General features: G+C 45.5%; 1 long non-coding RNA gene across 1 annotated transcript; it reads left to right on the top strand.

Annotated features, from left to right (window-relative positions):
• Positions 1-23294: 23294 nt before the first annotated feature.
• LOC141041959 (uncharacterized) lies at positions 23295-24892 on the top strand. Its single transcript, XR_012203733.1, has 3 exons — positions 23295-23761; positions 24514-24676; positions 24799-24892. It is a non-coding gene; the product is annotated as an uncharacterized lncRNA (long non-coding RNA).
• The last annotated feature ends 47197 nt before the right edge of the window (positions 24893-72089 follow it).

Raw genomic sequence — 72089 nt, forward strand, 5'->3', positions numbered from 1 at the left:
GCTAGGAAGAAAATTACAACATAAGATTTTCACGAGGAGACCGATCGATGCTCAAACATGAATTAGCAGCCAAGTGTTTGATTAGCGGTACGGGAAATGTACATGGCTAATGGCGTGAGTTTTGGCTGAGGATGATCAGTTACTAAGAAGACCGTCTTCACAAATTTTTAGCTCAAAAGGAGGATCCTAGGTGGTACTTGCTTTGCAAAGTACCACACTGGACATAAATACGAATGTTGAAGCTGGGCTCAAAATAATGAATGGATTGAGCTGGCATTTGGTGAAGGATGGTTATTTGGGCATAGGAAAGCACTGTAGAAAATGGATACTATTTGGACATGCCAAAGTGGTACTTCCTTCACAAAGTGCTGCTTTGAACAGAATAGGAAAATGAATATTGTTGAATTATTTTTGAACTAGGCAAGGAAGGTTTTTGACATATTTGATGAAGATATGATGCAAACAATTTATGAGAATTTTTTGGGAATTTTTGGAATAACAGAAATATAGGTTGCTTCACAACCTAGGGCAAAAATTGACACATGGACATGACACATAGGCAAAACTGATGAGATGGCGCCTAGTCATCGCAACCCACCACAATTTACAAGGCTATGACCATCTATATTGGTCGTTAACAACTAGAAATAAGGCAGCGGACTAGCGCTGTTTGCTTTATGACCATTTCATGTAAGGAAATTATGACCTTTTTGACCAAAATGGTCGCAATGGTTTAGGGTTTGGAGCCCCCCAAACAGCTTTTGACCAATTGGTCTCAAATGGTCATAGATCTATGACCAATTCTTCCAGGGTCACTGCCAGAAGGTCACTAGTTGACATATTTCTTGTAGTGGCTTCCAGCTAGCATGGTTAAGCGCCTCAGTGGAGAAAGCCGAAAACTGACTGTCACAATAAGCATAAATTGGTCAGCGATCCGATGACTGTGTTAAATGACGGGCCATTCATAATATTGGCCGAAGTGTTTACGGCTTGACCTCGACTGTCGCCGAACACTAACCGGAGGCTAGTAACTGGCCTTCCAACTTTAAGCTCCTATGACTAAGTGAAAGTTATAAAGCCCGCATATCTGACTGCCTCATTTCTGCTAACACAACCGCCTCCGGGCACCGAGACGTCGGCTAAGGGTTGTTTTGTTAGTGCGGAAACACCCTGCGTAGTATCTACCAAGGGGTAGAAGCCGACGATGGGCCACTTTCAACTGATAAACGGTCGCAATGGAGTCAAAATAATGATGTAAAGTACTTGGACACATAGAATCATTACACATAATCTGTGATTTTACTCTGGATATCGATCCTTAATTCGGCCACCCGTGCCCACATTAAGGCTCGGGGGCTACTAGGCTTCGTGCTCATTATTTATCAATATTAAAGGGGCACATCGATCCCCTGATTTGGTGTTGCCACCCGACCAGTGTCTTGGGGGCTACTGCATTGCTTATTCAATGCAGAGAATTCAAAGTGCTCAGTGTTCGGCTTGACCGAACTATGCGCATACGCGTCTTCGGACAATAATAGGTACCATATGGACCTATCCGGCATCAAGCTAGTATATTGCAGTGACTTCTCACGACCCTCTCTCAGGGGCCCGTTTGCCGATCACTATTATCTCTAATATATTACACTGCGTTTTTATTCCTATGTATGCTGCCGAGCTAGGAGTTGATCCTCAGGCCGATTTCACGACCTGAGTCTCAGAAGCTACTAGGATCAGCGGTTTCATATTTTCCTTCAGGTGCATCTCGGATTTTAGACCGACACACACCTTGAGGGCTACTGGATATACATATACTGGCTATATATCTCGGCAGAGAATAAATTGCACCAATCAAAATATTAACAAAAAATCAGCCTGCTGTCGGGTGGTGCACCACCTCGGAAGCAGTCTGGCATAAAGCTCGGGCGCCAGTGGCTGGCTCCATAGAGGGCATTTCCGGCATTGAGCTCGGCTAAACTCCTTCAACTTTTTAGAACCAAGGTGATCTATGACACCTCGGATACAGTCCAACGTTGGAGCTCGGACATAGTCCGGCGTTGGAGCTTGGATACAGTCGGGCATTGGAGCCTGGATATAGTCCGACGTTGGAGCTCGGATACAGCCTGGCGTTGGTACCCGGCTGCAAAAGATACCTCGAATACAGTCCGGCGTTGGGGCTTGGACGCAAGAGGACACTGCCGCCCGGGAACAACTTCAAACCCGAGGTGTGCCATAAAAATAACAAGGCATTGATAAAGGCCGGGAACTTAAAGGGGCTCCTTGGATACCCGACGTGTAAACTCGTCGGATGCACTTCGGTGATCCTCAAGACCGAAGATGAGAAGATTTGTTGAACCAGTTTTCAAGACCGACAACCGAAGATGAAGAACAGTTTGGAAGAATCGACGAGAGTCGCCAACTTGAAGACCGGTTCAGGGGGCTACTGACGGTGTCCTGGACTAGGGGGTACTCATCATGTCGTCTCCCGATCAGTTGGATTGGGCCGAGGACCCCCATGGCCGTATACTCATGAGCCAGTTCGGACAGCTGCCGCATACAAGGAAGATTCCACAAGACTTGGTGATCAAGACAAGGACTCCTCCCCACCGGCGTATTCGGCTAGGACTCTTGTTATCCTAGGCCTCTGGTGCATTATATAAACCGAGGCCAGGCTAGTCAATAGAGATATACACAATCATAATCATAGGCTAGCTTCTAGGGTTTAGCCTCTACGATCTCGTGGTAGATCAACTCTTGTAATACTCATATCATCAAGATCAATCAAGCAGGAAGTAGGGTATTACCTCCATCGAGAGGGCCCGAACCTAGGTAAACATTGTGTCCCCCGCCTCCTGTTACCATCCGCCTTAGACGCACAGTTTGGGACCCCCTACCTGAGATCCGCTGGTTTTGACACCCACAGGGGGTGCCATGGAGGAGGGGCTGAGGTTTCGCGGCTCGGGAGAAGGGAGCTTCCGGGGAGAAGGTGATTTGGCGCCCACGAGGTATGAATGGGGGGGATTGGGAGGGGAGTGGAACCATGTTTTACAGACGCATTTGTTTGAAATGTGAGGGGGAGTTACAGTTCTACCCCTACCTTTAGGCTTCTCGGCTTGGGTCTGTGTACTGAGGGTCGGGGATAGTAGAGTAACTTTGCTTCTCCCCAAATAGTGGGCGGGAGCGATTTCGGGCGAGGAGGGTGTGTTTTGAAATATAGTGGACACGAGCGATTTCGGGCGAGGAGACCGTGTTTTGAAATAGAGGGCGCAAGCTATTTCGGGTGAGGAGAGCATGTTTTGCGGACCATGGTTTATGAATTATTCGGCACATGTCATTTCGGCCGAGGAGAAGGCGCGCTTGGATGAAGTTACGAACCTGTCCTCGATGCACAACGGGACAATTAATGCGTCTCCCACATAGGACAGTAATTTCGCGTCTCCCATTTATTTGCTCGGGCGAATTCCACCGAGTAGAAGATGTTTAATGGTTCGTTCAAAATTTGGGAGAACGAGCATCCACGTCTACCTTACCAAGTCGATTCGAATCAAATTTAGAAATATTAGCTTGCCACTTCTTTTTTAGATGGAGAGATGATGCTCGGGAGTAATGTGTTTTTACATGCTCGTTGCTAGCGATTTACTATATGACAAATAGTTGACCCACTCAAAAACGGGAATCAAACCCAAAATGAAATATCTCGATTCAATGAAATAGCTTGTTCACCAGGTCAAAATAGTGAACTAAATCCAAAATTGAACACCTCAATCAAATAGCATGTTGTACAGTATTATTGTACTCCATGAACATGTTGAAAGTCAAATTAATGAACTTGTTTGATATACGCATATATCCGTTCATGTGTGGATTGCGGACAACATGTTCTCCAATTTAAATATTTGAATGCAAGTTTATATCGAAACATGGTTTATGTCAGTCTTTGATGCATAAAACACGACCTCCCCCTCTCCCGAACTCCTGCTCTCTCTCTCTCTCTCTCTGACAATCTTCAATTATGTCGCACGCATCCAACACACAAACCTTGTTGGTCCTCTCTCTTTCTCTCCATCTCTCTCTCTCTCTTTGTGTGTGTGCGTGGGGGGGGGTCTTTCTAGTTCGCATGCATATATACTCCATCTATAGGTCTCTCTCGCACACTATGTATGATTCTCTAGTCCAAGCTAGATATCTTGGGTGCACTCATCGTACGCACACAAATTCCTTGGCTCATTGCCCATAACTCTCTCACGCACAACTTTGTCGTCTCGGAGCTCTTCCCCCTCTCTCTCAAACTCTCCATCTACCTGGGTCACACATACACATGCATATCTCACTCGCACTCGATAGGCCCATCTAAAACTCTATCTCTCTCCCTCGTTCTCTCTCCATCTCACACGCACACACACAATCTCATGCCTAGCTAGCCAAGTATGATGGTCTCTCACTCAATTGTAGGCACACGCAGGCCCCCCTATATGTATATGACTAGCTAATCTTAGTCTCCATCACAAACATGTGCATGGTCTATCTCGATTTCTCTCGGGGCATCTTTCTATCGCGCACGCACCTCCCTCGATCTCCCACCCATATAGTCCCCTCACGATCTCGAGGGGGTCTCTCTATCACAAACACACCCTCTCGCCCTCCCCATGCGTCCATGTTCTCCATGTGTCCCTCTCGACCTTTGTTCCTTGTTGGAAAGACCTCTATTGGACATGTGCTATAGGGGTATCTCTCTCCGTTGCAAACAATCACACACTAGCTATCTTCGTGTATCTCCTCGCCTCGGTTTTCTATCTCGGAGAAGCATGCGTGATATGTTCGCCTAAGAAACGAAAAAACACACTCTCTCTCTAATTTATTGTTTGTTGTCACTTTCTCTTTCACACATACTCTTTTTGCACACTTACTCATTCTCCTTCACACGCACTTGATCCCTCTCGACTTAGGCACTCTCCTCGGTCCATAGCATATTGATTTATTGAAAAGTCAAACATCACAAAGTTTGACCATGTACGTGGAGAAAAACAATTACATCTGGAACGGCAAACATATACCATTAGATTCACCATGAGATGTAGTTTCATATGATGTATCTTTGGTATTGAAGATATAAATAACATTTGTGTAAACCTGATCAAAGTTTCCAAAGTTTGACTTCTAAAAATTACATGCACTGCATTATCGAGCGGATGGAATATCTCTTTCCCCTCTCAGCTATCTGACGCACCACTCAGCCTTATCGGGGCTCCTCAATCTCTCTCAAACTTTATATCTCCCTGGTTCACACATACACATGTCTCGCTCACGCTATACATATAGACCCATCCAACACTCTCCGCCCTTGTTCTCTCTCTATGTGACACACACCCCCCTAATAAGTACCATAATCCCTCACTCCATCATAGGCGCAAGCACTCCCCCCACTAAGTATGATTATCTCTCACTAGCCATCAGGAACACACGTATTGTCTCCTTCCATCCATACGTCTATCTCGATATCTCTCGGGGTATCTTCTATCGCGCACACAGCTTGTCACTCGATCTCCCACCCATGTAGTCCCATCACGATCTCCAGGGGATCTCTCTATGACAAACATACACTCTCTCCTCCCCATGTCTGCATTTTCTTCATACGACTCTCTCGACCTCTCTCCGTTGTTTGTCAGACCCCTCTTGGCCACGTGCTAGGGGTCTTGCTCTCTCGGTTGCAAACAATCACACACTATCTCCTCACCTTGCTTCCGTTGTCGAAGATGCATGTGTGATATGTTTGCATAAGACACACACGTTTTTTCTCGACTTTTATCGAGTGTTGTCCATGTCTCTTTCACACACGCACACACACTTTTTTCACTCACTCTTTCTATTTCACACTATATATATATCTCTAGTTAGGGACTCTCTCACGTCCATAAGCATATGGATGTTTTGAAAAGTCAAACATCAGAAAAGTTTGACCAGGTATATGTGGATAAAAACATTTACATCTGGAAAGATCATTAGATTCATCACAACATGTACTTACTTCATACTATCATTTATCTTTGGTATTGTAGATATAAGTAATTTCTTTATAAACTTGGTCAAAGTTTCAAAAGTTTGACTTTTAAAAAAATGTTGGAACTACATTATCGAACGGAGGGAGTAGCTCTTTCTCTCTCTCACTGCTATATCTCACGGGCCTCCCCTCTCACACGAACACTCTATACCGACGGATTATACGCTCACTGTGTCAGCGCATAGCTCCATATATTGTTTAGTTGACCGGTCAACCAATCCACATGCTGCCTTGTCAGCTCATGTTCAGTATCTTCGTGTGCTGGCCCATGTGGCAGTGGGTGAAAATAAGTAAACTAGAGGCCCATCTGACACGCAGGGAAGTAAACAAAGTTGAAACCACTCGGGGTAGCCCCCCGCACGCTAGTAAATTGAGGGCGCATTGAGGACACACTTCTTCCGCGTGGAGGACGCACTCGCGCACAATTCACCACTGCGCAGCGGCATGCACAGAAGGACGCACTCGCGCACACCCAGCACACAACACACACCAGCACACATGTACACCGGCGTCGCCACCGGTTGAGATGGACGGCAAGGCAACCAACAAGCGGAGGCAGCTCAAGCCAAAACCGCATCCGGCGAGCCTGGACTTCATCAGCAGCCTCCCCGATGACATGCTGCTCGTCATCATCAGCCTCCTCCCCACCAAATCTGCCGTGCGCACCGCCCTGCTCTCCCGGCGGTGGCGCCCCCTCTGGAGTCGCGTCCCCCTCAACCTTACCGTCGATAGCTGCCTCTGCGACGGGGATTGCAAACGCATGGCCGCAGTCTCCAAGATCCTTTCATCGCACCCTGGGCCAGCCAGATGCCTTGACATCCGCATGTTCAGTACCAACTGCAAGGTCCAACCCAAGTTCAACGAGTGGTCCTTATCCCCCGCCCTAGATCGGCTCGAGGAGCTCAGCTTTGAAGCTGGACGATGTCGCTCTCTGCCGCCGTCCGCGCTCCGTCTCGCGCCAACGCTGCACTGCGCCAGCTTCAGCTCCTACTATCTTTTCCAGATTAATGCCGCGCCCGCCCTTCTTCTCCCTCAACTCAAGCAGCTCAACCTCTTCGACGTTGTCATCTCGAAGAAGGCTATGGAGCACCTGCTCCGCAGCTGTACTGCACTCGAGTACCTTCGTCTTGAGCAGGTCCACGGGTTCATTAGCCTCCACATCGCCTCGACGAATCTCCAATGGATTTATGTGTCTTGCTGGCCGCGCAAAAAGACATCAATAGGGAAGAGATCACTCCAGCTATTCCACGTTATGGTCATTGAGAATGCGCCTTTCCTTGAGAGATTGCTTCTATCGGATCTAGAAGGTCCAACAAAAATCAGGGTCATTGACGCGCCGAAATTGACAGCGTTGGTGCACTCGTCTGCCAAATTCTATGAACTCTTTATTGGATCCTTAATCGTTCAGGTACAGTGATACGTCTCCAATGTATCTATAATTTTATATTGTTCCATTCTATATTATATTCTGTTTTGGACATTATTGGGCTTTATTTATACACTTTTATATTATTTTTGGGACTAACCTATTAACCGGAGGGCCAGCCCAGAATTGTTATTTTTTGCCTATTTCAGAGTTTCGCAGAAAAAGAATATCAAACGGAGTCCACACGGAATGAAACCTTCGGGAACGTGATTTTCGGAACGAACGTGATCCAGAGGACTTGGACCCTACGTCAAGACATCAACCAGGAGGGCACGAGGTAGGGGGCGCGCCTACCCCACCTGGGCGCGCCCTCCACCCTCGTGGGCCCCCTGTTGCTCCACGGACATACTCCTTCCTCCTATATATACCTACGTACCCCCAAACTACCAGATACGGAGCCAAAAACCTAATTCCACCACCGCAACCTTCTGTACCCGTGAGATCCCATCTTGGGGCCTGTTCCGGAGCTCCGCCGGAGGGGCATCGATCACGGAGGGCTTCTACATCAACAGCATAGCCTCTCCGATGATGTGTGAGTAGTTTACCTCAGACCTTCGGGTCCATAGTTATTAGCTAGATGGCTTCTTCTCTCTTTTTGAATCTCAATACAATGTTCTCCCCCTCTCTCGTGGAGATCTATTCGATGTAATCTTATTTTGCGGTGTGTTTGTTGAGACCGATGAATTGTGGGTTTATGATCAAGTTTATCTATGAACAATATTTGAATCTTCTCTGAATTCTTTTATGTATGATTGGTTATCTTTGCAAGTCTCTTCGAATTATCAGTTTGGTTTGGCCTACTAGATTGATCTTTCTTGCAATGGGAGAAGTGCTTAGCTTTGGGTTCAATCTTGTGGTGTCCTTTCCCAGTGACAGTAGGGGCAGCAAGGCACGTATTGTATTGTTGCCATCGAGGATAAAAAGATGGGGTTTATATCATATTGCATGAGTTTATCCCTCTACATCATGTCATCTTGCTTAAAGCGTTACTCTGTTCTTATGAACTTAATACTCTAGATGCATGCTGGATAGCGGTCGATGTGTGGAGTAATAGTAGTAGATGCAGGCAGGACTCGGTCTACTTGTCTCAGACGTGATGCCTATATACATGATCATACCTAGATATTCTCATAACTATGCTCAATTCTGTCAATTGCTCAATAGTAATTTGTTCACCCACCGTAATACTTATGCTCATGAGAGAAGCCACTAGTGAAAACTATGGCCCCGGGTCTATTTTCCATCATATTAATCTCCCATCAACAAGCTATTTCCGTTGCCTTTTATTTTGCTTCTATTTTACTTTGCATCTTTATCATAAAAATACCAAAAATATTATCTTATCATATCTATCAGATCTCACTCTCGTAAGTGACCGTGTAGGGGTTGGCAACCCCTTATCGCGTTGATTGCGAGGATTTATTTGTTTGTGTAGGTGCGAGGGACTCGTGCGTGGTCTCCTACTGGATTGATACCTTGCTTCTCAAAAACTGAGGGAAATACTTACGCTGCTTTACTGCATCACCCTTTCCTCTTCAAGGGAAAACCAACGCAGTGCTCAAGAGGTAGCAAGAAGGATTTCTGGCGCCGTTGCCGGGGAGGCTTACGCAAGGTCAAGTCAAGATTTGGACTCCCAACAACGAGCCATTTCTGGCGCCGTTGCCGGGGAGTCTACGCAAAAGTCAACATACCAAGTACCCATCACAAACCCTTATCTCCCGCATTACATTATTTGCCATTTGCCTCTCGTTTTCCTCTCCCCCACTTCACCCTTGCCGTTTTATTCGCCCTCTCTTTTCCGTTCATCCTTTTGTTTGCTTGTGTTGCCATGTGCCTTCTATATGCTTGCATCTTCACTTGCTGAAAATCTATTGATATGGATCCACTTAAAGTGTTCTACTTGGATCATCTTCGATCCTTATGCGCTCGTGCTGAAACCCCAACTAGCCTAGTTGATGGAAAATCTTTAGATGAGCATGCTCATTTTGTGCCTCATTGTTTGTCTGGAAAAGGGAAGCCCTTATGGTATCATATAAATAGTTTGCTATGCTATGCTTGGAATCTTTGTGAAATTTGTGATTTTACTTGTTGCTCTAAGAACCCTAAAAAACACCTTCCCTACCTATGTGAGTTCAATGATAATGAAATCTTATCTTCTTATGCAAAGGGTGTTTATAGTTACTATGATATCGAACAAATTGAAGAATTTGTCGTTTTTAAGGGTGCTCATGAAGTTGCTTCTTTGATTGAAAAGTATGATTTTACTCTCAACAAATCTGAAAATTCCGTCATACTTAAATATTGCAATGAAAACTTTGCTCATAATGTCTATGTCCAAGAGTTTATTGAAAGAATAACCATTGCTTTGGAAGAAAATAATGATATGCATGAATCTATAGATAATGATGATTCCGATGATTTGGTTGAAATATCCCCTGATGAACATGATGCTTGCTATTCTTGTGGCCATGATGCCAATATTTATGAAGACGAATTTGCTATAGTTCCTTATGTTAAAAATGAGATCGTTGCTATTGCACCCATGCTTGATAGTTCCTTCGATGAAAAGCATGATTGCAATGATTTTACTATAAATTCTCTTGATGTCAATTGTGCTAATAATATGCAAAACCCTAAGCTTGGGGATGCTAGTTTTGCTATGTCCACTATTTGTTGCAATGATCATGATTGGGGTGATTTTTCTTATGATCTTGAAAATTTATTTAATCCCCATGATGAATATAAGATTGATAATATTGTTTGCAATAATATTGAAAGTGGGTTTGGAAGAGTGTCAACTTTAGATCCCACATATTTGGAGAATATTCAATCTTATGAAATTTTTGATAAAAGTGGGTTTGGAGAGGTCATGACTTTAGTTAATGTTAATCCCACTATTTCGGAAGAGTGTCAACTTTGCATGCATGTGGATCGTGTTGAAAATATCTTATATGATAGCTATATTGTTGAATTTGCTTATGATCCTACATGTAATTATTACGAGAGAGGAAAATATGGTTGTAGAAATTTTCATGTTACTAAATTACCTCTCGTCATGTTGAGATTGCTATCGTCTCTTTCTTCTTCCTTCCATATGCTAGTTTTTGCTTGCCTTGATAATTTGTTTGCTTATAAAATGCCTATGCATAGGAAGTATGTTAGACTTAGATGTGTTTGTCACATGCTATTTGATGCTCTCTTTGTGCTTCAATTCTTGTCTCTCATGTGAGCATGATTAAAATTATTAATGCCTAGCTAGGGGCGTTAAACGATAGCGCTTGTTGGGAGGCAACCCAATTTTATTCTTAGTTTCTTTGCTTTTTGCTTCTGTTTAGGAATAAATATTTGATCCAGCCTCCGGTTAGATGTGTTTTTATGTTTTAATTAGTGTTTGTGCCAAGTTTAACCTATAGGATCTTCTTGGATGATAGTTATTTGATCTTGCTGTAAATTCCAGAAACTTCCTGTTCACGAAAATAATTGTTAAAAATCACCAGAACGTGATAAAATATTGATTCCAATTGCTGCTGATCACTAAACAAATTTTCTAGGTCATCCTAGTTTCGCTGAATTTTTGGAGTTCCAGAAGTTTGCTTTAGTTACAGATTACTACAGACTGTTCTGTTTTTGACAGATTCTGTTTTTCGTGTTTTGTTTGCTTATTTTGATGAATCTATGTCTAGTAAAATAGTTTATAAACCATAGATAAGTTGGAATACAGTACGTTTAACACCAATATAAATAAAGAATGAGTTCATTACAGTACCTTTAAGTGGTCTTTTGTTCTCTTTCGCTAACGGAGCTTACGAGATTTTCTGCTGAGTTTTGTGTTGTGAAGTTTCCAACTTTTGGGTGAAAGATTTGACGGATTATGGAACAAGGAGTGGCAAGAGCCTAAGCTTGGGGATGCCCAAGGCACCCCAATATAATCTAAGGACACCTAAAAGCCAAAGCTTGGGGATGCCCCGGAAGGCATCCCCTCTTTCGTCTACTTCCATCGGTAACTTTACTTGGAGCTATATTTTATTCACCACATGATATGTGTTTTGCTTGGAGCATCTTGTATTATTTGAGTATTTATTTGTTAGTTTAACACAATCATCCTTGCTGTACACACCTTTTGAGAGAGTCACACTTGATTTGGAATTTATTAGAATACTCTATGTGCTTCACTTATATTTTTTGAGCTATATAGTTTTTTCTCTAGTGCTTCACTTATATCTTTTAGAGCACGGTGGTGGATTTGTTTTATAGAAACTATTGATCTCTCATGCTTCATTTATATTATTTTGAGAGTTCTTAAAATAGCATGGAAATTTTCTTTAATTAATATCATGGGAAATTTGATGCTTGATAATTGTTTTGAGATATAAAGGTAGTAATATCATAGTTGTGCTAGTTGAGTAATTGTGGAATTGAAAAATACATGTGTTGGAGTTTGTGATTCCCGTAGCATGCACGTATGGTGAACCGTTATGTAACGAAGTCAGAGCATGAAGTATTTGTTGATTGTCTTCCTTTGTGTGGCGGTCGGGATCGCGCGATGATTAACTCCTACCAACCCTTCCCCTAGGAGCATGAGTATTAGTACTTTGCTTCGAGGGCTAATAAATTTTTGCAATAAGTATATGAGTTCTTTATGACTAATGTGAGTCCATGGATTATACGCACACTTACCTTTCCACAATTTTCTAGCCTTTTCGGTACCGTGCATTGCCCTTTCTCACCTTGAGAGTTGGTGCAAACTTCGCCGGTGCATCCAAACCCCGTGATATGATATGCTCTATCACACATAAACCTCCTTATATCTTCCTCAAAACAGCCACCATACCTACCTATTATGGCATTTCCATAGCCATTCCGAGATATATTGTCATATTGCTTTGCATGATCATGTAGTTGACATTGTATTTGTGGCAAAGCCACCGTTCATAATTCTTTCATACATGTCGCTCTTGATTCATTGCATATCCCGGTACACCGCCGGAGGCATTCATATAGAGTCATATTTTGTTCTAAGTATTGAGTTGTAATTCATGAGTTGTAAGTAAATAAAAGTGTGATGATCATCATTATTAGAGCATTGTCCCAAGTGAGGAAAGGATGATGGAGACTATGATTCCCCCACAAGTCGGGATGAGACTCCAGACTAAATAAAAAAAAGAGGCCATAAAAAAAGAGAAAAGGCCCAAATAAAAAAAATGATGAGAGAAAAAGAGAGAAGGGACAATGTTACTATCCTTTTACCACACTTGTGCTTCAAAGTAGCACCGTGATCTTCATGATAGAGAGTCTCTCATTTTGTCACTTTCATATACTAGTGGGAAATTTCATTATAGAACTTGGGTTGTATATTTCAATGATGGGCTTCCCAAATGCCCGAGGTCTTCGTGAGCAAGCAAGTTGGATGCACACCCACTTAGTTTCTTTTTGAGCTTTCATACACTTATAGCTCTAGTGCATCCGTTGCATGGCAATCCCTACTCCTTGCATTAACATCAATTGATGGGCATCTCCATAGCCCGTTGATTAGCCTCTTTGATGTGAGACTTTATTCCTTTTTGTCTTCCCACATAACCCCTACCATTATACCTTATTCCACCATAGTGATATATCCATGGCTTGCACTCATGTATTGCGTAAGAGTTGTAAAGGCTGAAGCGCGTTAAAAGTATGAACCAATTGCTTGGCCAAAACCGGGGTCGTACATGATATGAATATTTTGTGTGGGGAAGATGGAGCATAGCCAGACTATATGATTTTGTAGGGATAACTTGCTTTGGCTATGTTATTTTGATAAGACATAATTGCTTAGTTAGTATGCTTGAAGTATTATTGTTTTTATGTCAACATTAAACTTTTATCTTGAATCATATCAAATTTGAACATTCATGCCACAATAAGAAGAATTATATTGAAATTATGCCAAGTAGCATTCCACATCAAAAATTCTGTTTTTATCATTTACCTACTCGAGGACGAGCATAAATTAAGCTTGGGGATGCTTGATACGTCTCCAACGTATCTATAATTTTTTATTGTTCCATGCTATATTATATTCTGTTTTGGACATTATTGGGCTTTATTATACACTTTTATATTATTTTTTGGACTAACCTATTAACCGGAGGCTCAGCCCAGAATTGTTGTTTTTGCCTATTTCAGAGTTTCGCAGAAAAAGAATTAAACGGAGTCCAAACGGAATGAAACCTTCGGGAACGTGATTTTCGGAACGAACATGGTCCAGAGGACTTGGACCCTACGTCAAGACATCAACCAACAGGGCACGAGGTAGGGGGGCGCGCCTACCCCCTGGGCGCGCCCTCCACCCTCGTCGGCCCCTTGTTGCTCCACCGACGTACTCCTTCCTCCTATATATACCTACGTACCCCCAAACTACCAGATACGGAGCAAAAAACCTAATTCCACCACCGCAACCTTCTGTACCCGTGAGATCCCATCTTGGGGCCTGTTCCGGAGCTCCACCGGAGGGGGCATCGATCACGGAGGGCTTCTACATCAACACCATAGCCTCTCCGATGATGTGTGAGTAGTTTACCTCAGACCTTCAGGTCCATAGTTATTAGCTAGATGGCTTCTTCTCTCTTTTTGGATCTCAATACAATGTTCTCCCCCTCTCTCCTGGAGATCTATTCGATGTAATCTTCTTTTGCGGTGTGTTTGTTGAGACCGATGAATTGTGGGTTTATGATCAAGTTTATCTATGAACAATATTTGAATCTTCTTTGAATTCTTTTATGTATGATTGGTTATCTTTGCAAGTCTCTTCGAATTATCGGTTTGGTTTGGCCTACTAGATTGATCTTTCTTTCAATGGGAGAAGTGCTTAGCTTTGGGTTCAATCTTGCGGTGTCCTTTCCCAGTGACAGTAGGGGCAGCAAGGCACGTATTGTATTGTTGCCATCGAGGATAACAAGATGGGGTTTATATCATATTGCATGAGTTTATCCCTCTACATCATGTCATCTTGCTTAAAGCGTTACTCTCTTCTTATGAACTTAATACTCTAGATGCATGCTGAATAGCGGTCGATGTGTGGAGTAATAGTAGTAGATGCAGGCAGGAGTCGGTCTACTTGTCTCGGACGTGATGCCTATATACATGATCATACCTAGATATTCTCATAACTATGCTCAATTCTGTCAATTGCTCAACAGTAATTTGTTCACCCACCGTAATACTTATGCTCATGAGAGAAGCCACTAGTGAAATCTATGGCCCCGGGGTCTATTTTCCATCATATTAATCTCCCATCAACAAGCTATTTCCGTTGCCTTTTATTTTGCTTCTATTTTACTTTGCATCTTTATCATAAAAATACCAAAAATATTATCTTATCATATCTATCAGATCTCACTCTCGTAAGTGACCGTGTAGGGGTTGACAACCCCTTATCGCATTGGTTGCGAGGATTTATTTGTTTGTGTAGGTGCTAGGGACTCGTGCGTGGTCTCCTACTGGATTGATACCTTGGTTCTCAAAAACTGAGGGAAATACTTACGCTGCTTTACTGCATCACCCTTTCTTCTTCAAGGGAAAACCAACGCAGTGCTCAAGAGGTAGCATACAGCACTCGTCTTCTTCTTCGTCTTCTTGAAATTCACATTTTTAAATTTCTTATTGATGTATTTATGACCGTCTTCCAGAAAATGATTCCCACAAGCTTGACTCAGTCTATGCGCACAGTGAAGATCTTGGCAATAAAATCTATCGGCCCCAATTTGGATCAAGTTGTTGGATTCCTTACATGCTTTCCGTGCATGGAGAAGCTACTCATCGAGGTGAAACTTCTTTCCTATTAGTAAACGGTAATCACAACGTAGCTCAAATTTTTCGTAATTTTCCCAAATTACGATGACAAGTGTAGTGTTCAAAACTGCATCTACGCACTGCACTGAAAGAAACGTTTTTAGTATTTTTCTCACGTGATCACCTGCATCTTTTGTTGTTGTACTACTATAGTAGCCTAGGCTAGTCATAGTGGAAAGTAACTTAGACTACTCCAGTAACTCTATGGTTACTCTAAGAGCAAGTACTACCTCCATCCTGGTTTACTCTTCCTATTTTGTAGTATTAAAATTTGACCATAGATTTAACTGACAAAATGTTATTGTGTGTCACTAAGAACTATATCGTTGGATTCGTATTTGAACATAATTTCAAATGGTGTAATTTTTAGTGACATGATTGGCATTTTCTTACGTAAATCTATGGTCAAAATTTTATACTAAATAAGAGGTAGTACAAAAGTGGGCTATAACGGCCCTCCACTATGTAGGCCAAAACACGTGCCAAATTCACTTGTGATGCATTTGGCATCGATGCCCCTCCATTGCTCACCTGGTGCCCCAATCTGGATCACCTACTTTGCTCCGGTGCCAAATTAACTCACGCAATGAAAAAACACTTGCGTGGGAGAGAGAGAGGACTGAGGCAATAAAAAAAGTCTTGCTTGGGAGAGTGAGAGGCTGGTGTAGTTGGTTTGATTGATTTGTTTATACATGTGGGTCTGTGTGAACAGCGGTGCCAACTCTCTCACATCGCGAGAGCGGTGCCAAAATCTTTTGATTTGACATCGATGCGTATTATGTGGCATACTTTTGCGAAATATGGCATCGACCACATAGTGGAAGGCAACAAATGCCCAAGCTCTTCACGTACTCCTAGGTAAATGAGAGGAAAGAGAAAGAGAGAGAGAGTGAAAAAATATCACTAGCCAGCCAACCCTATCGTATGAGCGAATGATTTCGGAACCTCTTGATGACACGGCAATCTTATACAGCCAGCTGCTCTAATATGTTCTCTTCTTTTGCAGATCAAAAAGACCCGAAAGTGAAAAATGTGCTGCACTATAACAATCTCATCGAATGCCTTGATCGCCATCTTACAGAAATTGATTTGATCGACTACCGAGGCAGTACATCTGAGATTAAATTGGCCAGGTTCTTTGTTTTGGAGGCAAGTGTGCTCAAGGTAATGAGTTTTGGCGTTCTTTGGTGCAACAATGAATGGTGTGCTGATCACCGCAAGCGTCTAAGCCTAAATGACAAAGTCTTCGCAGAAGCTGAATTTGTTTTTGAAACATCAAGTGGCCAGAGACTCGAAAACTTATTTGCCCATTAGTGACTTGTCAGGGCGGTGGATTTTAGTTTGTACGATAATGCTGCATCCACCTAAAGTAACGAAAGTTCTTACGTAAACTTCCTAGTAATTCCCTCTTCGTAGGTGCAACATTACTCCTAACATTTGTAATATCAGTTTGAAACTTGTAATATTGCCGTGTCCTATTCCTGCGTTTTCAAAATCCTGCGAATCAAACAGGTCCTGAGTTGGTGATGATGTTGTGCCTTCCATCTTTCACCAATAGCCGTCGGATCTAGATCTGACGCATACAAACCAAACTTCTCCAGTTTTGCAAAAAGATGCCCGCACTTGTTCCCTATTTACAAACAACTCCTTGTCTCTCACAATCAGCCTTATCTCCTCCCCACCACATCTAGAAGGCCATTGAAAAATCTGGCGCGATGGGCGCTGCCGGCGCCGTCCACCCCCCAATCTTGGTGTTCCGTGCAATGCACGGGCATCTACGCACGGGAAATTATGTCGAACACGGCTAGTTGTAAGTAGGCTAGGTCTACAGCCATGATGATAGTGACTGCAGACGGTGAGGCTGACTATGGTATGCCAAACACGGCGCCTATACTCAGGTGTCATCTCCGGCGTAGGGTCTTGTCACTTCACTGTGAGGAGCAGCACGTAATAATTTGACCAACGGGTAGTACAGTGCTACTACATTGGTACTACTACTACTACTACTACTACTACTACTACTACTACTACTACTACTACTACTAGCACCACCGTCTGGATTTAATAGTACTACCACGTCCATCTGATTTAGTATTTGACTAGCAATATCTAGTAATGCATGTCACAAAAAATGTACTACTCCCTCTGTAAATAAATACATGGTGTATTGTTTTATTCCTATCGGCGAGATAACTTAATGTCTTTTTGCTACTTAATAGGATTACATGCAATGAACTAACCACTGCATGTGATGTTTGGTAGTCTCAAGTCATTGAAAGCATGCACGGGCACGGAGGGGGATGCAGCTTCATTGACTTACTGCACCTGCCTTTGGGTGTATGACACGTGGGCCCAATGGGTGGCTGGCCAACCTGTCATACAACCAAACACAGGTGCAGTAGAGGGGTGAGGAGTAGATGGCCAACACGCATGTGAATTCAACGCAGTCTGCACTTCTCATATAAAGGCTCCCGCCAGTCCAATCTACGAAATCCTACGCACCTACGCACCCAAGGGCAAGAGTGATCACTCCAATCGCAAGATCAGTTGACTAGAAGCTAGACCCATGGAGGCGATGAGCGCGAGCATCAGCTGGCTGTGCCAGATGGTCCACGACGCCGGCCTGCGGCCCGGCACCGAGGAACGTCTCTAGGTAGTGCTTGAGGCCGCCAGGGCGAGGGGCCGCTTGGACGACAGCTTCGCCTCCTTGTTCGACGAGGTCCTCGTCGGCTTCCTCGACAAGTTCACCGTCGTCAAGAAGATCGCGGACGACCTTGAAGTACGCCTCCAGCCCACGTGCCCAGGCTCTGCGATGCCTGCCACCCTCAACGGCCTCTATGGTGACCTCTTCGATGCACTGGTGGCCCTGCGACTGCCAGCCGTCGCGCCGGAGAATGTCCGCCTCGAGGTCGCGCTCGCCGCGCAGCGCCTATCGCAGCAAGACACCATTGACGTAATCACCCACGTCTACGTGCAAATCGTGCACAAGGACTACTACATGCAAGAGGAGGACGATAGGACGCTGGCCTTCTTGGACCGCAGGGCAACCTTGGACGACATTGTTCAGAAGCACGTTGAGCTTGCTGCCAACGCCGCTGCTCCTCACACCTCGGTTGGTGACCCGGTGCACTAGGGCGTGAGGATGTCGTTGATGGATCCGTATGTATCTTTATCTTTCCGTCAAATCCATGTAGTAGTATATGGTACTACTAGTATTTATCTTACCTTTCGCATCAACTTCATACTTTTCCTACGTACTCCACACATGAACCGCGCCAGAACCAAACTTCTCATTACTCTAGGGAAAATCGTTATTTCTATCAATCGGTCGCGCCATGGAGCAAAACCAAATTTTACAAGTTACAAGTTCAAAAGGAAAAGCATGCCGTGTTCGCGTCGCACCCCCACACGGTTGGTCCGGCACGCCGCTCAAGGGGGAATGCGTGTTGTGTTGCATTTTCACTTACAAGTGGGACCGCAGTTGAGCAAACCGACTATCGGCAAACCCCCACCCCGCCCACCTCACGATGGCTGAGAAAACAGGAGGGAGAAGAGATGGCTGTAGCACGGACTCCAAGAAAATTGGTGTCAGATGGGACTCGTGTGGGTGGCGTGTGCCGTACTGCTAGACACGAATGCTAGTTATGGCCCATGCCACCCCACTATATCGAGGTGCTGGTTACGTAGAACAAATTTCCTGGAGTCCGTGCTCAGCCCTCCTCTATCTCTCTTCTCAGCCAGCCAGCAGATGCACGGAGCCCATCGTCGGTTTGCTCATATGCGGTCCCACATGTCGGTGAAAACGCAAGAGGACCCACTGAACCTGCACATCTTTCACCTCGATGTGCTGGTGATGAAAAACAAATCCAATAAAGATCTTCGGTGGCCGCTTTTGGAGTTACTCAAGAGTAATAAGATTCTATTTATAGTTTAACCCAAGATGCACATCACGTGGCTTCAACTACCACTCTATTTCCTTGCATGACACGACCTGGATGCTGGATGTCCCACGTGTCAGCAAAAGGAGGAAGAACTCGACCAAATCTTCGGTTGTGCTCTCGGATTAGACTAGTTGTGCTAACTTAAAATTTTATTGTGTAGAATGGATGCAAGTTTTGGTATTGGGAAGAAGAGTACAACGATATATTGATAGAGCGCAATTTAGTAGATGTTCTAGCACTTTTAGCTAGCATAGAGGCTAGAGATGAGACTAGTGCACTTGTTGATAGAATAGAGGCTAGACACGTCTACTTCTTTACACTCGAAGAAGAAAGAAGCACGCAGGATCGAGCCTCCGCAAATCAACAATGAATGCATCGAGAAGGCACTAATCCAACTTACAGGAGCAGTTATGGAAGTTGGATATCTTCTAAAATGTATTCTTGCGGTTCTTGTTTTTCTAGTCAAAATTTTGGTGATGTATTTCCATGTACCAAAAAATCAATGATGAAAAAAAGATACGTGTTTGCAAAGAAAAATGTACGCGGCCGGGATGCGTCCGCGCGTTCGACGCACGGCCACCGCATCCGAGAAATGGCCCGGACACGACCCCATTGCCCTACCCAAACGGCCAGAATCCGGGCAAAATGGAGGTCCATTTGGGGTTGTGCGTTGGAGTTGGCCTTACAAGTGGGACCACAGTTGAGGAAACCGACTATCGGCAAACCCCCACCTCGCCTGCCGCGCGATGGCTGAGTTAGAGAAACGACGAGGTTGAAGAGATTGCTGTAGCACGGACTCCAACAAATATGGTGTCAGATGGAAGTCATGCTGGTGGCGTGTGCCGTACTCCTGGACGTGAATGCTTGTTCTGGCCCATGCCACCCTACTACTCCTACTACTTATAGTAGTAGTATCGAGGATTCGAGGTGCTGGTTACGTACAGCGAACACATTAACATATGGCCCACCTCACACTATGGCCAAATTTCCTGGAGTCTGTGCTAGGTTAAAAGGTGTTCTGTGTGAGGATGGGTGGCTGGTCTCAAGTTTAAAACTTGTTATATTACGTACGTAGACGTAGAGATAGTGCAGCATGTGAAGCTAGTACAAATAGTGTACTATTGTTGATTGGCCTCATCCGATAACCTTTTGCAATGCACGTACAATTATGTATTCGGAAAATACTTTTTGCCTCGTCGCAGCACCCACTCAGAGAAGCGACTCGAAAGTCATATATAAATTTAGTAAGTTTATCACAGGCATATCATTTTATTACATACAACAAGTCATCAACCCACAACGACAATGAGGATACATTATAAATACTAAAGTTTTCATCACACAACGAAAAACAAGCAATGAAATGAACTTCAACTCAACCAATCCTCGGCGTTGGAAACACTTGCTTTGAACCACAAGTGATTCTCTGGGAATGGCCAGCTACTGTCAATCTCGAGACGAACGCAGGACTGATCATCCAGGCTGAAGCGACCTACTATATCACGACCAGGGTAGGGAACCACCGCAATGTCCGACGTATAGATACAGTTGCTTCTCATAAATGGTAGTAACGTTGTGTCAACAGCAGCTGGATCGCCTTTAACCATCATTGGATAGTTTGGTCCAAGGAAGAGCGAGTTTTCTCCAAGACTATCAATACTGTACCAGGGAGAAGGTGTTGGCGCTAGCACACGAGTATCCATCCCGAATACCCTGCAACGGGTGTTGGAATAGGTCCGGAGAGGGCGACCATGGGAGACAACACGTGCTCCCTTAGTAGTAACAATCTCAGTGCACTGTATACAGACAAGAAGAGGTGATCCATCAGAATTAGTTGCCAGCCGCCACTGAGTATATAAGTCCTGCTCGTCCTCATGATCGTGATCATCACCATCGTCATCTCCCCCTTGGTTATAAAATTTTTCAAGTATAGGTGGTGGAATGTTCACAGGACCTTGGAAACACAAGAAGAAGGTTAATTAGTAAAGGGAAACTTGCTAACCTGCATGCATGTGGATGAAACAATTATAATTACGGTGGAAGACAAACGTACCGAAACAACGAGGATCCCATGCAAAAACAATGCCACGAGTGGTGGAAGCAAACACAAGATCCTCGTATTTAATTGCATCATAGTACTCATCATCCGTGTATAGAAACTGATTTTCGAGCAATGTCCATGGACGAACCGTGGAATCAGTAACAATGGCAACAAGCTTGTCGAATATAGCAACAACTTCGTAGTTCTCGTAATTCCAAGAGCGGTTGGGAACTCGACAAATTGCTATCTTCTGTAGACGACAGCCACCATGATCGTATTTGAACGTACGTAGATCATCTGTGTGCTCAACCTCAGGGCACTCTGAGATTTTTGGAAGTGGAATCCGCTGACAAGTGTACACATTCACAAGTTCCCACTCGCAATTGTACCCAATATAAACAACCCAATCTCCATTTGCGCCAGCCCAGACCTTACCCTTAAGCGATGGCATCTTGACATCACATGTATCATTATCAAGCAGCATCAACTTGCACAAGGCGAGGCCTCCGTCGTCCGCGCCCATGCGAACAGGCTTATAGAGAAGAAGATAAGGGAGATCAAACCGCTCCTGGACCCTTGGGTTCCTTGTAATGATGTTATTAATTGAGTCTAGAATGTTCTTGAACGAACCTGCCATGCTAGCCGAGGTGATGACGTCGCACCGATCAATGAGTTCCCCCACCACGTCATCTTTCAGATCGGGGCAAGAATAACAGGGTCGTTTCCGGCTTATTCGCTCCATGGAGAAGACGATCGAACAATGGCAGAAGGAAGGGTGGAGGCAAATGGAGGAGGGAGGAAGAGCGTGCTACAGCATTTCAAATCGAGAGGGAAAGGCGAAGAGTTGGTGGACGGTTGCCAGTTTGCCATGGTACACGAAGAGGTGCCCCGGCCTACACGTCCTTTCGGAAATTGTACGAAAGGACTCGCCGTCGTCTCACTGACATGTTGGAACGGGACCACATGTCAATGAAACATGGTGTTAATTTCTCGTGCAAAATGCGATCTGGCCGCGTTGGCCCGAGGTGCCGCATTATTTCTCGACTTTATTTTTTTAATGGCATGCCGTTCAGTTTTGAAAATATAAACTACTCTACCACTACTCCACCTCTAGTACTAGTAGTATAAAAAAGATATATATGCTGGAGCTTCAGAGCTTTCTTGCTAAGGGCTGCCCACTTGCTTCTCACACTATCACCCTCTCTCCAGATGTAAAAAAGATGACCTCTCTCTCCCTCCTCACCGGTGGTCACAGATCCGTCGGGGAAGAAAAGGACGTGCAGCGTTGACGCACTCATCGTCGGTGAGCGAGGTCACGCACTGACGACAAGGCCGTCCTCTCAGACCTAGCGCCCGCGCGGGATGGCCTCCGTCCCCAAGCCACTTCCCGCCGACCCTCAGGTATGCTACCTCTTTTCGAACCATACCCTTGTTCTATTGCCCCATCTGCCATGTCGCTGCATGTGGATCTTTTTCCACTCCACCATCTTCCCAATTTGCTGTCCTCTGCTCTGCTGGTCACGCAGACGAAAACCTTAATTTGCACTATTAAAGGAAACCCTACTTCATGCAGACTAATCCATGTCTGGGTTGAATAAGGAAAGGAAGGGAGACTGTACTGTCCAAGAGAGTAGGCATCGAACCCGCATCTATGTTGAAAAGGGGAAAATCAGTAGCTAAGGAATGAGTCTCATGTCTCTTGGTTGAAGAAGGGTAGAAAGGCATGACAATGCAATAGAGAGACCAGGTCGATCGGTTTGTTGTCCTCACATAGGAAAAAGGTGGCTAAACATAACAAAAATGGGACGTAATCCACATATGCTGCGTGGATATTTGTTGCTCTGAGCAACCATACCTCCCTCACCACTCTATGCGTCCGTGGAGGTACATCGTACTGGTGCGCCCACTGTTCGAATGGGCCTCCCATGCTCTTATTGTCACTTTTTCGCTATTAGTATAACGCCAGCAGTCAAGTCAAGCAATGCTACTGCTAAAGTGATGCCACATTTAACTAATGCCGCACTCAGTCTAATGCCACCGATAAATTTAAGCAATGCCATTTAATGTCACTGGATTATTTTAGGGTTAGCTGTTGATTGTGGATGTATTAAAGATTTTTCAGCTAAGGCATTCTAATGCTATTGCACAGCCAGTATACCAATGATGAAACTTGTTACTACCTTCAGATTTTTGCACTGTTAATGCTTATAGATTACATACCTCACTTTCATGAGATAAGTTAATTTTTTTGTACAGTGTCACCAAAATGCCAAGGCGCTGATGTCATTTTATTTTGGTTAAACTGCACAAAAAATTATGAAGACAAGAGGAAAGGTCAAGAATGGGCACCTCCTCCTCCGGCTGTTCTCTTGATTCGTTCGATCAAGTTTTTATGTTTGATCGATTATCAAGATTGGGATAGCAATTTTTAAGGTCCCCCCGAGTTCGAAATGATATTTACCTTGGAGGTACATGGTTTGCAATTTTTTTATACTGTCATTAGTTAATAATGCTAGTTACCTTCGGACTTTTGTATTTTGTTTAATGCTCTTGCACAACTAGTATACCAATGCTGAAACGTGTTACCTTTACATTTTGTATTGTTAATTCTTATAGAAATCTTCCAGTGCCAGAGTTTATTGAAATCTGTTCAGTAAAACCATTGTACTGTACCCTGTAATAAAATAACTACTCTACTATTGCACTAGCCACTGGATTAGTGTATATTTGTAGTATTCGAAATTTTGAATGGTGTTGCATTAGCGTATGGACATAAATAAAGTGTGGCAAGCTTTCCCAGATATGTGCTCAACAAAACTACTACCTGTTTTTCTAAATACTACTCCCTCCGTTCCTAAATATTTGTCTTTTTAGACATTTCAAATGGACTACCACATACGGATGTATTAGACATATTTTAGAGTGTAGATTCACTCATTTTGCTCTGTATGTAGTCACTTGTTGAAATCTCTAGAAAGACAAATATTTAGGAACGGAGGGAGTAGACGTTTGGGTACTTTAAACAGAACCGCGAAAACGTCTTATATTAAGGAACAGAGGGTGTAGAGTTCACTCAAATTATCCCGGTAAAGCTAGTCACACCTTTGTTAAAATTAATGTTCATTATGTTATCGGAGGAGGTCTGTAAGTTTGTCTCTAATGCCTGTCGACTACATACCTGACATCATGATGTAATGTTAAGTCATTTCCTTTTGTACAGTGTCACTGAATTGTCAAGGCGGTGATGGCATTTTATTTTAGTTGAACTGCACAAAATATGCTTAAAAGAAGAGGAAAGGTCAGGAATCGATCATTCTTTCAGAAAGAACTATATATGCCTTTCTGACATCAGCCGTTGTTGCCTTATTTATTCCTTCAAACAGGTGGTTAGAAACAGTCTTGCTACCTTTTCCCATTAATAAATTGGAATGCTTATATTTGTGAGTCTATGCTTCAACTAGTGCCACTTTTATAGTAATCACACTTTCAATATCTATTCAAACAGGGATGCTCGATTTTAGTGGAACTGCACAAAAAGTCCAACTGGTTCAACATTAGGAGCATGTTTTCTTCCAAACCTTTATATCCAATTGGTGGCACTATGAGTTGTTCATTAAGAAGGTACATGGTTTTCTACTATCTTGCTACTCTTTTTGTACTGTCATTAGATAGTAATACTGGTGGTTTGCATGTGAATTTATTGGCAGGGTGGATCTACATTGGAGGTGCAGGACAGGATTCAATGATTGGATGCTCAATTTCGGTTGTATCGATTTCACCTCTTCCATCACTCCGAACATGGATATCCTTGGTCTGATGAAGAATAGGCGCTATATTTCTGCTCTGAACAAGCAAATCAATTCAGTATGAAATTGTCCAGGGCAAAACATGACTCTATCAAATTGTCCAGTGCAAAACATGACAGATGCTAAGCGGAAGAGACATGTTTAAACCGAAAATACAAGGTGGGGTATGTGTTTACTAGCTGCTTGATATTTGTGCAGACAGAGATGTCTGCCCGCTGCTATTTGGCAAACACACAAAGTGACCGCAATTTTGGTTGAACCGCACAAGGGAATAGTATAGTCACTGCATGCAATGCCATTTGAAAATAGACACAGAAAGATTGGAAAGTCACTTCACGGACTGCATGGCATGGCATTGCATGCACTTCATTTGAAAAACTTAGAACGAAGAAATCTTCTGAAATGATGGCCTTTGGATGATCAAGAAATGAAAACAACTCTGAAATGCTCCGGATGGGTAAGAAAAGAATTGCGCGATTGGAAACAATTTGAGAGGATGGCAACAAGTAAGAACCATGAATCTTCAAGAAAATGGACCAAGATTCAAGAGAAATTCTTCTTCGGTCTTCAAATGTTGAGAATGACGACGAGAAACACCACCATGAATTGTTGAGATACACCGGGATGAAAATTAGAAAGGTTGAACCAACGATGAAAAGAATTTGAAAGATCTTGGAGAAAGAAATATGACTGATGATAAATCATTCTTACGTCAAACTTCGAAAAGAATTTAGGAATAGCTCCGAAAAGAATTAGATGAGTCAGGTAAGATCCTGGAAAAATAACCTGTGGGTTAGGGCCCACTCAAAAGAAACACCGTTGAAATGATTACTTGAAAATGAGATTGCACCGGTTGAATTAAATGGCTTGAATGAGGTAACAACCTCGAAATAGTTAGAATTGATGCGGAGTGGAAACACGAATCTTCAAAGATATCTTCATCACTCCGGAACAATTGAATAGCGAGAATTAGAAGATTAAGAGGTGCACCGGTACGAAAAAACATTTGAAATAAGGAAAGGAATGTGACCAACATTGAAGGCTTGAATTTAGTCCACCGGAGAAGAAAAAGAACGAAGAATAATAAACTTGAAGCTCCGTTAGTATGTTCCTGGGAAATCACCGGATAAGAACATTGACGGAAAAGGATGGAGAGGCTTCCATCAATAAAATGATACTTGATTAAGAAATCCGAATCCTTGAATAAAAGGGCGGGAGTTCGGGAGTATTGCCATAACTAGTATAACGGATGCTTTTCGAAGGTTGAGGTAAATGATTTCCGAAGGTTTCTTGGTTATGTGTTGAAGGATGGATACAGCTGGATCTAGGTATTGTTAGTTTGGGTGAGATATATTGTAACGCCCACGATGCGGCTATATCTCCCACGTGTCGAGGCACGACTTAGAGGCATAACCGCATTGTAGGTTTTGTCGCAAGAAGGGTCATCTTCACACAATCCCATGTAATGAACAAGAATGGGATAAAGAGAGTTGGCTTACAATCGCCACTTCACACAATACTTAAATGAAATCATACAACATTCAATATACACACATAGGTCCGACTACGGAACCAAAATAAAAGAAGACAACCCAACTGCTAGATCCCCGATCGTCCCAACTGGGCTCCACTACTGATCAACATGAAAAGAAACAACACAACGAACAAGATCTTCATCGAGCTCCCACTTGAGCTCGGTTGCGTCACCTGCACTGGCATCATCGGCACCTGCAACTGTTTTGGAAGTATCTGTGAGTCGCGAGGACTCAGCAATCTCACACCCGCGAGATCAAGACTATTTAAGCTTATAGGAAAGGATGGTGTAATAAGGTGGAGCTGCAGCAGGCACTAAGCATATATGGTGGCTAACATACGCAAATAAGAGCGAGAAGAGGAGCAATGGAACGGTCGCCAGCTAGTAATGATCAAGAAGTGATCCTGAACTCCTACTTACGTCAAACATAACCCAGAAACCGTGTTCACTTCCTGGACTCCGCCGAAAAGAGACCATCACGGCTACACACGCGGTCGGTGCATTTTAATTAAGTCGAGTGTCAAGTTCTCTACAACCGGACATTAACCAATTCCCATCTGCCACATAACCGCGGGCACGGCTCTCGAAAGTTTATACCCTGCAGGGGTGTCCCAACTTAGCCCATTATAAGCTCTCACGGTCAACGAAGGATAAACCTTCTCCCGAGAAGACCCGATCAGTCTCGGAATCCCGGTTTACAAGACATTTCGACAATGGTAAAACAAGACCAGCAAAGCCGCCCGAATGTGCCGACAAATCCCGATAGGCGAGCCCAGAGTTGCCCCTGGTGGCCACCGGCGACTGACAGGTTGGACCAACACTCAGAGGAGCACTGGCCTGGGGGTTTAAAATAAAGATGACCCTTGAGTCTGCAGAACCCAAGGGAAAAAGGCTTAGGTAGGCAAATGGTAAAACCAAGGTTGGGAATTGCTGGAGGAGTTTTATTCAAAGCGAACTGTCAAGGGGGTCCCATAAATCACCCAACCGCGTAAGGAACGCAAAATCAAGGAACATAACACTGGTATGACGGAAACTAGGGGCGGCAAGAGTGGAACAAAACACCAGGCATAAGGCCGAGCCTTCCACACTTTACCAAGTATATAGATGCATTAGTTAAATAAGAGATATTGTGATATCCCAACAGAGTTCATAAAATCCATGTTCCAACAAGGAACAAACTCCATCTTCACCTGCAACTAACAACGCTATAAGAGGGGCTGAGCAAACGCGGTAACATAGCCAAACAACGGTTTGCTAGGAAGGGTGACAAATGTTAGAGGTTCATGGCAATTTGGGAGGCTTGATAAGCAAGTGGTAGGTAGTGTGGCATAGCAATAGAGCGAACAGCTAGCAAGCAAAGATAGAAGTGATTTCGAGGGTATGGTCATCTTGCCTGAGATCCCGCAAGGAAGAAGAACGAGTCCATGAAGAAGACAAACGGACGTAGTCGAACGAATCCTCACAACTCCGGAACGAAACCGAAGCTAACGAGAGAAGCAACCCGGAAAGAAACAAACAACATAGTAAACAACCATCACAGAAACATGGCATGATGCACAATCAAGTATGATGCATGTCCGGCTTAATGAGGCATGGCATGGCAAAGTGCAACAAACAACAGTACAAATTAAGTGGAGCTCAATATGCAACGAGTTGCATATTGACGAAACACCACATCAATTATTTAGTTCTCTCTCATTTATGTGCCCAACAATATTAAATGTTGTTAAACATGGCAAGAGGTGAAACATAAGTAAACTAACTATTTAGGCAAGTTTAAATGAGGCCGGAACAACGAACAACAATTCCGGAAAATCCTCATGTGCATATTTTGATTTGGTACTGTTCTGCCATAAACGCAATTTTAATGTAGTTAAACAGCAAAATGAAGTGCACCATGTTAAACTAGGCATTTTTCTACCCCATTTACATATAAAGTTTATTAAAATCCGAGTTACGGTTAATTAGTTATGAAATAAATCATTTAAACATATTATTCGAGCAAAATTAATCAAACAACATTTTAAACAATTTTTAACATGGGTGAAAGTGGCATATAATTAAACTAGATGAAATTCTAGACATTTTTCATATATAAATTATTTACAAAAGCTGCACGGTTCATTAATTATTAATGCATGAACATCAAGGGTTTTTCTGCAAAACTGTAAATCCTCGGATAATTACTAAAATCGCCGGAGGGAAAAAAACAAGAACTGGGCCGAATCTAACTGGCCCAACAGTGCAACAGGTTTGGGTGGCTGCTCACATCGGGCTCTCGGGCCGGAAGCGGAGAGGCGGCTGGGCCTTCCAGGAGCTAGGAGCGGCAGGGGAGGTCAACGCGCGCGGACATGCGGTCATCCTCCTGCTCGAAGCAGAGGATGCAGGGGGCGATGACCACGGCCGGACTTGAGGACGGGGACGGCGAGGCGAGGTGGAACGGATCCAGGTGGAGGCGACCAGGAACAGGACGCGGGCGCGGATCCGACGGAGACAAGTTTGAGGCGTCGGCCATGGGAGCTCCAAGGAGGGCGGTGGCTGTTGCTGTTTCTGGAAGAAGGAAAAGACAGAGAGAGGATTCAGAGAGGGAAAAGATGAAGGGAAGCAGAGAGAAGGCGAGCAGGAGAAGGACGGGAGGAGGAGGCACGACGACCTGGAGACGAACAGGGCTCGAGCGTTGCCTCCTTGGCACGAGATGCAGAGGAGGTCAGCCAGCAGATGGGAGCGAGGGGAAATCCCCGGATCCGACGAGGGAAAGGGCCAGGACTGGCCTGAATGGGTCGGGGAAGTGCCGAACTTGCCTGAGATGGTGGTGGAGCAAGGATGAGGCGGCACTGGAAGCTCGCACGGGCGTCCATGGCGCGGGACGCGGGGCGGCGAAGGAGCAGGAGGCTGACGAGGTCCCGAACGGGCGGCTTCGCGGATCCATCGGGGACGAACGGGTGACGGCGCGCACGGGGAGGCGGCTGCTGCTCGGAGGCTCGGCGAGGGGTGGATTGGCTGCTCGGGGTCCTTTTGGTGGGTGGAGGAACGACGAGAAGGGGATCCCGAGGTGGATCGAGAGGAGATGGATCCAAGGAAGAGGGTCGGTGGTGGCTGGTTGGCTCGATGGATCCCGAGGGGGATTTGGTAGAGAGTGGCGGCGGGTAGGAGGATGGATGGGACATCTCCCTAGAAGTTAGGGTTTGTCCATATTTAGATTAGGGGTCTTTATATAGGGAAAAAAGGGGTACATCTGATTAAAATCGGACGGCTGAGAAAATATAGTTTAGGAAGTCCAATGAAGAAAACGGTGATGTTTTGTAGATGTTTGGGGATGATCCGAATCCAACGGTAACAACAAACCTGTTCGGGTACGGGACAACTTTCGGACGCGCGCGAGGGGTTGGGTGGTTGTGCAGAGAGGGTCAAACGGTCAGACAAGAGAGAATCGAAAATCCGGTTAGACTCAGAATGGTCAACGAACGCAAGGGGCGACGCGGCAACTACGAGCGGATGCAAGTTTGAAAACAATGACGGCAACAGAGTGCCGATGCAATGCAAAAGATGCGATGATGAATGCAACACACAAATAAAACACACGCCGAACACGAAATATATGGAAGGCGTCTGGAGCGTCGGTCTCGGGGCGTTACAACACTCCACCACTACGAGAGGATCTCGTCCCGAGATCTAGGATGGCACCGGAGAAAAATGGGAGAGGAAGAGGTAAAACAAATTGCTTCTTTGATAAACGAGAGAAACCAAAGAACCTTGAGAGGTCGCAAAGCTTGAAAAAATGACACGACGGAGGTGAACAAAATTTACAACACTCCGTTCAGCAAGAGGAACAAGGACCATTACAAGAACCTTGTAGGTTGAAAAACAAACAAAAATGGTTAAGATGGACAAGAAGTACAAGCAAGCACTCCGGTTGAAACGAGATGTATAAGGAACGATAAAGATCAATTACGATAATGCTCCGGTTGGAAAATGGAAGGGGTAGAATATGGACTTGGCAAAATGAAAGCACTTGGGTGAGACTCCGGTTAGAAGAGGAATGATAGACACAACACTCCGGTTAAAACAAGATAAAGAAGGAATGAGAATGATGTAATTTGGGCAGCACTCCGACTGAAAATGGAAGGAATTGAACATGATCTCGACAAGATGAGAGGATACTCGATGAATATACCAACACACTACCTCCGTAACTAATGAAAGAATGGCACAAGGGGTAAGAAAGATTTCAGACAGCACTCCGGTTGAGAAGGGAGGCAAAACTTGATAAGAAGAGAGAACTCGAATGAAAACACGACACCCCGGCTAAACGGATAAGAAAGGAAAAATTACATGATCTTGACAAAACAAGATGATTGGTCGAAGAGAGCAACATCACAAAGCCTCCGGAAAACGAATAGAAGATAGATCGTCGGAATAAGATAGCGGAGAAGAAAATGACAACTTCTGCCACAAATGAGCTTGGAAAGCATCCTTCCAAGAAGGTTATAACGGAGTTGTTGGAAAAAACCAACAACAAAAGGATATGATCCTCGTGGGCTTATGGAGACATCTCAAAACATGAGGTAAAAAAATTTCCACTAACGAAAACAATTGCTTGCTTGAGATCAACGAAGAGATGAAATCTTCTCTCGCCGAGAGGATAGGAGAAAACTTGGATCATTGATAAGCACCATAATAGAAACATTCCTTAGGGAAGGCTTTAGGTGAAACATGACACAAGATAGATCCAACGAAGAGATTGGTGGATTTAAAATATCTCATTCTTGACAACATGTGAATCGTGAAACGCGAACTCAAATTGTCAAGAATGACATAACACCACCTCAAAAGATAAGAGAAAGAATTGCACTTCGGAATGCAAGATGAAGAATGCTTGAACTTCTCAAAACAAACATGTGTTGAGCACCATGTTTATTTTAGAGTATAGCTTGGCGGATCTTGACTCCAAGAGAAATCTTGAAGAACAATTGAAGAATGAAAAGAATCCTTGACGAACCACCATGTAGAGCCTCCATGAAGAACTCCGATAATAAAAGAATGATCAAACGAAAGGGAAAGTTGAAAAGAACTCCGGGAGAAGCCTTGCAATGATTAGATGAAGCTTTGAAATGGTATAATTGAAATAACTTGGAGCTCCGGAAAGAAAAGATGAACAACTTGGAACCTAGAATTTGATAACATGAACGAACTCCGGAAGAAGGAATTAATCACTTGGATGAAACAAGAACAAGAATTATGTTGTGCGTATCCTTCACCAATATAAATTGATGACAAGCAACGGATTTGGCATACTACTTATTCCCGTAGAAAGGATTAAGAGAGATATAGCGCAAACTTGAGAAGGTCTTGATGGGACCACCAGTAGGATTGAAACAACGAATACATTAATATGAGGACATATGAAAAGGAATCTTGAACGAACCACTGTAAGAATTGAAAATGAATGAAGAAAAGAGAACGAATCATCGTAAGAATTAAAGAGCGCGCGAAAATACTCGAGGGAATTTGATACATGAGAACGAATAGATCACGAGCTGACTACAGGATACTTGAACGATGCACTAGGAGAATATGGAGATGAACGAAGAGCCATCAATTTATAATAATTGGAGAACGAAGCTGAAAACTTAGAACGAAGAAATCTTCTGAAATGATGGCCTTTGGATGATCAAGAAATGAAAACAACTCTGAAATGCTCCGGATGGGTAAGAAAAGAATTGCGCGATTGGAAACAATTTGAGAGGATGGCAACAAGTAAGAACCATGAATCTTCAAGAGAACGGACAAAGATTCAAGAGAAATTCTTCTTCGGTCTTCTAATGTTGAGAATGACGACGAGAAACACCACCATGAATTGTTGAGATACTCCGGGATGAAAATTAGAAAGGTTGAACCAACGATGAAAAGAATTTGAAAGATCTTGGAGAAAGAAATATGACTGATGATAAATCATTCTTACGTCAAACTTCGAAAAGAATTTAGGAATAGCTCCGAAAAGAATTAGATGAGTCAGGTAAGATCCTGGAAAAATAACCTGTGGGTTAGGGCCCACTCAAAAGAAACACCGTTGAAATGATTACTTGAAAATGAGATTGCACCGGTTGAATTAAATGGCTTGAATGAGGTAACAACCTCGAAATAGTTAGAATTGATGCGGAGTGGAAACACGAATCTTCAGAGATATCTTCATCACTCCGGAACAATTGAATAGCGAGAAGTAGAAGATTAAGAGGTGCACCGGTACGAGAAAAACATTTGAAACAAGGAAAGGAATGTGACCAACATTGAAGGCTTGAATTTAGTCCACCGGAAAAGAAAAAGAACGAAGAATAATAAACTTGAAGCTCCGTTAGTATCTTCCTGGGAAATCACCGGATAAGAACATTGACGGAAAAGGATGGAGAGGCTTCCATCAATAAAATGATACTTGATTAAGAAATCCGAATCCTTGAATAAAAGGGCGGGAGTTTGGGAGTATTGCCATAACTAGTATAACGGATGCTTTTCGAAGGTTGAGGTAAATGATTTCCGAAGGTTTCTTGGTTATGTGTTGAAGGATGGATACAGCTGGATCTAGGTATTGTTAGTTTGGGTGAGATATATTGTAACGCCCATGATGCGGCTATATCTCCCACGTGTCGAGGCACGACTTAGAGGCATAACCGCATTGTAGGTTTTGTCGCAAGAAGGGTCATCTTCACACAATCCCATGCAATGAACAAGAATGGGATAAAGAGAGTTGGCTTACAATCGCCACTTCACACAATACTTAAATGAAATCATACAACATTCAAGATACACACATAGGTCCGACTACGGAACCAAAATAAAAGAAGACAACCCAACTGCTAGATCCCCGATCGTCCCAACTGGGCTCCACTACTGATCAACATGAAAAGAAACAACACAACGAACAAGATCTTTATCGAGCTCCCACTTGAGCTCGGTTGCGTCACCTGCACTGGCATCATCGGCACCTGCAACTGTTTTGGAAGTATCTGTGAGTCGCGAGGACTCAGCAATCTCACACCCGCGAGATCAAGACTATTTAAGCTTATAGGAAAGGATGGTGTAATAAGGTGGAGCTGCAGCAGGCACTAAGCATATATGGTGGCTAACATACGCAAATAAGAGCGAGAAGAGGAGCAATGGAACGGTCGCCAGCTAGTAATGATCAAGAAGTGATCCTGAACTCCTACTTACGTCAAACATAACCCAGAAACCGTGTTCACTTCCCGGACTCCGCCGAAAAGAGACCATCACAGCTACACACGCGGTCGGTGCGTTTTAATTAAGTCGAGTGTCAAGTTCTCTACAACCGGACATTAACAAATTCCCATCTGCCACATAACCGCGGGCACGGCTCTCGAAAGTTTATACCCTGCAGGGGTGTCCCAACTTAGCCCATTATAAGCTCTCACGGTCAACGAAGGATAAACCTTCTCCCGGGAAGACCCGATCAGTCTCAGAATCCCAGTTTACAAGACATTTCGACAATGGTAAAACAAGACCAGCAAAGCCGCCCGAATGTGCCAACAAATCCCGATAGGAGCTGCACATATCTCGTTCTCAGGGCACACCGGATTGTCCAAGCTTCTGATAGGCGAGCCCGGAGTTGCCCCTGGTGGCCACCGGAGACTAACAGGTTGGACCAACACTCAGAGGAGCACTGTCCCGGGGGTTTAAAATAAAGATGACCCTTGAGTCTGCAGAACCGAAGGGAAAAAGGCTTAGGTAGGCAAATGGTAAAACCAAGGTTGGGCCTTGCTGGAGGAGTTTTATTCAAAGCGAACTGTCAAGGGGGTCCCATAAACCACCCAACCGCGTAAGGAACGCAAAATCAAGGAACATAACACCGGTATGATGGAAACTAGGGGCGGCAAGAGTGGAACAAAACACCAGGCATAAGGCCGAGCCTTCCACCCTTTACCAAGTATATAGATACATTAATTAAATAAGAGATATTGTGATATCCCAATAGAGTTCATAAAATCCATGTTCCAACAAGGAACAAACTCCATCTTCACCTGCAACTAACAACGCTATAAGAGGGGCCGAGCAAACGCGGTAACATAGCCAAACAACGGTTTGCTAGGAAGGGTGAAAAATTTTGGAGGTTCATGGCAATTTGGGAGGCTTGATAAGCAAGTGGTAGGTAGTGTGGCATAGCAATAGAGCGAACAGCTAGCAAGCAAAGATAGAAGTGATTTCGAGGGTATGGTCATCTTGCCTGATATCCCGCAAGGAAGAAGAACGAGTCCATGAAGAAGACAAACGGACGTAGTCAAACGAATCCTCACAACTCCGGAACAAAACCGAAGCTAACGAGAGAAGCAACCCGGAAAGAAACAAACAACATAGTAAACAACCATCACAGAAACATGGCATGATGCACAATCAAGTATGATGCATGTCCGGTTTAATGAGACATGGCATGGCAAAGTGCAACAAACAACACTACAAATTAAGTGGAGCTCAATATGCAACGAGTTGCATATTGACGAAACACCACATCAATTATTTAGTTCTCTCTCATTTATGTGCCCAACAATATTAAATGTTGTTAAACATGGCAAGAGGTGAAACATAAGTAAACTAACTATTTAGGCAAGTTTAAATGAGGCCGGAACAACGAACAACAATTCCGGAAAATCCTCATGTGCATATTTTGATTTGGTACTGTTCTGCCATAAACGCAATTTTAATGTAGTTAAACAGCAAAATGAAGTGCACCATGTTAAACTAGGCATTTTTCTACCCCATTTACATATAAAGTTTATTAAAATCCGAGTTACGGTTAATTAGTTATGAAATAAATCATTTAAACATATTATTCGAGCAAAATTAATCAAACAACATTTTAAACAATTTTTAACATGGGTGAAAGTGGCATATAATTAAACTAGATGAAATTCTAGACATTTTTCATATATAAATTATTTACAAAAGCTGCACGGTTCATTAATTATTAATGCATGAACATCAAGGGTTTTTCTGCAAAACTGTAAATCCTCGGATAATTACTAAAATCGCCGGAGGGAAAAAAAACAAGAACTGGGCCGAATCTAACTGGCCCAACAGTGCAACAGGTTTGGGTGGCTGCTCACATCGGGCTCTCGGGCCGGAAGCGGAGAGGCGGCTGGGCCTTCCAGGAGCTAGGAGCGGCAGGGGAGGTCAACGCGCGCGGACATGCGGTCATCCTCCTGCTCGAAGCAGAGGATGCAGGGGGCGATGACCACGGCCGGACTTGAGGACGGGGACGGCGAGGCGAGGTGGAACGGATCCAGGTGGAGGCGACCAGGAACAGGACGCGGGCGCGGATCCGACGGAGACAAGTTTGAGGCGTCGGCCATGGGAGCTCCAAGGAGGGCGGTGGCTGTTGCTGTTTCCTGAAGAAGGAAAAGACAGAGAGAGGATTCAGAGAGGGAAAAGATGAAGGGAAGCAGAGAGAAGGCGAGCAGGAGAAGGACGGGAGGAGGAGGAACGACGACCTGGAGACGAATAGGGCTCGAGCGTTGCCTCCCTGGCACGAGATGCAGAGGAGGTCAGCCAGCAGATGGGAGCAAGGGGAAATCCCCGGATCCGACAAGGGAAAGGGCCAGGACTGGCCTGAACGGATTGGGGAAGTGCCGAACTTGCCCGAGATGGTGGTGGAGCAAGGACGAGGCGGCACTGGAAGCTCGCACGGGCGTCCATGGCGCGGGACGCGGGGCTGCGAAGGAGCAGGAGGCTGACGAGGTCCCGAACGGGCGGCTTCGCGGATCCATCGGGGACGAACGGGTGACGGCGCGCACGGGGAGGCGGCTGCTGCTCGGAGGCTCGGCGAGGGGTGGATTGGCTGCTCGGGGTCCTGTTGGTGGGTGGAGGAACGAGGAGAAGGGGATCCCGAGGTGGATCGAGAGGAGATGGATCCAAGGAAGAGGGTCGGTGGTGGCTGGTTGGCTCGATGGATCCCGAGGGGGATTTGGTAGAGAGTGGCGGCGGGTAGGAGGATGGATGGGACATCTCCCTAGAAGTTAGGGTTTGTCCATATTTAGATTAGGGGTCTTTATATAGGGAAAAAAGGGGTACATCTGATTAAAATCGGATGGCTGAGAAAATATAGTTTAGGAAGTCCAATGAAGAAAACGGTGATGTTTTGTAGATGTTTGGGGATGATCCGAATCCAACGGTAACAACAAACCTATTCAGGTACGGGACAACTTTCGGACGCGCGCGAGGGGGTGGGTGGTTGTGCAGAGAGGGTCAAACGGTCAGACAAGAGAGAATCGAAAATCCGGTTAGACTCAGAATGGTCAACGAACGCAAGGGGCGACACGGCAACTACGAGCGGATGCAAGTTTGAAAACAATGACGGCAACAGAGTGCCGATGCAATGCAAAAGATGCGATGATGAATGCAACACACAAATAAAACACACGCCGAACACAAAATATATGGAAGGCGTCTGGAGCTTCGGTCTCGGGGCGTTACATGGGAGTAGATAGTTAACTTGGCTATGATGGTTGTCAACGTGGAAGTTCAGTACTCTATATGTGGATCAGACCTGTTACTTTGCTCATAATGTTGAACTTTCCGTTTGAACGTATGGAATGGGCTGTTATTTTTTTTAAATGGGTTGTATTTGTCCTCCACGGGTTTAGAGGCTGACTTGTGGGCCTACCAAGTTGATGCGTACACAATCAGGAGATGATTGTACGTGAAGAGGATGACAGCAGGGACCCGCCAAGGTCATGGCAGTACGCGAGCAAGTGCCTCCTTATTTCAAGCCAATAAAAAATGGCTCCTCCTAATGGATTTCTGACATCTGGGTCACATGCCATTGTCAACGTAGTGAATAAACGAGATAATTGCACAACGAGCGGCTGACACCAGGGACCCAGCAGCTCACCTAGTTATTTTTGTTTTGGGTTAATTTGGTAAATGCCACTCCAAATCTGGTGTTTCTGAGAAATGCCACTGCAATTTCCAAACTTTGAAAAATGCCATTTCATGCCATTTCCAGTGGCATTTTTTGAAGTCTGGAGTGGCGTTTTTCAAAGTTTGCAAATTGCAGTGGCGTTTTCCAAAGTTTGCAAAAATTGCAGTGGCATTTTTCATAGTTTGGAAATTGCAGTGGCATTTTCATGAATCGCCATAATTGGAGTGGCAGTTATCTAATTTGTTATTGAGACGGAAGCAGGGAGTCAACTGGGTTGTGCGGGGCACTCTGGCCTGTGTAGACAACCTTCTCTTTTATGTTTACCACATACCAGCCCAGTAGTTTTTTTCTTTCTGAAAATGGTTAGCCCAGTTTTTTTGTGATTTGCCAAGTAAGTCGCTTTGTCAGGCCTGCTGGGCCACAAATCTTTCAAGACGAGGAGAGCTTCATTCGGCTGGACAAGAAATGGCCTATCAGTAATGAGAAATGGGTTGTACATTTTTAAAACACATCAAACCGGCAATTAGTTTCAAATTTCTTTTTTTTCATTTCGAGATTTTAAATTGCATTAATTTTTATGTGTGGACAATTCGTTGGATTTTATATTGATATACATTTATTTTTAAAATCAGTTTGAATGTGACTCGAAATTTCAGGATTAAAAACAGTTCGGACCGCACCGAAATATGCAACATTTCGTATAATTTTTAACCGTGGCCACAATATGGGTTGTAATGCTAACAAAAAGAATATGGGCTCCAAAAAAATCCTTAAGAATTAGCAAACAGGCTGTAAATTATTAGAAATAATGGCAGATGGGTTGTATGCTGTTTTCCACAGATTTGAGGCTTTCCTAAAAAAAGGTTGACGCACAAGCAATGACTGTTGAATGTCCATCCAATGGCCGTCGTGCTTCTTCAATCTCTGCTCTTCCTGCTCCAGCCGCTCAAACAAGCGCCAGCGGGACTGCCTGCTCCCTCCTCCCCGCGGCCAGCTATGCTGCCGCGCAGGCCTCACCGCCCCACCGTACTTCCATCGCTGGCCTAGCCATCCCTCTACTCACCCACACCTGCTGTTATTCTCCGGCGACGGCAGACGAACCAGTAAACCCTCATACAGTCGTACTCCCCTCCGCATGGGAAACAACTGCCGAGTCTTCCCTGGCTCCGTGTCGTTCCCTTCCTAGGCCTCGCCGTCGTCCACCGCCCTGGTGCTCTTGGCGCGGCCTGGTCAATGTGGTCAATGACCGACATGCATCTGAAGTGGACTGTACGTGGAGAGGCTGACAGATGGGTCCACAGCCGCGCGCAAGGAAATGCCTCCTTATTACGCGCAAAATAATGATTCCTCCACCTGACATCTGGGACCCACCGAAAGGGCCTCTGTATTTCGCAAAAAAAACTTACCGCCGCTAATAGCTCGGACGCACCAGCTATATCTTCGCACGAAAGGAAGTGCGTCCTTATTATACACAAAAAATGAATACCCCCTGCTAGCTGGGACCCAGTATAGTGGCAGGCTGACTTGTGGGCCTACTAAGTTGATGGGGACGGAGGGCTTTGTCAACTTAGTCAATATGCACGATTCTAGCTCCAGTGACCGTACGATGTCCATCCAACGGCCGTAGTGCTTCTTGAACCTCTGGTCTTCTTGCTCCAGCCGCCCAAACCAGCGTCGGTCGTGCCTCGTGCTCCTGCCTCCCGTGGCCGGCTGCGATGCGGCGGAGGCCTCACCGCCCCTACTACTACCACCGCTGGCCAGGCCATCCCTCTACTCACCCACACCCCCTGTTATTCTGCAGCTACGGCAGCCTCACACCGCAGCGAACCAGTGAACCCTCATACTCCTCTACGCGTGGGCATCCACTGCCGCGCCTTCCCTGGCTCCGCGTCGTCCCCTTCCTAGGCCTCGTCGTCGTCCACCGCCCTGGTGCTCTCGGCACGGCATGGTCAACATGGTCAAGGAACGACTTCCATCGGAAGAGTACTGTACATGGAGAGGCTGACAGCTGGGTCCACGGCAGCCGCAAGGAAGTGCCTCCTTATTACGCGGAAAATAATTATTCCTCCACCTGACAGCAGGGACCCACCAGACAGCCTCTCCATGTACGGTACTCTTCCGATGGAAGTCGTTCCTTGACCATGTTGACCATGCCGCGCCGAGAGCACCAGCACCTGACAGCAGGGACCCACCAGAGGGACCACCGTATTTGGCGAAAAAACGTTTCCCCCCTGACTGCTGGGACCCACTGGACGGGCCACCGTATTTTGCAAAAAAACGTTCCCCCCGCTGTCAGCTTGGACCCACCGGAAGTGCCGCCTTATTACGCACAAAAAATGAATACTCCCCCTGCTAGTTGGGACCCACCTAGGTGGGTGGCTGACTTGTGGGCCTACTAAGTTGACGGGGATGGAGTGCTTTGTCAACTTAGTCAATATGAACGATTCTAGCTCCATTGACCGTACAATGTCCATCCAACGGCCGTAGTGCTTCTTCAACCTCTGGTCTTCTTGCTCCAGCCACCCAAAGCAGCGCCAGTCGTGCCGCATGCTCCTGCCTCCCGTGGTCGGCTGTGCTGCCGCGGAGGCCTCGCCGCCCCTACTATTCCCATCGCTGGCCAGGCCCTACGGCGACGGCAGCCTCACACCACAGCCGAACCAGTGAACCCTCATACTCCTCTCCGCGCGGGCTTCCACTGCCGCGTCTTCCCTGGCTCCGCGTCGTCCCCTTCCTAGGCCTCGCCGTCATCCACCGCCCTAGTGCTCTCGGCGCGGCGTGGTCAACGTGGTCACGGAACGACTTCCATCGGAAGAGTACTGTACATGGAGAGGCTGACAGCTGGGTCCACAGCCGCAGCAAGGAAGTGCCTCCTTATTACACGCAAAATAAATATTCCTCTACCTGACAGCGGGGACCCATCGGACGGGCCACCGTATTTCGTGAAAAAACATTACCCCCTGACTGCTGGGACCCACTAGCTACATCTTCGCATGCAAGGAAGTGCGTCCGGGCAAAAAAAGATTCGCCCCCTGACTGCTGGGACCCACCAGCTACATCTTCGCACGCAAGGAAGTGCCTGACAGTCGGGACCCACCTGGTCGAAGCGTACGTAGCGTTGTCATTCTGGTCGCGAATGTGTACGTACATACTGGTCGATGTAGAGGCGCACACGTGTCATAGCAGAGGCGCGCACGTAGCATGTACACGTACGTACAACGGCCAGGGTGCAAGAAAGTAAATACGGCCACGTATGTACATACAGCGGGGTCTCGAACGCCTACTCGCGCGTACGTACGGCCAGGGCTCGTGTACATGGCTGGGTCGGAACGGAGAAACAACGTTGTCGTCGTGTTCATGGGGAGCCAACCGGTTGGGTCGGAACGAAATGCGTCGTCGTGTTCATCGGGAGGGCTTGGACGGAAGAGCCGATGGAAACGAGGCCTGGCGTACCGCAGAACAGAGGAAACGTCCTTGTGTTCGACCAGCCACGGTCGAAACGGGATCCTGTTCATCGGGAGGGGTCTGGCGTACCGCAAAACGGAGGAAACGGACCTCCTACGGTCGAAACGGGGGTCCTGTTGATCGGGAGGGGTGTGGCGTACCGCAAAACGGAGGAAACGGACTTGTGTTGGAGCGCTACGGTCGAAACGGGGGTCCTGTTCATCGGGAGGGGTGTGGCGTACCGCAAAACGGGACTCCACGGGATACTGTTCATCTCCACCGTCGACCCCTCCAGCCTCCACGGGCTACTGTTCATCCACCGTCGACCTCCTCCAGCCTCCACCTGCGACTGTTCATCCACGGGCTCCTGTTCATCCAGCCTCCACCGCGCGCTACTCCACCGGCTACTGTTCAACCAGCCCTCTCCACGGGCTCCTGTTCAACCACCCCTCCACAGGCTACTGTTCATCCAGCCCTCCACCGTCTACTGTTCATCCTGCCCTCCACGGGGTCCTGTTCATCCAGCCCCAACCGGCTCAATCGATCGGGGTCCTGTTCATCCAGAGGCAACAACACGGGGTCCTGTTCATCCACCCCCACCGGGAACTGTTCATCCAAACCCCCCCAGCAACGCTCACTGTTCATCCAGAGGCAGCATCGATCGGCTTCAGTTAGCAGCAGTAGCGAAGGAATCGCTCGATCGGGTTCAGTTAACAGCCATCGATCGATCGCTCGGGTTCAGTAACGCGTAGCCTGCAGTGCAATCGCTCGGGTTCAGTTAGAGCCCAATGCCTCGCTCGTGTTCAATTAGAGCCCAACGCCTCGCACCCACGTGCGTGCGTGTATGAGAGAAACGCGCATCGCTCGGCCCCGACCAACACCGTAACCGGGAACACCCCAATATTTTCCTCGCCCTCGCTTCTACCACGGTTTTTTCCGTCATGGATGGCCCAAAGAATGTCATGCAGCTGCGTCTCTGGCCCGCCCAGGACGAAAAGCCCATTTTCTGTCATGATTTTTTGTCATAGAAGTAGGACCCCACCACATCTATGATGATACCAGGTTTTGTCAGAATTATCATCATAGAAGTGTCATAAGTATGATAGAAAAAAATTCGTTCGGCCCAAAATGTCACGAATATGTCTTTTTTTGTAGTGTTAGAGTCATCCGGATCAGTGTCAAAGCTTGCATCGACATAATCATTTACGACGATCTTTGTCACCTCCATAAACGAGAAACATATCCTTAGTCCTTTTCAGCTATTTTAGGATGTTCTTGACCGCTGTCCGGTGATCCACTCCTGGATTACTTTGGCACCTCCCTGCAAAACTAATAGCAAGGCACACATCAGGTCTAGTACACAGCATTGCATACATGATAGAACATATGGCTGAGGCATAGGGAATGGCTTTCATTTTCTCTCTATCTTCTACAGTGGTCGGGCATTGAGTCTGACTCGGCTTCACACCTTGTAACACAGGCAAGAACCCTTTCTTTGACTGATCCATATTGAACTTATTCAAAACTTTATCAAGGTACGTGCTTTGTGAAAGTCCAATTAAGCGTCTTGATCTATCTCTATAGATCTTGATGCCCAATATATAAGCAGCTTCACCGAGGTCTTTCATTGAAAAATTCTTATTCAAGTATCCTTTTATGTTATTCAGAAATTCAATATCATTTCCGATCAATTATGTCTCATCCACATATAATATCAGAAATGCTACAAAGCTCCCACTCACTTTCTTGTGAATACAGGCTTCTCCAAAAGTCAGTATAAACCATATGCTTTGATCACACTATCAAAGCGTATATTCCAACTCCGAGAGGCTTGCACTAGTCCATAAATGGATCGCTGGAGCTTGCACACTTTGTTAGCACCTTTTGGATTGAAAAAACCTTCTGGTTGCATCATATACAACTCTTCTTTAAGATATCCATTAAGGAATGCAGTGTTGACATCCATTTGCCAAATTTCATAATCATAAAATGCGGCAATTGCTAACATGATTTGGACAGACTTAAGCATCGCTACGGGTGAGAAGGTCTCATCGTAGTCAACGCCTTGAACTTTTCGAAAACCTTTCACAACGAGTCGAGCTTTGTAGACAGTAATATTACCGTCAGCGTCAGTCTTCTTCTTGACGATCCATTTATGCTCTGTGGCTTGCCGATCATCGGGCAAGTCCACCAAAGTCCACAATTTGTTCTCATACATGGATTCCATCTCAGATTTCATGGCCTCGAGTCATTTCGCGGAATCTGGGCTCATCATCGCTTCCTCATAGTTCGTAGGTTCGTCATGATCAAGTAACATGACTTCCAGAACAGGATTACCGTACCACTCTGGTGCAGATCTTACTCTGGTTGACATACGAGGTTCAGTAGTAACTATATCTGAAGTTTCATGATCATCATCATTAGCTTCCTCACTAATTGGTGTAGGAATCACTGGAACTGATTTCTACGATGAACTACTTTCCAATAAGGGAGCAGGTACAATTACCTCATCAACTTCAACGTTCCTACCACTCACTTCTTTTGAGAGAAACTCCTTCTCTAGAAAGGATCCATTCTTAGCAACGAATATATTGCCTTCGGATCTGTGATAGAAGGTGTACCCAACAGTCTCTTTTGGGTATCCTATGAAGACTCATTTCTCTGATTTGGGTTCGAGCTTATCAAGTTGAAGCTTTTTCACATAAGCATCGCAGCCCCAAACTTTAAGAAACGACAGCTTAGGTTTCTTGCCAAACCACAGTTCATATGGTGTCGTCTCAACGGATTTAGATGGTGCCCTATTTAACATGAATGTAGCTGTCTCTAAAGCATAACCCCAAAACGATAGCGGTAAATCAGTAAGCGACATCATAGATCGCACCATATCTAATAAAGTGTGGTTACGACGTTCTGACACACCATTACGCTGTGGTGTTCCAGGGAGCGTGAGTTGCGAAACTATTCCACATTGTTTCAAATGAAGACCAAACTCGTAACTCAAATATTCACCTCCACGATCAAATCGTAGAAACTTATTTTCTTGTTACGATGATTTTCCACTTCACTCTGAAATTCTTTGAACTTTTCAAATGTTTCAGACTTATGTTTCATTAAGTAGATATACTCATATCTGCTTAAATCATCTGTGAAGGTTAGAAAATATACCCACCGTGAGCCTCAACACTCATCGGACCGCATACATCACTATGTATTATTTCCAATAAGTCAGTTGCTCGATCCATTGTTCCGGAGAACGGAGTCTTAGTCATCTTGCCCACGAGGCATGGTTCGCAAGCATCAAGTGATTCATAATCAAGTGATCCCAAAAGCCCATCAGCATGGAGTTTCTTCATGCACTTTATACCAATATGACCTAAACAGCAGTGCCACAAATAAGTTGCACTATCATTATTAAACTTATATCTGTTGGCTTCAATACTATGAATACGTGTATCACTACTATCGAGATTCAACAAAAATAGACCACTCATCAAGGGTGCATGACCATAAAAGATATTATTCATATAAATAGAACAACCATTATTCTCTGATTTAAATGAATAACCGTCTCGCATCAAACAAGATCCAGATATAATGTTCATGCTTAACGCTGGCACCAAATAACAATTATTCAGGTCTAAAACTAATCCCGAAGGTAGATGTAGAGGTAGCGTGCCGATGGCGATCACATCGACTTTGGAACCATTTCCCACACGCATCGTCACCTCGTCCTTAGCCAATCTTCGTTTAATTTGTAGCCCGTGTTTCGAGTTGGAAATATTGGCAACAGAACCAGTATCAAATACCCAGGCGCTACTACGAGCATTAGTAAGGTACACATCAATAACATGTATATCAAATATACCTTTCACTTTGCCATCCTTCTTATCCGCCAAATACTTGGGGCAGTTCCGCTTCCAATGACCAGTCCCTTTGCAGTAGAAGCACTCAGTCTCAGGCTTAGGTCCAGACTTGGGCTTCTTCACTTGAGCAGCAACTTGCTTGCCGTTCTTCTTAAGTTCCCCTTCTTCCCTTTGCCCTTCTTCTTGAAACTAGTGGTCTTGTTAACCATCAACACTTGATGCTCCTTCTTGATTTCTACCTCCGCAGCCTTTAGCATCGCGAAGAGCTCGGGAATTGTCTTATCCATCCCTTGCATATTATAGTTCATCACGAAGCTTTTGTAGCTTGGTGGCAGTGATTGAAGAACTCTGTCAATGACACTATCAATAGGAAGATTAACTCCCAGTTGAGTCAAGTGATTGTGGTACCCAGACATTCTGAGTATATGCATGTTCACTAACAAAACTATTCTCCTCCATCTTGCAGCTATAGAACTTATTGGAGACTTCATATCTCTCAATCCGGGCATTTGCTTGAAATATTAACTTCAACTCCTGGAACATCTCATATGCTCCATGACGTTCAAAACGACGTTGAAGTCTCGATTCTAAGCCGTAAAGCATGGCACACTGAACTATCAGGTAGTCATCAGCTTTGCTCTGCCAGACGTTCATAACGTCCGGAGTTGCTCCTGTAGTGGGTTTGGCACCTAGCGGTGCTTCCAAGATGTAATTCTTCTGTGTAGCAATGAGGATAATCCTCAAGTTATGGACCTAGTCCGTGTAATTGCTACCATCATCTTTCAACTTAGCTTTCTCTTGGAACGCATTAAAATTCAAGGGAACGGTAGCACGGGCCATTGATCTACAACAACATAGACATGCAAAATACTATCTGGTACTAAGTTCATGATAAATTAAAGTTCAATTAATCATATTACTTAAGAACTCCCACTTAGATAGACATCTCTCTAGTCATCTTACTGACCATGTGATCCATATCAACTGAACCATGTTCGATCATCACATGAGATGGAGTAGTTTTCAATGGTGAACATCAATATGTTGATCATATCTACTATATGATTCACGCTCGACCTTTCGGTCTCAGTGTCCCAAGGCCATATCTGCATATGCTAGGCTCGTCAAGTTTAACCCGAGTATTCTGTGTGTGCAAAAACTGGCTTGCACCTGTTGTATGTGAACGTAGAGCTTATTGTCGGTGTCAAAACCGGCGGATCTCGGGTAGGGGGTCCCGAACTGTGCGTCTAAGGCGGATGGTAACAGGAGGCGGGGGACACGATGTTTACCCAGGTTCGGGCCCTCTCGATGGAGGTAATACCCTACTTCCTGCTTGATTGATCTTGATGATATGAGTATTACAAGAGTTGATCTACCATGAGATCGTAGAGGCTAAACCCTAGAAGCTAGCCTATGATTATGATTGTTGTTGTCCTACGGACTAAACCCTCCGGTTTATATAGACACCGGAGGGGGCTAGGGTTACACAGAGTCGGTTACAAGGGAGGAGATCTACATATCCGAATTGCCAAGCTTGCCTTCCACGCAAAGGAGAGTCCCATCCGGACACGGGACGAAGTCTTGAGTCTTGTATCTTCATAGTCCAACAGTCCGGCTAAAGTATATAGTCCGGCTGTCTGAGGACCCCCTAATCCAGGACTCCCTCAGTAGCCCCTGAACCAGGCTTCAATGACGATGAATCCGGCGCGCAGATTGTCTTCGGCATTGCAAGGCGGTTTCCTCCTCCGAATACTCCATAGAAGATTTTGAACACTAGGATCGTGTCCGGCTCTGCAAAACAAATTCCGCATACCACCGTAGAGAGTATAATATTTCCACAAATCTAATCTGCTGACAACTTTTCATAGCGTGACGTTCTGCCATGGTCTGGTCATGACGAACCGTTTTTCCCAGCCTGCCACTGCACGTGTTGCGAGGCGGTTTTATTGGCACGTCTTGTCGAAGCAGAGATCGTGTTCCTCCTATCACGGGATTCTCATCAATACGGGTGTGGGTAACCCAATCGTGCCCGTTGGTATGACTCCTCGATTTAGGCAAGTTCCAAACGGCCACGCGGAGGACGCTCGATATTCACCCCCTTTATGAAGGGGCCAAGGCCTGTCCTTTTCTTCTCGCGTTCAATCCTTCCCTTCCCCCACCTCGAATTCCAACACCCGAGGCTCCGGCTAAGCGCTTCGGACCTCCAATCATGTCCGGATCCAACCTTCAAGGCTAGTGGATGGCCTCCTCTGTCACAAAGCAGGACATCAAGAAGCTAGGAGAAGCTAGGTATCTGACCGCTGAAATCTCGCATAGGCTGCCTGCTCCAGGGTAGGTCATCCCTACTCCCGAACCCAATGAGAGTGTCATATTTGTTTCCCACTTCCTCCGAGGGCTAGGCTTTAGTCTTGATCCCTTTGCTAGAGGGCTTTTGTTCTATTACGGGCTCGATTTCCATGATTTAGCTCCAGATTCCATCCTTCACATCTCGTCGTTTATCGTCGTGTGTGAGGCCTTCCTCCGCATCACTCCACACTTCGGCTTATGGCTCAAGACCTTCAATGTGAAGCCGAAGATGATCGATGGGCGACACGTAGAATGCCGAGGTGCCATAATAAGGAAAGGCGCCGATGCTCCATGGCCAAAGGGTTCCTTCCCGGAGATGTCCAACTTATGGCAACGGGAGTGGTTTTACATCACGGCTCCCTGAAGTACTAAGTGGGCAGCTGCCCCCGCCACAACTGGCGTCATGGGTCAACAAGGGGCTGGACTGGGGGCCAGTTAATGACGTGCCGACATTGCAGAGTCGCATCCGAGATCTCCTCAAGAGAGATGTCGGCCTTGTCAAGGTAATGCAAGTCATGCTAGTTCGCCGGGTCCTGCCATGCCAACGTCGACCTCTCCGTATGTGGGAGTTCAACCCGGAAGGACCGCGAACTATTCAGCAATTCTTCAGCGTGACACTCGAAGAGATGTATGGATTGTTCTTCGGATCACAAATAAAGTGTCCGGACACCACCGAGGATGCGGGTCTAAACTGCAATCGTCCAGATACCCACGTAAGTAATTCTGCAGCCGAACACGCTGTCTTTTAATTTGTCACAACATCATTATGAAAAGTCGCTCTTTGACCAGGACTGGATAAAAAAGGCGAAGATGATCAGGTGTTCGGCCCCCCTTCCCGAGGGCTCACCGGATCCTGTACTAGCCAGGATGCTTGAGCTTGCACCTTATCAAGCGCCATCAGGGGAAGATAAAGGGGGAATAAAGAAGCCGAAAGCGGGCCTCACTCATTACTCATCCAAACCGGGGGAATTAGTGTCTCCGCGAAGCCGGATAACTGGGGAGAAGAATCTGAAATTCCCTCTCCCCACGGAAGGAAAAGGACCGCCTCTGAAGATTTGGAAACAAGGGTTTCCAAACGAGGGAAGAAACCTTCGCCAGGGGGCCCTGCCCCGGAGGGCGTCCTTACCGCATTGTGCCCGCAAGGGGGTCAGCCCTCCACCGAGCTGTAAGTGAACAAGAGTACTTTTGGTAAATATATCCTGCTTCATCTCCGAGGACAATAACCGAGACGTATGTCTTGCAGTTCGGATCGTAGCCCTTCTCGACAGAGTTCGTCTTCGGGGGATATTCTTCCGGAGATGATGGAGAGCGAAACGCATCCCCCTGTCTCCCCGCCTCATGAGGCGGACGACCCTGAGGTGTCATCGCGGAGGATTTCTCCTGATCCGCCAAGGCCAGAAGGTAACCCTTCGGCCACCCGAAGTTCGGAGGATTCGGCTCCTAAGGAGAGCAACAGAAAGAGTCCGGGACTGTCCGGTGCACAACCGGACGTACTGTTGGGTCTTCTGGAGCAAGCGGCTATCTCAGAGGCGCATCGTACTTTAATGGGTACGGTGGTTGAGAGGATTTCATCCGCCAAAAGTGGTTTGCATGAAGCTTTTATGAGCCTGCTAAAAGGCTTTGAGGTATGCAAAGTAATATATATATTTTTTGACGGTACCGCACACGCTAGGAGTGCCCTATGCAGATAGTAGCCCCTGAGACTCTGGTTGCTGTCCAAAGGCGGCAAACAGAGGATCATAGTCCCAGGTAATGATCATGCTGCTTTTATGTGCAGGCCGCTGAGGGTCCGGTGGCTGGCCGGACTTGTGAGTTTGCCGAACTGAAGCGGCAACTTGATGCGGCAGATGCCGACATCGTGCTTGTAAACAAGCGGCTTGACGAGGCACAGGGTATGTATTCTCCGGTGGTTAACAGATATTAAGAGGAGCATGATGCTAGTATCTATAATATGTTGTGACTGCAGATGGAGTTGCCGCCGCGGAGACCGTTCGGGCGGAGCTTGCCCGAACCAAGGAACAAGCCAGGAGAAGTGATGCGGCTGCCCTAAAGGCGGTCGAAGAATTAAGAGCCGAATAGGCTGCTCATCGCCAGAGCGAAGATAAAATAGCCAAGATGGCTGTTGAGCTGAAGGATGCTGCCGACCGGTATGAGCTTCTCGAAAAGGAAAGTCAAGCGAAAGCGGCGGACCTGAAGAAAGCCATGGTAGCAGCCAAGGAGACCCGCTCGAAAATCAGAGCGGCGAAGGAGGAGCTTCGTCAAGCCGGAGATATCACGGCTGGGAAGCCCTTTTTGTTGCGGAAGAAGTTCGGAGATCTGAAGTATGCCCTTCTGGATCAATTATGGAGTGTTGCAGACGTGTACGTGGACTTGGCAACGAGTGCTGCTGATGCGACTGAGTTTTTCAAAGATAAAAAAGATCATGAAGTGGAAAAGTTGTTCTGGTCGCAGTTCAGTGCTCCAACGCGTCCGCTGCTGTTGAATGAGCAAATGGCCGAGTGGGCTCAGCTCCATAGGTTGTCCGGGCTTGCCCAGAGGTCTGTCGTGGATCATCTTTGGCCGGAAGGACCAAGGCCGAATAGTTATTTTGGTTTAGTGCAACGATTCCTTGGTGTTGTGCCGCATATCGACGCTGCAAAGAGGTCGGCGTGCATAGAGGGTGCGCGGATGGCTCTTGCCCGTGTTAAGACATACTGGGAAGAGATGGAGGCCACCGCTATTGCAACCCAGAGTTCGGCCGTAGGCCAGGTATCGGCCGAGCACTATTTTGAAGAAGTCCTAGAAGGCGCTCGTTTAATAGAGGCTCAGTGCTCGAAGAGTATCATGTCCTAGTGACATGCATCCCAATTGTAAAAACAATGTTATTATGATTATTTAGGCTGTGTTTATACTTTTGCCTGAAAGTATTATGATGCCTCATGTGCGGCCGTTTATGTATGTATATAACCTGAAAGTTTGAAGTCATCGGCATCAGCCCCCACGCATATAATGCGGGGGTGTTTGGAAAAGCGCGTATTCACACTTGATACAATGTCTTGGTCCATTAAGGAGGTGATAGCACGGCGAACAAGGCAATCGGACTATATTGCTTTAACACTTTCACTTAGCCATAGGAGTTTGACAGTGGGGCTACTATATAGCCCCTGGTACTTCCGCGTCTATCCGAATACGGTGCGCGTACATACATGACCGGAAACCGGTCCTTCGTTAATGCGGAGGAATCACGAAGATTCTGATGAGTCATCGAGTGGTTGACCAGTCTCGCGCTTTATCATGACAGTCAGTTTTCAGCTTTCTCTACTGAGGTGCTCGTCCAGATGAACCAGGTCACAATCGCAGTAGTTCTCCCGGTGCCACCTTAGCCGATAGAGCGGAACATAAGGTAGCAAAACACGGGAGCCGGGCAAACCCAACTATTGACCAAAGACATGATTCGGAGCTGATGCATATCAGGCCAAACTCGCGACGCCGAACACTCCCTAAGGTATTCGGTCTTCACAACATATGCCATGCTGAATAACGCCCTTGATAATGAACCCTGAATTTCCAGGTACGTGTATTAGTCTGACGTGGCGAAATGCCAATAACGCCAGCATCCCTCTTGGTTGTGTTGAGTATCCGGAGGGTGTGAAGCAACAAGAGACAGTAAGAAAGGTTTACACAGGGTCTTAATCTAAAAAGAAACCTTTGAGTGGGGCCCTGCTGCACGTCTGCTATCACATCCCTAGCTTCTCGTATTGCACTAGGCTAGCTTCATGTGTGCATCATGTTTGAATTTTGCAGAAAATTGAAATGGGGATTGCCTAAACCCTAGCATCAAAGGAATTCACTAGGTTCAACTAAAATATTCTCAGTGTTTCCAAATGGCTTTTAAAACTGTTCATCATTTCTAGAAAATGCTGGAAACAATAACCAGAGGTGCTGCACATTTTTCCATGACATATTTGGGCTCTGAATTAAATCATATAGTATTTGCATTTGGGCATTTAAATGCTATTAAATATTTTAAATGCTCAAATAATCGTAAACTAAAATGTTTACTGTTGGATATATTCTAAACAATAGCCATGATTAGTTTCATGATTTTTGGAAATGCCCTGGCATTTTTAATAAAGCCCTAAAACTACAGAAGAAATAGAAAAACAGAAAGGAATTAGAAAAAGGAGAGAGAGAGAGAGAGAGAGAGAAAACCAACCTGGGCTTACCTCCTGCAGCCCACCTGGCGGCCCAACTGTGCAGCCCAGCCCACCACCGCAGCTCCTGTCGTCTTCCTCCTCAGGCCAATAGGCAGGGAGTGTGCCCGACGCGCGCGCACGCGCCGAGCCACCTCCTGCTTCCCCGGGGCGCCTTGAGCCTTCTGTAGCGCCACACCACCCCCCAGAACCGTTCGGATCGATCTCTCCCTCCCTCGCTCTCCCCCTCGCCCGTTCCCCGCCATGGTGGAAGCCTCCATGGACGCGCCGCCGTAACCCCGCGCCCACAGCTTCTGCCCATCCTCCCCCTCTCTGTTCGCTCTACCGCGCACCGCAGCGACCACACCGCGCTCACCGGCACGCGCCGCTGCCTGCTCTCGTCGCCGACGTGCTCCCGGCCAACTAATGGACCGGCCGTCGTGCCCAAACTGCTCGCCGTGCTGCGTAGAGCCCGTAGGTGCCACGCTCGCGCCGCTACGGCCACCACAACCGCATCGCCGCGCACACCCGAACGCCGACCGCCGCCTCAAGCTCGTTTCCGGCGAGCTCCAGCCGCCCTAGCTGCTGCTGCTAGCTGCAACGGGCGCAGGTGAGCCCCAGCTCCCCGTAGCCGCTCTCCGCCGTCCAAACGGTCGTCGGAACAGCGAGCCCGAGCCCTCCGCCGCGTATGCTGCCTCCGGCGGCTTAACGCCGGCATGTTAGGCCTGTTGACCAGGGGTTTGACCTTCCCTGGGTCATTGACATGTGGGGCCAGCCCCTGCTAATTTCCTAATTTAGGTTTAACTAAAATAGGATTAGCCCCTGTGACACTGACACGCAGGCCCCACCGTCCAGGTTTGACCTAGACCGCCCAGTTTACTTGCTGACGTCACTGTGACGTAATGCTGACGCTATAAATCATTTTCTGGATTTATTCTTATTCAGGAAATTCCAGAAAATCCTATAAACTTCTAAAAATCATAGAAAATAATCTATAACTTAGATGGAAAACATTTATATATGAAAAATGATCAGAAAAATCCAATCTATCCATCTGTACCATTTTCATGCATGTTAGAACAACTTATGGCTACTGTTTAGGCCAAATCATATAAATGGCATTTAAACCCTCACATATGGAGTTCGAATTTGAACATAGGGTTCAAACCAACTCCATTTAACATGCTGCTAGTTGCATTAGCTCAAAACACAGCATATTAACATGTCATGATCATGCATCATATTGTGCATTGCATTGATTGTGTTTTCCTTCTCTGTTGCCGGTATTTGTTCCCCTCGGTAGACGATGTTCCGACGCTGTGATCGTTGACACTGATGAAGACTCAATGCTATCTTCAGAAGTGCCAGGCAAGCAAAACCCCCTTGTTCATTCCGATACAATCCCACTCTCTCGCTCCTGCTCTCTTTTACTTCATTAGGACAACAGCGATTCAACTGTTACATGCTGCGGTAGTTGAACCCCTTTCCTCTGCATGACCTGTCATTGCCACAGTAAATAGATGAAACCCAATAGCATGAGTAGGAGTTGTTTGAGCCCTGATGTGCCTACTCATTCATGCCTATTTGTCATGCCTGCTACTGCTTAGAGTTGAGTCAGGTCTGATTCATCGGGGATGAATTGGAAAGTGGTGAACATGTCCTACTGTGTGTGAGCTAAGTGTGTGAACATGATTTGGTAAAGGTAGCGGTGAGAGGCCATGTAGGAGTACATGGTGGGTTGTCTCATTGAAACCGTCCTCAGGAACTGAGTTCTGTGTTTGTGATCCATGAACAGCTACTACCACGCATTGGAATGCTTAAGTGCCCCTCTCGACTTATTAATCAACATGATCTCTGTCCAGGAGTTGCAACTAGTTTCTGGTGTTTGTAGGAAGTGTTAGTAGTCTACCAAGTGGCACCCGGTACAGGTGGGCTTGGGACAGACTAGGCACCTGTTGGGGAACGTAGTAATTTCAAAAAAATTCCTACGCACACGCAAGATCATGGTGATGCATAGCAACGAGAGGGGAGAGTGTTGTCCACGTACCCTCGTAGACCGACAGCGGAAGCATTATCACAACGCGGTTGATGTAGTCGTACGTCTTCACGATCCGACCGATCAAGTACCGAACGCACGGCACCTCCGAGTTCTACACACGTTCAGCTCTATGACGTCCCTCGAACTCCGATCCAGCCGAGTGTTGAGGGAGAGTTTCGTCAGCACGACGGTGTGGTGACGACGATGATGTTCTACCGACGCAGGGCTTCGCCTAAGCTCCGCAATGATATTATCGAGGTGTAATTTGGTGGAGGGGGGCACCGCACATGGCTAAAAGATCTCAAGGATCAATTGTTGTGTCTCTGGGGTGCCCTCTTGCCCCCGTATATAAAGGAGCAAGGGAGGAGGAGGCCGGCCCGTGGAGGGGGCGCACCAAGTGTGGAGTCCTACTAGGACTCCCTAGTCCTAGTAGGATTCCACCTCCCATATGGAATAGGAAAAGAGGAAGGGAAAAAGAGAAGGAAGGAAGGGGGCGCCCCCTTCCCTAGTCCAATTCGGACCAGACCAAGGGGAGGGGTGCGGCCACCCTTGAGGCCCTTTTTCTTCTTTCCCGTATGGCCCAATAAGGCCCAATACGTATTCCCGTAACTCTCCGGTACTCCGAAAAATACCCGAATCACTCGGAACCTTTCTGAAGTCCGAATATAGTCGTCCAATATATCGATCTTTACGTCTCGACCATTTCAAGACTCCTCGTCATGTCCCCGATCTCATCCGGGACTCCGAAATCCTTCGGTACATCAACATACATAAACTCGTAATAAAACTGTCATCGTAGCTTTAAGCGTGCGGACCCTACGGGTTCGAGAACTATGTAGACATGACCGAGACACGTCTCCGGTCAATAACCAATAGCGGGACCTGGATGCCCATATTGGCTCCCACATATTCTATGAAGATCTTTATCGGTCAGACCGCATAACAACATACGTAGTTCCCTTTGTCATCAGTATGTTACTTGCCCGAGATTCGATCGTCGGTATCTCGATACCTAGTTCAATCTCGTTACCGGCAAGTCTCTTTACTCGTTCCGTAACACATCATCCCGCAACTAACTTATTAGTCACAATGCTTGCAAGGCTTATAGTGATGTGCATTACCGAGTGGGCCTAGAGATACCTCTCCGACAATCGGAGTGACAAATCCTAATCTCCAAATACGCCAACCCAACAAGTACCTTTGGAGACACCTGTAGAGCACCTTTATAATCACCCATTTACGTTGTGACGTTTGGTAGCACACAAAGTGTTCCTCCGGTAAACGGGAGTTGCATAATCTCATAGTCAGAGGAACATGTATAAGTCATGAAGAAAGCAATAGCAACATACTAAACGATCGGGTGCTAAGCTAACGGAATGGGTCAAGTCAATCACGTCATTCTCCTAATGAGGTGATCTCGTTAATCAAATGACAACTTATGTCTATGGCTAGGAAACATAACCATATTTGATTAACGAGCTAGTCAAGTAGAGGCATACTAGTGACACTCTGTTTGTCTATGTATTCACACATGTATTATGTTTCCGGTTAATACAATTCTAGCATGAATAATAAACATTTATCATGATATAAGGAAATAAATAATAACTTTATTATTGCCTCTAGGGCATATTTCCTTCAGCACCGTGGCCGGGTATACCAAGCGCCGCCCGTTTGGTGGGCTTGGAACCCTGTACACATCGTTTGGGGCCGTGAGCGACACCCCGGCTAGATCTCCTTGCGGATGGAACCCGAATAGGCGATAAACCTGGATTGGAGACTTGTGTGGTTAGTCAGGTCATGGCCGACTCCCTCGCCAGGCTTCCGCTTGAAGGTTGCCGAGGTACACGACGTGTACATGGTGGTAAGTGGCGAGAGCGTGTGTGAAGAAGTACACCCCTGCAGGGTTAACATCATCTATTCGAATAGCCATGTCCGTGGTAAAGGACTTCTGGGTTGCCTATAACTGTTCATATACAAGTGAAAGTGGATACTCTAAAATACGCAAGATAAGCGTGAGTGCTATGGATGGCGTCCTCGTAGGGAGACGGGAGTGAATCCATAGTGGTGTATTGATATGGTGAATATGTGGACTCGTGTGCGCCACCTCAAAAGAGTTACTTGCAGTCGTAGTTCAGGATAGCCACCGAGTCAAAGCTGGCTTGCTGCAGTTAAACTCCACCACCCCCTTTGTTGATACCGATGCATATGTAGATAGTTCTGATGTAAGTCTTGCTGGGTACATTTGTACTCACGTTTGCTTATTTTATGTTTTGCAGAGAGACGTCAGTCTCGCTAGTAGTTCCGTGTGGACTTCGACGTTTAGCTTGATACCTCAGCTACGATCTTGAGCCCTCGGCAGGGTCTTGTAGATAGTCAGGCTTCGCAGCCTTTTTCTTTTGTAGATGTCTGTACTCAGACATGTTAAGCTTCCGCATGTGCTTTGACTTGTATGCTCTGAATGTTGGGTCATGAGACCCATGTTTGTAATATCTCGCTCCTCGGAGCCTAATGAATAAATACTTGAGTCGTAGGGTTATGTTGTGATGCCATGTTGTATTTACACATATCGAGCATATTGTGTGTATGATTGAAATGCTTGGTATGTGTGGGATCCGACAACCTAGTTGTTTATCCTTGGTAGCCTCTCTTATGGGGAAATGTAGTCTTGTGCTTCCATGAGCCATATTAGTCTGCTACAGCCCGGTTCACCGGAGTCCTGCTAGCCCAGCACTACTGCTCCGGAACTCTTGACTGGCCGGCATGTGATTCACTTCGTTCCTGTGTCTGTCCCTTCGGGGAAATGTCACGCGGTGACATCCGGAGTCCTGCCTAGCCTGCTACAGCCCGGTTCACCGGAGTCCTGTTAGCCCAGTGCTACAGCCCGGATTCGCACGCTGCTGACCGACATGCTCGATGTTGATTCATGTATGCCTGTCCCCGTAAGTTAGTGCCACTTTGGGTTCACGACTAGTCATGTCGGCCCGGGTTCTCTGTCATATGGATGCTAGCGACACTATCATATACGTGAGCCAAAAGACGCAAACGGTCCCGGGCCATGGTAAGGCGACACCCGTGGGAATACCGTGCGTGAGGCCGCAAAGTGATATGAGGTGTTACCAGCTAGACCGATGTGACTTGGAATCGGGGTCCTGACATCTGCGCCTGTGTCTCCGTTGTGCCGTATCCTGGAAGGGTGTAGCACGATTATCATCTGTAAAAGAGAAAAACTCAGGTGAAAGTATTCGTGCAAAAAATTGGTTATTCTTAATAAACCATTAAAATTCAATCTAAATAAGGTCAACCCGAACTGTAGTTCTTTTTATATGCGGGAAGCCCCTAGCACCACCTATGGGGGTATATCCATCAACCCAATCTCAGGTTTATCTGAGCTGCTACAGCCAATGTTGCGCCGGACTCGTCTAGCCGTGTTCGCGGTCTTGACGACCGATCATTTATTCTGGTTGAAGAGGTCAGTCAGTGTTCGGCTGCTAAAGGTGCCACACATTCTTCCGTACGCAAGGAACGCTCTGTGTTTCCGCTAACTATGATGGTGCCACGTGGACCGGGCATCTTAAGCGTAAGATAAGCATAATGCGGTACGGCGTTAAAACGAGCGAAGGCCGTTCTTCCGAGTAGTGCTTGATAGCCGCTTCAGAATGGAGCGATGTCGAAGGTTAACTTTTCACTTCGGAAGTTGTCGGGAGAACCAAATACAACCTCTAGTACTAGAGAGCCCGTGCAGCGGGCCTCTGGGCCTGTTATTACTCCTTTAAAGGTAGTATTGCTTTGGTTAATTCTTGTCGGTTCTATCCCCATTTTGCGGACTGTGTCCTGATATATCAGATTGAGACTACTGCCGCCGTCCATAAGGACTCGGGTGAGATGGTATCCGTTAATTATTGGGTCTAGCACCAAGGCAGCAGATCCTCTGTGCCGGATATTAGTCAGGTAATCCATGCGATCAAAAGTGATCGGGCAGGCCGACCAAGGGTTGAACTTGGGGGTGACGGGCTCCACGGTGCATACGTCTCGGAGTGCGCGTTTGCTCCTCCTCTTCGTTACGTGAATCATGTTCACTGTTTTGACCTCTGGTGGGAATTTTTCTATCCCCCAGTGTTTTGCCCGCGAGGCTCATCCTCGTCTTCACTTGGTGTCTCCCTCCCCTTGTGCTCGGCGTTTAGCTAGTCGGCTTGCTTGAAGACCCAGCATTCTCTGTTGGTGTGATTTGCAGGTTTGTCGGAGGTGCCATGAATCTGACATAATCTGTCTAGAATCTTGTTGAGGCTGGACGGTCCATCCCTGCTGCCTTTAAATGGCTTTTTCCGTTGACCGGGTTGAGAGCCCCTGAATCCGGCGTTTACCGCCGTGTTGTCTGGGCTGTCTTCATTGCTTCGACGCTTGCTTTTATGGTGTCGCGGTTTCCCATTACCATCCCTGACTTCGGATGTGCCTGGGTCGCTGGTGCCGCTACGGGCCAGCCAACTATCTTCGCCCGCGCAAAAGCGGGTCATAAGGCTTGTTAAGGCTGCCATTGTCCTCGGTTTTTCCTGGCCGAGGTGTCTGGCGAGCCATTCGTCCCGGACACTGTGTTTGAAAGCCACTAAGGCTTCGGCGTCCGGGCAATCGATAATTTGATTCTTCTTAGTGAAGAATCTATTCCAAAGCTTTCGGGCTGACTCTCCGGGCTATTGAATTATATGACTTAAATCGTCTGCATCCGGAGGCCGCACATAGGTCCCTTGAAATTAGCCCTAAAAGCATCCTCAAGCTCTTCCCAACTTCCAATTGAGTTTTCGGGGAGGCTCTTCAGCCAGTGCCGAGCTGGTCCTTTCAACTTGAGGGGCAAGTATTTGATGGCGTGGAGATCATCTCTGCGAGCCATATGGATATGAAGGATAAAGTCCTCAATCCAGACCCCAGGGTCTGTCGTTCTGTCGTATGCCTCTATGTTCACGGGTTTAAACCCCTCTATAAATTCGTGATCCAGCACCCCATCGGTGAAGCATAGGGGGTGCGCGGCACCCCTGTATTTGGATGTGTCATGGCGTTCTGACGGTTGTAGTGTTCGGTTTTGATTCTGTGCCGGAGTGCGCTTCCGAGGTCCATAGATGGACCTGGTCATACCGACATCGTTAGCCGCCCTATCGCGGCCACGAGGTGGTCGATCCGGCTGATCAGCCGTTTTATTTTTCGGCTGTATAGGCTCTAGAGCCTCGTCATCGAATTCAGGCAGCAGCTTGTGCTTTGGATAGCTCTTTGTGTGGCGACTGCCACCGTACTTTTCTACAGTGTTGAGCACTTTGTTCCATCTACTGTTGAGTGTATTTTGTGTGGCCTTGAGCCTTTGCTTCTGCTTTTTTAGACTCCTCGCGGTGGAAGAAGCCTTCTGTGGAGGTTCTCTTGCTCCAAGTGCCTTTCCGGGATGATGTGTGCATCGTCGTCTGGACTGTTCTCCTCTCCGGAGACAGGTTGATTAGCTTTACCCTCGGCGTCACCGTTGTCGGACAGTGGCTCCGTACTATGTTCACCATCCGCTGGCTCATCCTGCTCCGTCGCTGGGTCCATGTGGTCGTCGTTTCCTATGGAGTCGACCGGGGTATTATTCTTTCTTGCGCTGTTATTGTTGTTTTTGCCAAGGCGGGGTTTGGAGCGGCGCCTGCGTCGTCGCTTTGGTTGCTTCTCGAGGGAACTGTCCTTCGCTGCTTCTTCCCGTTCCTCGTCGTTGTCTTTGGGGGTGTCCACCATGTATATATCATATGATGAGGTGGCAGTCCAGCGCCCTGTGGGCGGCGGTTCCTGTTCTTCTCCTGCATCGTCGTCCATACCGTCGATGTTTTCGGAGTCGAAATCGAGCGTGTTGGTTAAGTCATCGACAGTGGCTATTAAGTGGGTGGTGGGTGGGGACCGAATTTCTTCGTCGTCCGCTTCCCACTCAAGCCGGACATAGTTCGGCCAAGGGTCTCCTGACAAGGAGAGAGACCTTCACGAATTTAGTACGTCGCCCAAGGGCGAGTGCTGAAAGACATCCGCGGAGGAAAACTCCATGATCGGCGCCCAATCGGATTCGATAGGCACGGACGCAGGCGGTTCGGAGCCCATGGCCGGGGACGAATCCAAGGATCCGGCAACGCAGATCTCGTAGGAGGTCAAGTCAGTATTCGGCTCTATCGCCGCTGAGTGTGCAGCCTCCGTGGCGGGGTCCATCCACCCGTCATCGGACGGCGCAATCTGCTCCGGATTGAGGGCCGGAGTAGCCACAGGTGTGATCTCCTGAACACCGTCCGACGACAGAGCTAAGTCATGCTCGTCGTGACTGTGCGGCACACCTGACATAGGCTCGGATCCATCAAAGATCAAGTCTCCACGGATGTCGGCAGTACAGTTTAAGTTTTCAAAACTGACCTGACGGCCAGGGGCATAGCTCCCGATCTGCTCTAGATGGCCAAGCGAGTTGGCCCGCAGTACGAAGCCTCCGAATACGAAGATTTGTCCGGGGAGAAAAACATCACCCTGGATCGCATCATTGTCGATGATCGAAGGAGCCATCAAGCCTTATGGTGACGGCACGGTGGAGCTCTCAATGAAAGCACCAATGTCGGTGTCAAAACCGGCGGATCTCGGGTACGGGGTCCCGAACTGTGCGTCTAAGGCGGATGGTAACAGGAGGCGGGGGACACGATGTTTACCCAGGTTCGGGCCCTCTCAATGGAGGTAATACCCTACTTCCTGCTTGATTGATCTTGATGATATGAGTATTACAAGAGTTGATCTACCATGAGATCGTAGAGGCTAAACCCTAGAAGCTAGCCTATGATTATGATTGTTGTTTTCCTACGGACTAAACCCTCCGGTTTATATAGACACCGGAGGGGGCTAGGGTTACACAGAGTCGGTTACAAGGGAGGAGATCTACATATCCGAATTGCCAATCTTGCCTTCCACGCAAAGGAGAGTCCCATCCGGACACGGGACGAAGTCTTGAGTCTTGTATCTTCATTGTCCAACAGTCCGGCTAAAGTATATAGTCCGGCTGTCCGAGGACCCCCTAATCCAGGACTCCCTCACTTATCACACCCGATCATCACGTGGTGTCTCGGCACGACGAACTGTAGCAACGGTGCATACTCAGGGAGAACACTTATACCTTGAAATTTAGTGAGATATCATCTTATAATGCTACCGCCGTACTAAGCAAAATAAGATGCATAAAGGATAAACATCACATAAAATCAAATAAGTGATATGATATGGCCATCATCATCTTGTGCCTTTGATCTCCATCTCCAAAGCACTGTCATGATAACCATCGTCACTGGCTTGACACCTTGATCTCCGTCGTAGCATCGTTGTCGTCTCGCCAACTATTGCTTCTACGACTATCACTACCGCTTAGTGATAAAGTAAAGCAATTACATGGCGATTGCATTTCATACAATAAAGCGACAACCATAAGGCTCCTGCCAGTTGCCGATAACTTTTACAAAACATGATCATCTCATACAACAATTTATATCTCATCACATCTTGACCATATCACATCACAACAAGCCCTGCAAAAACAAGTTAGATGTCCTCTACTTTGTTGTTGCAAGTTTTACGTGGCTGCTACGGGCTTCTAGCAAGAACCGTTCTTACCTACGCATCAAAACCACAACGATTTTTCGCCAAGTGTGCTATTTTAACCTTCAACAAGGCCCGGGCGTAGTCAAACTTGATTCAACTATAGTTGGAGAAACTGACACCCGCTAGCCACCTATGTGCGAAGCACGTCGGTAGAACCAGTCTCATGAACGCGGTCATGTAATGTCAGTCCGGGCTGCTTCATCCAACAATACCGCTGAATCAAAGTAAGACGTTGCTGGTAAGCAGTATGACTATTATCGCCCACAACTCATTGTGTTCTACTCGTGCATATAACATCTACGCATAGACCTGGCTCGGATGCCACTATTGGGGAACGCAGTATTTCAAAAAAATTACCTACGATCACGCAAGATCTATCTAGGAGATGCATAGCAACGAGCGGGGAGAGTGTGTCCACGTACCCTCGTAGACCAAAAGCGGAAGCATTTAGTAATGCGGTTGATGTAGTCGAATGTCTTTGCGATCCAACCGATCCAAGCACCGAACGTATGGCACCTCCGCGTTTAGCACATGTTCAGCTCGATGACGTCCCTCAATCTCTTGATCCAGTTGAGGATGAGGGAGAGTTCCGTCAGCACGACGGCGTGGCGACGGTGATGATGAAGTTACCGGCGTAGGGCTTCGCGTAAGCACTACGATGATATGACCGAGGTGTGTAATTGTGGAGGGGGCACCGCACACGGCTAAGAGAAGACTTGGTGTGTCTTTGGGGTGCCCCCTGATACGTCTCCGTCGTATCTATAATTTTTTATTGTTCCATGCCAATATTCTACAACTTTCATATACTTTTGGCAACTTTTTATACTATTTTTGGGACTAACATATTGATCCAGTGCACAGTGCCAGTTCCTGTCTGTTGCATGTTTTTTGTTTCGCAGAAACCCCATATCAAACAGAATCCAAACGCGATAAAAACGGACGGAGAATATTTTTGGAATATTTGGAGAATATGGGAAGAAGAATCAACGCGAGACGATGCCCGAGGTGGCCACGAGGCAGGGGGGCGCGCCTGCCCCCCTGGGCGCGCCCCGACCCTCGTGGGCCCCTCGTAAGGCGGTTGCTGCTATTCTTTTGCCGCAAGAAAGCTAATTTTCGGAAAAAAAATCTCGGCGAAGGTTTCAGTCCAATCGGAGTTACGGATCTCCATATATATACGAAACGGTGAAAGGGCAGAAGACAGGAACACGGAAACAGAGAGAGAGAGAGAGAGAGAGAGAGAGAGAGAGAGACAGAGAGACAGATCCAATCTCGGAGGGGCTCTCGCCCCTCCCATGCCATGGAGACCAAGGACCAGAGGGGAAACCCTTCTCCCACCTAGGGAGAAGGTCAAGGAAGAAGAAGAAGGTCAAGGAAGAAGAAGAAGGAGGGGGGCTCTCTCCCCCTCGCTTCCGGTGGCGCCGGAACGCCGCCGGGGGCCATCATCATCACCGCGATCTTCACCAACACCTCCGCCATCTTCACCAACATCTCCATCACCTTCCCCCCTCTATCTACAGCGGTCCACTCTCCCGCAACCCGCTGTACCCTCTACTTGAACATGGTGCTTTATGCTTCATATTATTATCCAATGATGTGTTGCCATCCTATGATGTCTGAGTAGATTTTCGTTGTCCTATTGGTGGTTGATGAATTGCTATGATTGATTTAATTTGCTTGTGGTTATGTTGCTGTCCTTTGGTGCCCATCATATGAGCGTGCACGTGGATCACACCATAGGGTTAGTTGTATGTTGATAGGACTATGTATTGGAGGGAAAGAGTGACAGAAGCTTCAACCTAGCATAGAAATTGATGCATACGGGATTGAAGGGGGGCCAATATAACTTAATGCTATGGTTGGGTTTTACCTTAATGAACGTTAGTAGTTGCGGATGCTTGCTAATAGTTCCAATCATAAGTGCATAGAATTCCAAGTCAGGGATGACATGCTAGCAGTGGCCTCTCCCACATAAAACTTGCTATCGGTCTAGTAAAGTAGTCAATTGCGTAGGGACAATTTCGCAACTCCTACCACCACTTTTCCACACTCGTTATATTTTACTTTAGTTGTGTCTTTATCTAAACAGCCCCTACTTTTTATTTACGCGCTCTTTATTATCTTGCAAACCTATCCAAAAACACCTACAAAGTACTTCTAGTTTCACACTTGTTCTAGGTAAAGCGAACGTCAAGCATGCGTAGAGTTGTATCGGTGGTCGATAGAACTTGAGGGAGTATTTGTTCTACCTTTAGCTCCTCTTTGGGTTCAACACTCTTACTTATCGAAAGAGGCTACAATTGATCCCTATACTTGTGGGTTATCACCCCCCTCCCACGTATATAAAGGGGGAGGAGAGGTGGCCGGCCCAAGGGGAGCGCTCCATGGGGGGAGTCCTACTTGGACTCCCGGCCCAAGTAGGATTCGCCCCCCCTTTCCTATTCCCACTAGGAGAATGAGGGAAGGAGGAGGAGGAGAAAAGGAAAGGGGGGTCGGCCCCCCAACCCTAGTCCAATTCGGTTTGGGCTTGGGGGGCGCAACCTCCTGGCCGCCGCCACCTCTCTCCACTAGGGCCCATGAAGGCCCATTAACACCCTGGGGGGTGGTTCCGGTAACACCCGGTACTCCGAAAAATGCCTGAACCTTTCCGAAACCATTCCGGTGTTCAAACATAACCTTCCAATATATCAATCTATATGTCTTGACCATTTTGAGACTCCTCATCATGTCCGTGATCTCATCCGGGACTCCGAACAAACTTCGGTACATCAAATCGCATAACTCATAATACAAATCGTCATCAAACGTTAAGCGTGCGGACCATACGGGTTCGAGAACTATGTAGACATGACCGAGACACATCTCCGGTCAATAACCAATAGCGGAACCTGGATGCTCATATTGGCTCCTACATATTCTATGAAGATCTTTATCGGTCAAACCGCATAACAACATACGTTGTTCCGTTTGTCATCGGTATGTTACTTGCCTGAGATTCGATCATCGGTATCATTATACCTAGTTCAATATCGTTACCGACAAGTCTCTTTACTCGCTCCGTAATGCATCATCTCGTGACAAACTCATTAGACACATTGCTTGCAAGGCTCATAGTGATGAGCATTACCGAGAGGGCCCAGAGATACCTCTCCGAAACATGGAGTGACAAATCCTAATCTCGATCTATGCCACCTCAATAAACACCATCGGAGACACCTGTAGAGCATCTTTATAATCACCCAGTTACGTTGTGACGTTTGATAGCACACAAGGTGTTGGTATTCAGGAGTTGCATGATCTCATATTTAGAGGGACATGTATAAGTTATGATGAAAGCAATTGCAATAAAACTAAACGGTCATTTATGCTAAGCTAACAGATGGGTCTTGTCCATCACATTATTCTCTAATGATGTGATCCTGTTCATCAAATGACAACTGATAACCCACAAGTATAGGGGATCAATTGTAGCCTCTTTCAATAAGTAAGAGTGTCGAACCCAGCGAGGAGCTAAAGGTAGAATGATACGTCTCCAACGTATCTATAATTTTTGATTGTTCCATGCTATTATATATTCTGTTTTGGATGTTTAATGGGCTTTATTATACACTTTTTATTATTTTTGGGACAAACCTATTAACCGGAGGCCCAGCCCAAATTGTTGTTTTTCCGGAGTCCAAACGGAATGAAACCTTCGGGAACGTGATTTTCGGAACAAACGTGATCCAGAGGACTTGGAGTGGATGTCAAGCAACAGACGAGGAAGCCACAAGGTAGGGGTCGCGCCTACCCCCTGGGCGCGCCCTCCACCCTCGTGGGCCTCTCGTTGCTCCACCGATGTACTTCTTCCTCCTATATATAACCATATACCCTGGAAACATCATATACGGAGCCAAAACCCTATTTCCACCGCCGCAACCTTTTGTACCCGTGAGATCCCATCTTGGCGCCTTTTCCGACGGTACGCCGGAGGGGGCATTGATCACGGAGGGCTTCTACATCAACACCATAGCCTCTCCGATGATGTGTGAGTAGTTTACCTCAGACCTACGGTTCCATAGTTATTAACTAGATGGCTTCTTCTCTCACTTTGGATCTCAATACAAAGTTCTCCTCGATCTTCTTGGAGATCTATTCGATGTAATCTTCTTTTGCGGTGTGTTTGTTGAGATCCGATGAATTGCGGGTTTATGATCAAGTTTATCTATGAACAATATTTGAATCTCCTCTGAATTCTTTTATGTATGATTGGTTATCTTTGCAAGTCTCTTCGAATTATCAGTTTGGTTTGGCCTACTAGATTGATCTTTCTTGCAATGGGAGAAGTGCTTAGCTTTGGGTTCAATCTTGCTGTGTCCTTTCCCAGTGACAGCAGGGGCAGCAAGGCACGTATTGTATTGTTGCCATCGAGGATAAAAAGATGGGGTTTATATCATATTACATGAGTTTATACCTCTACATCATGTCATCTTGCTTAAAGCATTACTCTGTTCTTATGAACTTAATACTCTAGATGCATGCTTTATAGCGGTCGATGTGTGGAGTAATAGTAGTAGATGCAGAATTGTTTCGGTCTACTTGTCGCGGACGTGATGCCTATATACATGATCATACCTAGATATTCTCATAACTATGCTCAATTCTATCAATTGCTCGACAGTAATTCGTTTACCCACTGTAATACTTATGCTCTTGAGAGAAGCCACTAGTGAAACCTATGCCCCCGGGTCTATTTTCCATAATATTAATCTTCCAACACTTCGCTATTTCTATTGCCGTTTATTTTACTTTGCATCTTTATTTCTCTTTATCATAAAAATACCAAAAATATTATCTTATCATATCTATCAGATCTCACTCTCGTAAGTGACCGTGAAGGGATTGACAACCCCTTTATCGCGTTGGTTGTGAGGTTCTTATTTGTTTGTGTAGGTGCGTGGGACTCGAGCGTGGTCTCCTACTGGATTGATACCTTGGTTCTCAAAAACTGAGGGAAATACTTACGCTACTTTACTGCATCACCCTTTCCTCTTCAAGAGAAAACCAACGCAGTGCTCAAGAGGTAGCAAGAAGAATTTGTGGCACCGTTGCCGGGGAGTCTACGCACAAGTCAAGACATACCAAGTACTGATGTCTACTACGCAACCTTCTTCTTGTAGACGTTGTTGGGCATCCAAGTGGAGAGGTTTGTAGGACAGTAGCAAATTTCCCTCAAGTGGATGACCTAAGGTTTATCAATCCGTGGGAGGCGTAGGATGAAGATGGTCTCTCTCAAGCAACCCTGCAACCAAATAACAAAGAGTCGCTTGTGTCCCCAACACACCCAATACAATGGTAAATTGTATAGGTGCACTAGTTCGGCGAAGAGATGGTGATACAAGTGCAATATGGATGGTGGATATAGCTTTTTGTAATCTAAAAATATAAAAACAGCAAGGTAACAAGTGGTAAAAGTGAGCGTAAACGGTATTGCAATGGTAGGAAACAAGGCCTAGGGTTCATACTTTCACTAGTGCAAGTTCTCTCAACAATAATAACATAATTGGATCATATAACTATCCCTCAACATGCAACAAAGAGTCACTCCAAAGTCACTAATAGCGGAGAACGAACGAAGAGATTATGGTAGGGTACGAAACCACCTCAAAGTTATTCTTTCCGATCAATCCATTGGGCTATTCCTGTAAGTGTCACAAACATCCCTATAGTTCATAGTAAAATAACACCTTAAGACACACATCAACCAAAACCCTAATGTCACCTAGATACTCCAATGTCACCTCAAGTATCCGTGGGTATGATTATACGATATGCCTCACACAATCTCAAATTCATCTATTCAACCAACACATAGAACCTCAAAGAGTGCCCCAAGTTTCTACCGGAGAGTCAAGACGAAAACGTGTGCCAACCCCTATGCATAGGTTCATGGGCGGAACCCGCAAGTTGATCACCAAAACATACATCAAGTGGATCAATAGAATACCCCATTGTCACCACGGGTATCCCACGCAAGACATACATCAAGTGTTCTCAAATCCTTAAAGACTCAATCCGATAAGATAACTCAAAAGGGGAAACTCAATCCATTACAAGAGAGTAGAGGGGGAGAAACATCATAAGATCCAACTACAATAGCAAAGCTCGCAATACATCAAGATCGTATCACCTCAAGAACACGAGAGAGAGAGAGAGAGATCAAACACATAGCTACTGGTACATACCCTCAGCCCCGAGGGTGAACTACTCCCTCCTAGTCATGGAGAGCGCCGGGATGATGAAGATGGCCACCGGTGAGAGTTCCCCCCTCCGGCAGGGTGCCGGAACAGGGTCCCGATTGGTTTTTGGTGGCTACAGAGGCTTGCGGCGGCGGAACTCCCGATCTATTTTGTTTCCCGATGGTTTTAGGGTATATTGGTATATATATAGGAGGAATAAATACGTTAGGGGAGCCACGAGGGGCCCACGAGGGTGGAGGGCGCGCCCAGGGGGGTGGGAGCGCCCCCCTGCCTCGTGCCTTCCTCGTGGATCCCCTCACATGCACTCCAAGTCTCCTGGATTGCTTTCTTTCCAAAAATAACTTCTCCGAAGGTTTCATTCCGTTTGGACTCCGTTTGATATTCCTTTTCTTCAAAACACTGAAACAAGGGAAAAACAGGAACTGGCACTGGGCTCTGGGTTAATTGGTTAGTCCCAAAAATAATATAAAAGTGCATAGTAAAGCCCATAAACATCCAAAACAGATAATATAATAGCATGAATACTTCATAAATTATAGATACGTTGGAGACATATCAGCATCCCCAAGCTTAATTCCTGCTCGTCCTCGAGTAGGTAAATGATAAAATAAAGAATTTATGAAGTGTGAATGCTAGCAGGTGCATAAGTTTGATCAATGATAATTTCAATCACCTTTTCTAGCATCATTATATGTCATGACATTAGCTCAACTCATAGAACTTTGCATGATCAAGTAACAAACTATTCACATGTTAAAGTATAGATCATAAACTTTCTTGAAAACTAACAAACCGTGTTATTAGTCATCAAACAATTACACTTCATCTTATTTTCAGGAAGAGTCTATGTCAGAGATTTGATTTAGCAAATCCCACATACTCAACTATCATATAGTCTTCCATGATTGCTACCACTCAAAGCATATTTTTAGAACAAATAGCATCCATCGAACACAGAGAAAGATAGGGGCTTAATGTTTCGCCTCCCAACTTATTTATCATATAGATAATTGTCAACAATAATAATTCATGATCAAATATATTTGAATGGCCATATATGCTCAGATCTTTCCATCACATGATGCTTGCCAACTAAAGAGTAGGTTGGAATGAGAAGGAATACTACTGACTCTTGCATAAAAGTAAAGGATAGGCCCTTCGCAGAGGGAAGCAGAGATTTGCAGAGGTGCCAGAGCTTGAAGAAAACAGAGATGAAAATAATTTTGAGAGGTATGCTTTCATTGTCAACATAACGACCAAGAATTTCCAATATCTTCCATACTAGATACATCATAGGCGGTTCCCACGCAGAAAGGTAAAGATTTTACTCCCCCTCCACCAACAATCACACTCCACAGCTTGTCCGAAACAACGAGTTCTGTCCAACTTTCAACAATCCTGGGGGAGTTTTGTTTAAATTATTTACAAATTTGTTTTTGATCTTTTGATCATAGGACTGGGCATCCCAGTTACCAGCCATTTTCTCGTGAATGATGAGCAGAGTCCACTCATCGTGAGAATAACCCACCTAGCATGGAAGATACTGCTAACCCCTAGTCGCTACATGAGCGATTCGGGCATACAAAACAGATTAATATTTGAAGGTTTAGAGTTTGGCACAAGAAAATTTACTTGGAACGGCAGGTAAATACCGCATATAGGTAGATATGGTGGACACTCATGGAAGAAACTTGGTTCAATGAATTGGATGCACAAGCAGTATTCCCGCTTAGTACAGATATTTTGGCTAGCAAAGGATTCTAAATAGCAAGCACCACATGTTAGAGGATCCATAACAATATAACTTCTATACAAATATACCCAAGCATAACTCATTATGTTGTCTTCCTTGTCCAACTTCAACTAATTTGCTCAGGTTTGAAATTAATTAATGGGGCTCACAATCATAGAAGATGTCCAAGATAGTATATTTATATGTGAAATATCTCTTCCTTCAATATTCTTTCATGAATTGTTCAAGTGACCAATACAATGTTTGCTAACCTTCAAAAAATTTACCACCTCTACTTCTTATATGTGAAGGCATTACTCCCCATGGGAAAGGCATATGAAACATATATAATTTCAGATTTATGACATTCAAATCATTCAACCATTTACTCATAGGATATAAGTGAAGCACACGAGTAAATGACAAACTACTCCAAAAAGATATAAGTGAAGATCAATGAGTAGTTAAATAATTATGTAGCTATGTGAAGACTCTCTCTCATTTAAGAATTTCAGATCTTGGGATATTATTCAAACAGCAAGCAAACAAAATAAAACGACATTTCAAGGATAGCACTCATCATGTGAAGAAGCAAAAACTTAGGCTCAACCGATACTAACCGATAATTGTTGAAGAAGAAAGGTGGGATGCCTACCGGGGCATCCCCAAGCTTAGATGCTTGAGACTTCTTGAAATATTATCTTGGGGGTGCCTTGGGCATCCCCAAGCTTGAACTTTTGCATCTCCTTAATTCCTTTTATATCACGGTTTCCTAAATCTGGAAAGCTTCATCCACACCAAACTCAATAAGAACTCGTGAGATAAGTTAGTATAAACCAATGCAAAAACCTTATCATTCTCTACTGTAGCAAATCACAAAAATTATTATTCAACATTGCATACTAAATGTCTCTGCATATTCAATACTCCTATCCTCAAATAGAATCATTAAACAAGCAAACATATGCAAACAATGCAAACATAACAGCAATCTACCAAAACAGTACAGTCTGTAAAGAATGCAAGATTCATCATACTTCCCTAACTCCGAAAATTATGAAAGAAAATTACCACTGTATTAAATTTATTAGAGCTTATTATGCAAAAGTTTTTAACATTTTATCATATTCTGACTTTTCTAGGGAATTTTTGCAACAGCAGTAAACTTTCTGTTTTAAAACAGCAACATGCATACTTGCAAAATAAGCATGGTAAAGGCTATCCTTGACATTTTTATTGAAAATAGAGATGCAAAACATTATTCTAAATAACAGAAAGCAAATACTAACAAAATAAAATGATGCTCCAAGAAAAACACATATCATGTGGTGAATAAAAATATAGCTCCAAGTAAAGTTACCGATGAACGAAGACGAAAGAGGGGATGCCTTCCGGGGCATCCCCAAGCTTAGGCTCTTGGTTGTCCTTGAATATTACCTTGGGGTGCCTTGGGCATCCCCAAGCTTAGGCTCTTGCCACTCCTTATTCCGTAGTCCATCGAATATTTACCCAAAACTTGAAAACTTCACAACACAAAACTCAACAGAAAACTCGTAAGCTCCGTTAGTATAAGAAAATAAATCACCACTTAGGCACTGTTATGAACTCATCCTAAATTCATATTGGTGTAATATCTACTGTATTCCAACTTACCTATGGTTCATACCCTCCGATACTACTCATAGATTCATCAAAATAAGCAAACAACACATAGAAAACAGAATCTGTCAAAAACAGAACAGTCTGTAGTAATCTGTAACTAACGTATACTTATGGAACTCCAAAAATTCTAAAATAAATTGGTGGACCTGAGGAATTTGTCTAGTAATCATATGCAAAAAGAATCAACTAAATAGCACTCTCCATTAATAAGTTTTAGCTAATCTCGTGAGCGCTAAAGTTTCTGTTTTTTACAGCATGATCATAAAGACTTCACCCAAGTCTTCCCAAAGGTTCTACTTGGCACAAACACTAATTAAAACACAAAACCACATCTAAACAGAAGCTATATGGAAAATTTATTCCTAAACAGAACCAAAAAGCAAGAAACTAAAATAAAATTGGGTTGCCTCCCAACAAGCACTATCGTTTAACGCCCCTAGCTAGGCATGATGATTTCAATGATGCTCGCATAAAAGATAAGAATTGAAACATAAAGAGAGCATCATGAAGAATATGACTAGCACATTTAAGTCTAACCCACTTCCTATGCATAGGTATTTTGTGAGCAAACAACTTATGGGAACAATAATCAACTAGCAAAGGAAGGCAAAACAAGCATAACTTTAAAACTTTAAGCACATAGAGAGGAAACTTGGTATTATTGTAATTTCTACAAGCATAAATTCCTCCCTCATAATAATTTTCAGTAGCATCATGAATGAATTAAACAATATAACCAGCACCTAAAGCATTCTTTTCATGATCTACAAGCATAGAATTTTTACTACTCTCCACATAAGCAAAATTCTTCTCATTCGGAATAGTGGGAGTTTCATAAGAGACTTGAATACTATAAATTGTTTCCACATTAAAAGAGTAATGTTCAGAAAAAGGGTAATCATAATCATGACAAGTTTTATAAATATAATCATCACTACTTTTTATAGCATAGGTTTCATCACAATAATCATCATAAGTAGCAACTTTGTTCTCATCATGATCGATTGAAACCTCTTCCAAGATAGTGGACTCATCACTAAATAAAGTCATGACCTCTCCAAATCCACTTTCATAAATATTATAAGATTCAACATCCTCCAAAATAGTGGGATCATTACTTCCTAAAGTTGACACTCTTCCAAACCCACTTTCATCAATATAATCATCATAAGTAGGAGGCATGCTATCATCATTATAAATTTGCATATCAAAACTTGGGAGACTAAAAATATCATCTTCATTAAACGTAGCATCCCCAAGCTTGGGACAAACATTAATTGCAGCAAATATATTCTCAAAAACATCATCTTCATCAAACATAGCATCCCCAAGCTTGGGCCTTTTCATATCATAAGCATAATCACTCTCATCATTAATAGTATGGATAGCACCAATAGTATAGCAATTATCATATTC

The sequence above is a fragment of the Aegilops tauschii genome, chromosome 2 (genome assembly GCF_002575655.3).
Source record: "Aegilops tauschii subsp. strangulata cultivar AL8/78 chromosome 2, Aet v6.0, whole genome shotgun sequence".
Taxonomy (NCBI): Eukaryota; Viridiplantae; Streptophyta; class Magnoliopsida; order Poales; family Poaceae; genus Aegilops; species Aegilops tauschii.